Source organism: Alexandromys fortis, unplaced genomic scaffold, assembly GCF_014885135.2.
Source record: "Alexandromys fortis isolate MF-2015 unplaced genomic scaffold, M_Fortis_MF-2015_v1.1 scaffold_36, whole genome shotgun sequence".
NCBI classification, from domain to species: Eukaryota; Metazoa; Chordata; class Mammalia; order Rodentia; family Cricetidae; genus Alexandromys; species Alexandromys fortis.
Window position 1 is genome coordinate 8,570,747 of NW_026067915.1, and position 59,353 is coordinate 8,630,099.

General features: G+C 43.4%; 2 protein-coding genes across 4 annotated transcripts in view; both read right to left on the minus strand.

The window, feature by feature from the left end:
- Positions 1-15,211: 15,211 nt before the first annotated feature.
- Rbm5 (RNA binding motif protein 5) lies at positions 15,212-47,267 on the minus strand. Of its 3 annotated transcripts, none has more exons than XM_050139240.1 (25): positions 47,162-47,267; positions 45,909-45,975; positions 44,081-44,246; positions 42,465-42,620; positions 38,556-38,625; positions 38,001-38,074; positions 34,815-34,898; positions 33,984-34,044; positions 32,462-32,527; positions 31,897-32,057; positions 29,991-30,088; positions 28,487-28,574; positions 28,250-28,327; positions 28,101-28,173; positions 26,411-26,496; positions 25,961-26,045; positions 25,665-25,756; positions 20,988-21,149; positions 19,696-19,845; positions 19,543-19,614; positions 18,791-18,970; positions 18,440-18,514; positions 17,516-17,613; positions 17,307-17,436; positions 15,212-15,802 (listed from the first exon to the last, which is right to left on the minus strand). In XM_050139240.1, exons 2-25 carry the CDS (start codon positions 45,923-45,925, stop codon positions 15,677-15,679), a joined length of 2,448 nt encoding a protein of 815 aa, XP_049995197.1. In that variant the 5' UTR covers positions 45,926-45,975; positions 47,162-47,267; the 3' UTR covers positions 15,212-15,676. The 3 variants fall into 3 exon arrangements, with proteins under 3 accessions (XP_049995197.1, XP_049995198.1, XP_049995196.1); XM_050139241.1 differs by having other exon boundaries at positions 47,082-47,263; XM_050139239.1 differs by having other exon boundaries at positions 46,836-47,263.
- Positions 47,268-51,339: 4,072 nt separating this feature from the next.
- Rbm6 (RNA binding motif protein 6) overlaps positions 51,340-59,353 on the minus strand; it is a 94,000-nt gene continuing 85,986 nt past the window's right edge. Inside the window, exons 18-21 of the mRNA XM_050139543.1 lie at positions 58,255-58,329; positions 57,180-57,277; positions 52,640-52,769; positions 51,340-51,585 (exon numbers count right to left, since the gene is read on the minus strand). Coding sequence (XP_049995500.1) covers positions 51,460-51,585; positions 52,640-52,769; positions 57,180-57,277; positions 58,255-58,329 — 429 coding nt within the window. The 3' untranslated portion in view covers positions 51,340-51,459. The remainder of the gene's footprint in view (positions 51,586-52,639; positions 52,770-57,179; positions 57,278-58,254; positions 58,330-59,353) is intronic.

The following is a 59,353-nucleotide window of genomic DNA, read 5'->3' on the forward strand; positions in this document are numbered from 1 at the left end:
GGGAAACAAGGGCAGGAGGAGGGGAACAGGGGCAGGTGGTGGGGAATGGAGCAGGTGGTGGGGAACAAGGGCAGGTGGTGGGGAACAGGGCAGGTGGTGGGGAATGGAGCAGGTGGTGGGGAACAGGACAGGTGGTAGGGAACAGGACAGGTGGTAGGGAACAGGACAGGTGGTGAGGAGGGCACATGGTGGGGAAGGCTGTAGACATGTGGTTTCTACCTTCAGGAAGCTCAGAATCTTCCCTGAAGACAAAACTGGAATTGAGGAAAGAGGTGCTTCCCTGGAGAAGGCCAGAGAGAGGTGGGCCGGGCAGAAGATCAGGAGATGAGGGTGGGCCATTGAGGACAGTCGTACATGGTGCTGTGGGATGAGGCTAAGGCACCGGCTCACTGCTACTGAATCTTGGTTGTCTCACAGATTAGAGTGAGGTGGCTGCCCAGAGAACGTGACACGTGTTCTTGGCTTGAGCTGGTTCATCCATTAGGCCATAACTGCTTGTTGGCATCGTCTCAACCCTTCTCTTAAATGCCCACACACACACACACACAGAGAGAGAGAGAGAGAGAGAGAGAGAGAGAGAGAGAGAGAGAGAGAGAGAGAGAGAGAGAGCGAGCTTTTTGGGCCCTGATACATAATCCTAGAGCCCCAGGGACCTCTCAGAATCTCTAGCTCCCTGAATATGCATAGGCGGGGGAGGGGCGAGGTGTTGGCTCTGACGTTAGAGGAGCCAAGGTGCCAGGAGTCTAGGCCGTGCCCAGTGCTGAATGAGCTCCTTACACTGGCACCCAGCTGAGCCTTGTCCTGCCCCAGCAGAGGACCTCAGAGCCGTCCTGATGGTCTCTCAAGTGCGGCCTTCATTAATTTGGAATTGGGCTGCTGCATTAACTGTCCAAGACCAGAGGTCTTTTTTGGACCTGGTGGCAAGCTTGAGCAAGTCACACTGCCTCTGTGTGCATCCGCAGGACTTTAGCTATGGAGTCTGAAGTGTGGAGACCTCAACAGAACTGCAGTGTGGCTCAGAGGGAGCTCTTTGTTAATTTAGGAGCCCCGAGTTGAGAGAGCGCCCAGCAGCTCCTGGCCTGTATAACTCTGGGAGACTACACTGATTAGAGAAAGGTGAGTGCCTGGGAGGAGGGTTTCTGGACATCCCCAGGAGTCTACTTAAGGGACAGGCTTAGGGACATCCTTCTTACCTGGGCTCCTCCTCCCCAACCTAGCCTGGGGTTTCTCTAGACTAGGAGTCTGGGAAAGGCAGGTAGCACTCCTCCATTCAAGCTCATCCTCCCCATCTTCTTTGTCTGAGGTCCTGGTCCAACCCCTCCTCCACCCATCACACCAGCTGGCAGGAGGATAGAAGAATTAATGATGCCTGCCCTTGAAAACTGTGTGGCTTTGTCTGAGCCAGTGGGGCCTACAAGGCTGGTGGGGATAATAACTCACAAGAAGTGTCAAACAGACTTTATCTCCCTGCAGGCGAGGACAACAGACCCAGGTGTTCCGGCTCCTGTGGGTTTAGTGGAAAGCACAGGAGGGACTCCCTACCCCAGGTGGAATAGAATCTGTGACCGGGCTACTACTTACTGGAGCCTCACCCCTAAACACTAGCCTCTAGAGCAGGGCGTCTCTGCTAGGGAAAGAGGGGCCTTCAATTTACCTGTAGCACCCCGAAGTTGATTCACCCATCTGGACTTTCAGAAGGACAGGGGAGCTAGAAGTGGCTTCCGTTCGTGTCTGACACCCAGCCCAAGTGATGGAGGGATGCGGGGGGACAGGCACAGAGCAGAGCTGGGGGCATGGGCGACTCGAGCCTGCTGCAAAACCTCCAGGAACTTCCCCCTTTGGAAACCTCTTCTGTCTGCCTGCTCCGGAGACAGGCCAAGGTGTGAAAGTGACATGCAGATGAGGTAGTCTCAGCGAGCAGGTGCTGCTTGTGACCCTATTGTCTCCCAGACCCAGCCATGAAGTCGACGATATCTGTCTGTCTGTCTTGGTCTATCAGAGTCTCTTCGTTAGCTGAGAAAGAGGGACGGTATATGGACCCTTATGAATTTGCAATGAGTACACTTAATGAATCAGGTGTCTAGGGACAGAGGGGAGACAGGAAGTTGCTGGACTGTATCTTTGGCCCCTCCCTTTGCTCCTCCTCCTTAGATGCCCTTTGCTCAAATCCAGTCCTCCTCGGGTTCTGCTATGCTAAGCTACTTAGCACCAGGACACAGCGTAAACAACATCTGTCCCCTGGCTCAGGGTCTGAGCGCCGGTATCTTGAGATCCTAGGATGAGCCCTGGGGACATAGAAGGCCTGTCATGGGTCGGGTCACTGTGGACTTTGCATGCTCCTGTGTTCTTCTATAGCCATATATCCAGATGGTTTGCATCCTTACCCAGGCTCCAGGTAGACTGGTCTCTGCCTGTCAAACCATGTAAAACTCATCTTCCCTTGACCTGGGCCTGGGGAGGCGTGGGGAAAGGCTCATCCTTTCTCCAGGATCCCCTCAGGGAAGGACTGGACCAGTCTGGCTGTCAGTCCTTCACCCCTCCATCCCTAGCTGGTGGTTATGGGCACCCCCACCCCCCTCCACATTCTAACAGTCAGAGAAGAAAAGAGAAGAAACAAGGTGTCTGAGGATGAGGATTGAGGGGTGGAAATTACCTCAACTGAATTTTAAAAACCCCTGGCTGGTTGCCATAGTAACAGAAAGGTGCATCCCATCACCATGGCAACAGGCAAACACCGAGGTCTGCTGCTGGTATTGGGGATTTGGGATATGGCCGGAGGGGGTGGGCAGAGGAGGCGGGCTATAGCAGTTGGGGGTGGGGGACTGGGAGCCCAGAATTATTTGCCCGTTTTTTCGGGGGACCAGAAGACCAGGCTGGATATTTTCTTCCTGGCAGCGGGGTCACAAGAGAAAGAATGTTGAGGAGTGATCCCCTGGCTCCCACCACCAGCCCTCAGCTCATATCATCCCCATCCTGGGAAACTGAAGTGGGATGCTGGCTTCTAAACTAGGCAGAACCCAGAACTTATAAACTCTTTAGCTGGGCTCCTTGACTTCAGAAAGGACAACCTAGGGATTCATCAGCTCCGCTCGCAGGTCTTGAGAAAGTAGGACATGGCAGGGACCAGGCCCAGGATGCCTAGAAGACAGCTTTGCCGTATGCTGGGGTGCCGCTGACACACGTACCTGGATGATGACGGTGACAGCCACTCACCCGGAGGATGATCTACAGGAAGCAGTCCTCTTACCCACAAACCTGGTCCTCAGAGCCATTTGGTGATGGTCCAGAGAGAGAGGCAGAAAGGGTCCTCTTTTGATATCCCTGAAGATTTCAGGACAAACCCGGCAGCGAGAGACACATGACTTGAGGTGGCCCTGGGGCAGGCAGCGTCAGTCCTGACTATGCGTCATCCAGCATAGGCCCTGTGCTAAGGACTGGACGTTTAGGCCCACTGTTCCCCATGGCCTGACTGTCTACCAACAGAATGAGTCTCTTGGGTTACCCAGTGACACCGTAAGATGCTTGTTAGACACACCTGGGAGCATCCTGGCTCCTGGAGTGGCCGACTTTTCCATTAATGGCTCAGTGACGCTGGGCTTCAGAGCTGATACAGGCTGTCGGTGGCCTTGGAGACCTGGCTCTGGGGATGGGGGGAGTGGAGTGGGAGACCTTCCCAGACTGCTCACCAGGCCAGTTTTTAGTGGGCTTGCTCCAATCCAGATGAGTTCCCTCAAATTGAGGGCATGGCGTGGTCACCAGGATTCTGAGATTCTGAGGAGACACAGGAGCACCTGGCAGGCTGCTGAGCCTGGGCTGCCCAGGTAGTAGGCTGGGTAAACCTGCGTCAGTGAGAGGAGTAAGTCATAAAGGTTTGGGGAAGAAGGCAGAAGCAGCCCCTGGCAGCTGATGCTGCCTGCTGCGTACTGATGAACAAGACGGGGGCAAAGACTTTCCTTTCGTTCCCCAAGTCCAAGGACTAGTCAGTGTCTCAGCTCCTAGCCCCAGTGCCTTGGTCATGGGTAGGGAGACTGGGATGGGGGGCTCAGGGGACCTACTGACTTGACCAACTACTGAGAACAACTGTTCTCTGTTGGTGTTTTTGTAACATTTTTATTACATGTGTGTATCTCTGTGTGCATGTGGGCATGGGAATGAGAGATCAACCTGCTGGAGTTGGTTCTTCCCTATCATGTGGGCCTTGGGGGCTGAACTTATCACCAGGCTTGGCAGCGAGATTCTCTTTATCCACTGAGCCATCTCAACAGCCTCCAGGAGCTCTTCTGTTACTACAGAGACCACCCTGCCTGGCTGTGTACGTACCCTGGCTCCACCAGCCCAAGGGGGCAGGACCAATAAGGGTAAGATGGAGTCTTCATCGTTCAGGGTTTTGTACTCGAAAACACTGAGGCAGGGAGGAGTCACTGACCCTGACCCCTGATAGGACTGAGTGTGATGGAACCCAAACCTTGTACCAGGCTTTGAGGCTTTGTCCTGGGCCACCAACCAGCTCCCAAATCATGATATGGAGATACCCCTCCCCCCTTTTTTGTTGTTGTTTTTCAAGACAGGGTTTCCCTATTGCTTTGAAGCCTGTCCTGGAACTAGCTCTGTAGACCAGGCTGACCTCAAACTCACAGAGATCTGCCTGCCTCTGCCTCCCGAGTGCTAGAATTGAAGGTGTGTATTACCACCGCCCAGCTCTTGCTAACATTTTTTTTTTAAAGATTTATTTATTATGTATACAACATTCCTTCCATGTATGCTTGCATGCCAGAAGAGGGCACCAGATCTCATTACAGATGGCTGTGGTTGCTGGGAATTGAACTCAGGACCTCTGGAAGTGCTCTTAACCTCTGAGCCATCTCTCCAGCCCCGCTAACTCTTATAACTTAACCTGTTTCTCTTCATCTACATTTTGTTTCAGGGCTTTTACCTTTCTTTCCTTCTGTATATCTGACTTTCACTGCTTCTCGTGTCTAACTGGCTGGTGGCTGCTTGCTTGACTTCCTGCCCTTGGCAGTCCCTGTCTTGCTCCCTTGTTCACTCCTTTGTCTAGATTTCTCCTCCTACTAATTCTCTCTGCCCACCAGCTCCGCCTAGCCTTTCTCCTACCTGGCTATTGGCTGTTCTGCTCTTTCTTAGACCACTCAGGTGCCTTAGGCAGGCAAGGTGAAACAAATGCAACTCATCTTTACATAACTAAACAAATGCAGCATAAACAAATGTAACACATCTTCATATACGCAAAATAATATTCCACAACACTACCTCTCACATGTGGGCACACACGGGGACTGCATGCACATCCTTGTCCTGAGATGGCTGAGACCCTTCTCCAGATAGACGCTTTCGAACTGTCCTTGGCTGACAAGTGCCATCTCCATCCCCACTCAACCTGGCCTGGGTTGGGCCTCGTGGGACACAGCACTGTGTAGTTTAAGTGAGCAACTGGTATTCCTTTCTGCTGTGGTCTGGGGCCCACAGATATGAGCATCTGGGATATTAGGCACCAGGCTGGCCCCAAAGGAGGAAGACTCTAGCCCCAGGCTGGGTCCATCTCTGCACCAGTCTGCACAGGTGTGCCTGGTTCTTCTGCTGGGTGGCTCCCAAGCTTCCATGAGAAAAAGGAAACAGTGGGCAGGAGCCAGAGCATAGAAGGGTCTTGGTGGTGATGGTCTTCTCTGTAGGTTTACTTGACTGCCTCCTCCCTTAATCCAGGAACCTAACTAGCTAGGGCAGGGCTGGCCTTACCTGGAGTGTACCTTGAGTGCAGGTAGGGAAAACATGGATAGCCAGGTCACTTGGGCCAAAGGCCGTGGGACAGAAATGCCTGCTTTCCACATGGTGTGACATTTCTACTGCTAATGACTCAAGTTCAGGGCTGCTTTGCTGTTACTATTTTGGTTTTGAGACTTAATTTATGATGTTGCCCAGGCTAGCCTCAAACTCCTGCCTCGGCCTCAGGGTGCAAGGATTACAGGCATGAGCTACCAGGTCCAGCTAAGTAAGGGCTGCATTGAATTCCTTAGCTAAGGCAGTCAGTCACCATGCTGCCAACACAGGAGATAAGCACATTGCCCCGCCCCCAGCCCTAACTCTACATGAGATCTGACTTACCACATCCGATACACTTCCATCCTGTGCATGCAACATTCTGTTCCAGGTACCGCATGCACGCCCACAAACGAAAGACGGTATTTATGTCTGGAAATCACCAATATTTACTCACATTTTACGACCCCCCCGCCCCCACCCCTGCCTGGAGAAGTGTGCGTCTCTTCTCCAGAGCAGCATTTGCTCAGGAGCTCAGAACAGTGTTTACCCCAACGCCGGTTGTTTTGTTTCCTAGCAGCCTAAATATGACAGTCCCTGAGCACAGAGTTTCGCTGCATAGCTTAGCATAGAGAAGATCTGCTCCTGAAGCAGAGACAGTATTCATCAGTACTCAGCATGTAGAGTGAGGCTTATTTATGAGTGAGGGTCTCCTATGTAGCCCTAGCTGACCTGGAACTAGATATGTAGACCAGGCTGGCCTCAAACTCACAGAGCTCCGCCTGCCTCTGCCTCCCTAGTGCTGGGATGAAAGGCGTGTGAAACCGTTACTCCTGGCCTCTGCCTTCCTTCTTGACCTTTAGCCTTTTCCGCTGTTGGTCGCGGCATTCCCATGGGGAGGCGAATGGAGAGGTCGGAAAGAGAGGACCAGCCTGGAAGAGCATTCTATAACCTGTGATAGGTTGCTGGGCTGCTTCCCCTAGATTTGTTTCTCAGAAGTGTACTGAGTAGTTCTCATTCCTTCCAGCCCACACTGGGTGACTTGGTTGAGGGTCACTTCAGTCATTAGCCGGGGTGGCGGGTAGCGTCCTGGCAGATGGTTGGTGAAGAGCTGTCTTCCTCCTCCACAGACTCAGCCTGGCAGTGGGGACAAACTGTGTAGCAGAGAGGTGCAGGGGTGATGGGCCCTGGCTAGTGTGGCATCTTAGAAGAGGTTCCCTCACCACTTGCTCCTGAGCCTTGTCCTATGCCAGTAGGTTTTCCTGGAGTCCCACCCACCCCTGTCCAGTAAGAAGCCCCTAAGCCTGCTCTGAGACCAGGCTGCCCCCAGAAACTAAAGACTGTGGTTTTGAGGCCGCCTCTCTTTCCTGCTTTCAGGACAAAGGTTTGGGCCAGGACCTGGCAGATTCTGCTTATTTCTGCATAAATATTTATCAGGCTCCAGGGGCTAGAGCCTGCAGCTGGCTAGGAGAAGGGTAGGAAGCAGGGGTGGGGGCAGATGCTGTAGAGGATCTCAAAGCCCTTTCCTAATGAGGGTACTGGGAGGGGAGAGTGCCGCCCTGGATCCTCTGGAGGGAGAAGACAGATGGACAGCGGGACAGTCAGGGAGAGTTTGGGTATAATCCAGCAACCAGACCTTGTACACCCAAGAAAAATGGGGGGGGGGGAGGGGGCAAACAGTCAAGGCTACTGGAGACATTGTAGCCTTCTTAGGCTACACCAGGAGTGTTTTGGGGGGAGGGGGCAAACAGGCAAGGCTGCTGGAGACACTTTAGCCTTCTTAGGCTACACCAGGGGTGTTTGAGAGCTGTGCTCTCCACACAGTTGGCCTAACCATCATCATCCCCCTGTTGTGACCTCATTCCCCACACAGTCCTAGAACTGCATTGCCCAAATGTCCTAAGAATGGTACCACACACTCCCAGCCATGGCGCTCCTCCACAGCAATGCTCTTTCTAGATCCATGTGTCTGCGGAAGGGCTGTGCCTGGTGCAAGTCTCTTACCTTGTCCCACCATCTCTCCCACCCCAAACCCTCCTTCTGGAATTCCTCCAGGTCCTTTGTCCCTCCTTGAGCACCCTGCTCCCATCTTCCAGATCTGTGCTCACCCAGGAGTCCGGGTTCCTTTCGTCCACCGTGAGCCTCTTTCCTCTCTAACCAGAGGCCCTGTGAACCTAGGTGAGTCAAGCAGGCTGGCCACCTGGGGGAGGGGGATCTTCTCAGATCCTCAGCCTAGCTCTCCTCGGTGCCACTGGCACCCTGCCGCTGCCTCTCCTCATTGGCATGCTGGTGAGACCCACAGGTGGAATCAAAGCTCTCTGCAGCACAGAGCTGAGCGGCACAGCGGGGACCGGGGAGACAAAGGCTCCCCAGTCCGGGGAAGAACGGGAGTTGGGGCAGAGAGGGTATATTTTGGGGCCCAGTGTTTCCTTCTCAAACACTGCTAAAGATAAGGAGGACAGCCAGAGCCAATGAACACCCCAGTAGATAATGAGGGACACGGGGGAAGGGACAGCCTCAGGCACAGCCTGGGGGGGAAGGCTCCCTCCCAAAGCCCAGAGCGCTCATTAGTAGAAGCCCACGGGGAGAGGCAGCTAAGTGGGTCAGTCTCCTCCCCCAGCTGCCTGACAGGTGTGGGTTGGGGAGGAGGCTTCTCAGCCTATTGTCCCTCTAGGAAGTCAGGTCTGTTCTTAGCCCCTGTCCCTTGACCCCCCCTTCCTTAGCCCCTGCCTACCCCCCAATCCCGCCCTGTCTTTATATCCTTATCTTGTAGCTCCTGTCTCCCAACTCCCTTTAAGCCTCCAGCCCCTCTACCCCCACCCCCAGACTCTGTCCTTCAAAGGGCCACTACCTCCTCCCAAGGAGTCCCCCTGAGCTCCCTCCCCCCTCCCCCCTTCCTGCCTCCTTTCTCGTGGGCTTCTCCCGTACTCTACACACCAACCCCCGTAGGTGTGGGGGGTGGGGGTGGGGCGGCTCAGCCAGCCTCCCTAAGGCATCCTCCAGACTGAGCCACACCTGGGAGAAATTGAAATCTTAGACTCTTCCCCTACCCCCGCCAATGGAGCAGACATCCCTGTCCCGGCCACGAAAAGCAGTAAAACACAGCTCCACTGGGGCCAGGCTGTGGGCCGTGCCAGAACAAGCATTCAGATTTGGGGAAGGAAGCCAAACAGGGCATGCTGCAGGCTCCAAGCCAAAGATTTTCTGACCTGATCCCCTCATGCCAACTGGCCTTGGGCATCCAATCTGGGGTCACAAACTCCCTCTCTTCACTGCCCCGCCCCAGTTACACTGATAGTCCCCGAAGATGTATGGAGTGGAGGAGAGGAGGGAATTTCAAAGGTGGGTCTTCTTTGTGCAGAATGTCTGGGTCCCATCTCCCAAATGTGGGTGTATAGTTGAGAGAGGACAAGACAGCAGCCTGTTAGGTCGTAGCCCCTTCTTCTAGGTCCCAGCCAGGTTTTTGGCTGTCTCTTGATCAAGGACTCCCCTTTTCTGTTCAGGTCACCTTCTTTGAGTAAGAAGCATCCGACTGGTCCCAGGACAAGGGATAGGATGTAGATGAAGCTCGGCCACTTGCCTTCAAGGTCACAATTCTGGGAAAGGCTGAATAACTTTTCCAGTCTTCACCAGGGTCGCTGTAACCTGATTAGACTGAGTCTGGCTGCACAAGAGTTAATCTCAGTCCCCACCCCCGCCCCCTGCCCCATGTGTGCACAAATTCCAGAAACGCTTTCCATTAAGGACGCTAGCTCCGAGCAGATTTCATTTACATTAATAAGAACCAGAAAAATCCGTGTGTAGGGAGAGGTGGGGTGTGTGTGACAGGCAGGGTGTGTGGTTACCACTCACAGTTTGTATTGAAGGCTGGTAGAGGGCAGCAGGGAGAGGCTCAGAAGGGGCCTCTGGGCCAGTGTTTAGTGTTTAGTTCAACTTGAGAGACTCCTATAGGGGAGAAGAGCCCATCCAACTGTGGGGACTCTTTCCTGAGATGGGGAGAAGGGAGAGATGGCTGGTCTGAAGGTTCAGCATGAAGGGATGGCAGAACCCAGCCTTAGGAAAAGTCAGACAGCAATCTCTGGAGATGAGAGCCAGAGGACCCCTCATTTGCATGAGCTGTGGAAGACCTGGTACTGAGCTCTGTTTTTACCAGTCTGTTCTCTCTCCCTCTTTTCCTGGGGTGGTATGGCTACTGTATTATGAGACCTAAGGACATTAACTCATCCCTCAATCTTCTTGCAGCTTTGACTCAGTCCTGATGCTAAGCGGTGGCTGGCCCTTTTTTTTTTTTTTTTTTTTTTTTTTTTTTTTTTTTTTTTTTTTTTTTGTNTTTTTTTTTTTTTTTTTTTTTTATCCATTTGGGAGCTCAGGAAATGCCTAAGATTCGCTGCTGCTCTTGCAAAGGACCCAGGTTCAATTCCCAGTACCCACATGGCAGCTAACAACCATCTGTAACTCCAGTCCTAGGGGGATCTGCTGCCCTCTTTTGGCCTCTAAGGGCACTAGGCATGCACTTGGTGCACAGACATATATGCATATGCATGCAAAATCGCCATACACATTAAAAAAATTAATCTTGCCTTTAATCCCAGCTCTTGAGAAGCAAGAGGCAGATGCATCTATGAGTTTGAAGGTAGCCTGGTCTCTGGTCTACAGGGCAAGTTCCAGGACAACCAGGATTAGATTAGACAAACCCTCTCTAAATCCCGCTACACACACACACACACACACACACACACAAACCAATAAAATGAAACAAAACAACCCCCATCAAACAAGGAGGACCTGTAGAATGAATATGTGCACAGGAGTATGTCCTGGGTGGTGATTCGCATTGATGTCAAGAATGCTATAGCCCTGAGGATTCCCATCTTCATCTCAGTTCACAGCCAGCTGCCAGCATAGGTCTCCGTCCTTCAGGAGTGAGTATATCTGATTCCCTCCAGGCTGTTCTTGGCACACAGGGCTGAACTTTGATGACTTTATCTACCCTGCCCTTTGTACAGAAGGCTGTCGTGGAGGTACACATGACATATGTGCTCTACACATTAGACTGAAGGCATTTGATGCAGTGGCCCTGTACACTTCCAGGCTTCTGAGAAAATATGCATATTTTCTGGATGACATCCGGATGCAGGGTGACTATCTCGGTCTGTGTCCACACCACCTGAGTGTAGAGGGTGACCCCTCAGCCAGGCCAAGGGCTGAGAATGGGAGGGAAAGAAGCCCCAGTTGTGGCTATGAACTCAACTTTGCCACGTTTCAGGCCTGAGAGATAGGCATCACCTGCAGGGCAGGCTCTGATGGGTTTCCACACACTGCCTCCGGGCTCAAGTCGTCAAGAACAGAGGCTTAATTGCTCCCAGGAGTCATTGCAAATAGCCTCTGTCCAGCCTGACCCTGAGAGGTGATGTCTAGGACTGTCAAGTTCACCTGGGCTCAGGGAAGATTCCTGGCCTCTAAAGAGAGAATAAGAGTCCTGGATCTTTTTTCTCCCACTCGCTGTGGCCTCATCAGTATGCGGAACCCACCCATTGCACAGTTGTCTTATCTCAGCAGCCTCATGGGCAGAGCAGAATGGAAGACTCCCCCAGACCCTCTGGCTGGCTGCTCCTCCCCTTCTTATCTTGCCCCCTCAGCCTCCCGCCCCCTCGCAGCAGCTGCAGATCTCTCCGGCTTCTCTTCCCAGCATCCTCTAGGTCTTGCTCTTTGTCTCTTGTCTGTCTTTTTCTCCCTGGGGCACTGGGGGTACATCCGAAGGGCCGGATCACTCCAGAGCTGGAGTGATGGGTGCTGGACCCCGCCCTTGTTTCGGCAGGCTGGAGGGTCTGAGTCAGCTCCTCAGAGGGTCTGGAGATGCCAGCTTTTAGTTTGTTCTTCAGCCAAGCCTGTCATCATCCTACCTAGCCAGTAACTACAGTACTCACCCTGAATTGATGGCCCCAGATCTTGAGGTTTGACAAGGTACCTGAGTTGCATCAGTTTTCTCTCTAAACTGGATGAAAATGGAGCTTGGACTGAGACAGAAGAGAACCCTGTACTTCTTGCTGTAGACTGCTTTCTGTCTAGGTGTGGGTCCTCACTGTAGTTTGTTCTGACCTTAGCAGATGCTTATACATCTTCCCCTCCTGCCACTTTTTGGAAGACTAGGGCATCCCAGCTTCTGAGAGCTCTGGACAAGAATGTGTGCAACTCCCGACGGACTGTGGAGATACAAGCTTCAGGTCTGATGGGAACTATGCCAAGATTATTCTGAGTCAATAATTATGTAGATGGATGAAGGGAGCCCGAGAGACAGAAGTGCATTTTATCGACCGAAGGAATTATTTACCTGGGTAGGAAGGGATTGCTAGGAGACTGAAGCACTCACTGTGCACAGGGCCAGCCTGGTCCTTGCTCCACTGCCCCACAGCTAGGGGCTGTGGAAATTTCTTTTTCTTCCATTTTAGAGAGACAGGGTCTCATTATGTAACCTTGGCTGACCCAGAGCTCACTGTCTAGATCAGGCTGGTCTGGAATGTATAGGAATTTGCCTACCTCTACCTTCAAAATGCTAGGATTAAAGGTGTATACTGCCACCTCACCAGGTGGTTCTAAAAGCTAGGATTATATACCATAAGAAAACTTTTTAGCTAGTGGAGCTTTTAGAGGAGAGAAGGACCTTTGAGGACTTACAGCCTTGGCAACATAGTACTTTATGGTATGAGTTTAGCTGTATTTCCTACATTTGGTTTAAGAAAAGTTGTGAACTTCCAGTGCCTCAGGTCCTGGGACAGGACAGTCTCCTGCTTACTACAGCCCAAATGGCTTGGCCAGATAGATGACCGAGTGCTGCCACCTCCTGGCTATATGAAGCACTGTGTTCTCAGGCACTGGGTCTCCTGATCACTCCACCTGTCCCTGAGGGCATTCACCCTCTGGAATAGGGGTAGCTGGGCTCCAGGCACCCTTGAGACCCCCCCAGCCAGACTGTGCATGCCTGGAGAGCTTAGCTCAGGCCTGGCTACTCATCTGGGCTTTGAAACTTGTTTGATGCATGGCCATGACAGCTGCTCCTGGATGGTCCTCAAAGCCCTGCACATTGTATCAGCTGTCCCAGCCAAGGACAGTCTGGACTCAGGACCCTGGAGGCTTCCTCCAGGTCAGTCTGAGCTGATGGGGAAGTTTACACTGCCTTGGCAGCATCCACCTAAACCCAAACCTAGCTAGGAGAAATGCACGCTGTAGGCAGGGTAGAGCAGTTTCATCCCTGGTACTGGTGTTGAATCCAACCCGGATGATCAGTCACAGGGGTGAGAGCTCTACAGTACCAGGATCCTCCAAACGTGGTCTTGCATGAGACCAAGCCCCAAGCCTGTAAAACTTCAAACACCTGGGCTCAGATGCATGCTAACAGGTGAAGCTGAGGAGCAACATCAAAGCCGGAGTTTCTTTCCCTCCAACAAGCCGTGTAGAAAGGATTCATATGCTTCTGTTGGTATGGGCCATCAACTTAAGGCTTGAGATGGTTGAGGGGGGATTGGCTTCTGCAGGGAAGAAACTACTACCCAGGCTTTGGTGACTTGGGTGCAGCTAACTAGGAGCTTCCCAGAGCCCACCCCACCTGTGCTCACATGAAGAGCCATCCACAGTGCCTGACAGAGTTAACGAGGCTGCTTATGACTGTTGCTCAGGTGGTGAAAGCACTAGCCTCTCCCTAGAGACTTCCTGAGGTAGGGCTGATGCATCCCTTAGGGAGACATTTGTCCAGGTGATACATTCAGTGCCCAAGTGTTGGGAATGTGTGGCCTCCTCTGAGAGGTTGCCATGTATGACCACACTTGGGAGTTTTGCATTTGATTTCACTTTTGCCTAGGAAAGCTGCAACACAGCTCCCTAGAGCACTACTAGGCTGGCTGAGACTGGCCTATTCAGTCCTTTCTATGGTCCATCCCAACTGTGGAAGGCCCATGCCCACCTGAACACAGTGGAGTTAAAGAAGTTTCACATTGCTGTGCCAGCACTAATCCCAGCTGCGGTGGCACACCCAAAGTTCCTGCACTTGAAAGGCAGAAGCAGGATCTCTGTTCAAGTCCAGCCTTGTTTACATAGGGATTTCCAAGACAGCCAGGGATACATAGAGAGACCATCTCAAAAACTAAATAAAAAAAAAAAAAATCAAGTAATGGGGGCTGGGAGACAGTTCAGCAATTGAACGCTGGCTGCCCTTGCATTAGACTTGGATTTGAACCCTAATAATCACATTGAAGATTCCAAGGAATCTGACATAACTTCTGGTCTCTACAGGCTCCAGGCATACTGTGGTGCATACAGGCAGAACACCTATTCATGTAGAATTAAAAAAAAAAAAATCAAAGAATGGTGGGCGATGGTGGTGCATGCCTTCAATCTCAGCATTTGGGAGGCAGAAGGAGGATCTCTGAGTTTGAGGCCAGCCTGATCTACAGAGCTAGTTCCAGGGCAGACAGGACTACAGAAAAACCATGTTTTGAAAAACAAACAAAAAGCCACAAAAGTCTTTCTGGCTAAAATGTTTCTTGTCCTAGTAATAAGGATGAAATTTTATCTGCCAAAATAGAAAGCCCCATAATGAGGCCCAGCACTTTTCCTTAGCACCTGGGAAAACAGGAAGTGAGGAGAGCTATGGGATTGGCATTGGTATCTTCATGCCAGCAGAGGAGGAGGAAGTTTTATCTGAATTACTGCCAAAACAGTGAGGGTCAGGCCCATAATCCCAGCACTCTGAAGGCTGAGACAGAAGGATCTCAAGTTCAAGGCTAGCCTGGTTACATTGTAAGACGGAAAATAACGGAGCAGGAGATGGTTCAGGAGTAATCAAAGCACTCTTCTCCCCAGGACCAAGGCTTGACTGCCAGTGCCCACAAGGCAGCTCATAAGCACAGACATATACATGAATACACATAAATCTAAAATTGCTTTTAAAAATTAAAAAATAAAAATGGAGATTCTACTTGACAGAGCAGTTATGTAGTCATAACTGTCCTGGCAGGTCTAGAACCTGAAAACTGAGAACAGAAGCACCCACACCCATGTTTAGGAACTGGAGAGGCCGACAAAAGACTACCGCCAAGTGTCACATCAGCCTGGGCTATTATATATTGAGTCTTTTTTTTTTTTTGGTTTTTCGAGACAGGGTTTCTCTGTGGCTTTGGAGCCTGTCCTGGAACTAGCTCTGTAGACCAGGCTGGTCTCGAACTCACAGAGATCCGCCTGCCTCTGCCTCCCGAGTGCTGGGATTAAAGGCGTGCGCCACCATTGCCCGGCTTATATATTGAGTCTTTAAGCCTAGCCTAGGTTATATAACCCATCTTAAAAAAAAAAAAAACAACAAAAACAAAACACAAAGAAAACCACCAGGTGTGACTGGCTCAGACAGCCTTTACCACCCATTCTCTTAAGAATAAAGACACAGGAAACCCATTTTTGAAGATATTTCTTTTGTAAAGGAGCCAGCTAGACTGAAAATCTTCCAAAATTCTGTACAAATGTATAATATACAAATATACACAAGGCTATTGCCAAGACATAACAATAACAAATGACAGTGGTGGCTTTGGTGTTGATAACCACTCAGAGCTTCTCAAGCCCCCAGGAAGGAGGGACACAACACAGGCTACAACATGTAAAACACATTACATTTACACTATGTACACTGAAGTATAAAAAGCCCATTGTCCCCTCTGTTCACAAAGCCTCAGGTGGGAAGGAAGGCTGTTTACCAGATAACACACGTAAGGGAGCTTCTTCAAGGTGGGAGAACCCTGCAGAATGAAGTGGTTCTCCCTAAAACTATTAATAGCACAAGGCATGCTCTTAGAGACGGAAAATAAGAGCAAATTGAGAAGATGGCTTGCTCCCTGTGCTCATCATTGCTTCCCCCGTCTCACTCCATCTCAGTGAACCGGGCAAACATGGCTTTCCGAACAGCATCTTTGTAGGAATCGGCACCTGACAACCCATATGCACTGCCTTTGGCTCCTAAGCCAGCTCCTTTTAGCCGGACTTGAGCCTGGGGAAAACAAAAAGATTGTTAGTAGCTGGTAAGGTAGAGTATACACCCATCTCTTACCCTGCCCACACTACTGAGCAGAACCACCCACTAAGAGAAGACAAGGTTGCTGACACTGGACCTGGATAGTTTTAAGGACTGGGGCAATAAAAGTGGCCAAGGAAGATGAACCTACCCATATCCTTCAACGCCCACTTAGTGAATATTCATGCCTGGTAAGGCCCCTAAAGCATTTTACTGAGGCCTGGGAAAGGTACTTACAGACACAAATTGCAAGAGGATAGACAAAGCTAATATGCAAATTATGCTTGCATAAATTAAAAAAAGGGAAAAAGGTGACAATAGCTGTGCTACCAGGGCACTGTAGGGGCAGTTGCTGGTCAAATTCCTATCATAGTCAATGGGTCTGAGTCTCTGATCGCAGAACTGTCTCACCCTGGGCTCTGACAAATTAGTGATTTCTTCTATATTTAAAATGGGCATGTGCCGGTGGTGGATGGGTAGAGATAAGCCTTGGGATTCTCCTGTCTCAGCCTGACAAATGTCTGTATCACTGTATTCAGCTTAAATTTTCTTTAAATATTAAAAAAAAAATATTGGGTTTGTTTGTGTATGGGGGCATGTGGCATGGTACACATATCAGAAAACTTTGTAAAGATGGCTATCTCCTTCCAGTTTTTTTTTTAAATGATTTATTTATTATGTATACAGTATTCTTAGTATTCTGCATGTATGCCTGCAGGCCAGAAGAAGGCACCAGATCTCATTACAGATGGTTGTGAGCCACCATGTGGTTGCTGGGAATTGAACTCAGGACCTTTGGAAGAGCAAGCAGTGTTCTTAACCACTGAGCCATCTCTCCAGCCCCCCAGTTTTATGTAAGTCCTGGGGACTTAACTCAAGTTGCTAGGCTTCCATGTTAAGTTACCTACTGACCATTCTATTGGTCCTAACATATATTTTAAACACTCATTTTTATTTTATGTGTATGAATACTATGACTGCATGTATGTCTGTGCACTATGTATGTGCAGTGCCTGTGAAGGCCAGAAGAGGGAATCAAAAATCCAGAACTGGGATTGTAGACGCCCAAGTGAGTTGCTGGGCACTGAACCTGGGTCCTCTCTGCAAGAGTAGTCAATACTCTCAACTGCTATTAACTATCTCTCCAATTTTTCTTTTTCAAATTTTAATTTTTTTAAACAAGGGCACCAGGCCTTATGGTGCACGCCTTTAGTTTCAGCACTTTCCAGGCAGATGCAGGTAAAGCTCTGTGAGTCTGATCCTAGCCTGGTCTACATAGTGAACTTCAGAAAAAAAATGGCTATAGGGGGCCCCTATCTTCAAAACCAAAAACAAAGCAACAATGACTTCCTCTCAAAAACACAACAATGAGGAGGAAGGAAGGGCTTTCGGGGAAGGTGTGTCTTCAATGTTAAATGTCTATTTAACATTGAGCAGGCATGCAAACCCAGCACCCAGAAATGTCAGAGTCTATACGTACCTCAATGGGAGCTGTGATGCCTTGACACTTTCTTCCTAAGCCTGAGCCTTCCCGCCAGCCCATGGCCTGCAGCATCTTGTTGCCAATGTTACTGTGGTCAATGCCATCTTTGGTGGGCTGCTCGTAATTCCTGCCAGTGGCAAACACACAGTTATTTAAAACAGCCAGAGCCCCAGCTAATGAACTGGAAAATGGTGCTCATCACATACACAGTGCCAGCATCAAACTGCTTCTTGCGTTTGGGCTCTGGAGGTTCTGGAATTCCATACTTCTCACGTCTTTCTGCAGCTCGATCTCGGTATTTCATCTATATAGAAAACAAGAAAAAGCAAGGGAGGAGTATTCTTACTTCAGCCTTTTTTTTCTTCAACAGTCTTATACATGTAGATGTTAACCTAAAGCATCCTTTAATTTGGAGCGTATGTAGTCTTAAAGACCAAATACCTTTATTTTCTTTACTACTCTTGGTCACATTGCTTGTGACCTAAAGTGAAGACAGAATTGCCTATCTTCAGTTAACATTTGGACAGGTCTACTTCCAGAAACAGATAAGTATTATAGAGGTTCCCTGAGATCCATCCAGTAGATCCTGGACAACTGGCACTATAATCAGTGGGAAAAGGAAAAGCCTTAAGCGCAGACACCTCAGAATTATCCAGAGTAAGATTCTTCGAAACCATTTTTTTGAGGAGGTGGGGTGGGTTGGGTTGGGTTGGGTTTTGAGACAGGGTTTCTCTGTGTAGTCATGGCTGTCCTGAAATTCACTCTGTAGACCAGGCTGGCCTCAAACTCAGAGATCTACCTGCCTCTACCTCCTGAGTGCTGGTATTAAAGGCGTGTGCCATCACTGCCTCACGTGGCAATGGCAAAGTGTTTTTGCCATTTTCCACTATGTCTTAGGAACCTGGAACTAACTGCTACAAATAAAAGCAAAATACTCTTGTGGTGCTGTATGCCTATAGTTCAGCTATTTGGAAGACTGAGGCAAGAGGACTGACTGCTTGAGCCCAAGAGGTCAGGGCCAGCCTGTCAACATAACAAGATGCTATCTAAACAAACAACAAACCAGAAAGTACTACAGACAAAAATATGTCAGGATTTTCATCCTAGTGGTGCACTATCCATTCATTTACCTCCCTCTCCCTCAGCTCCAAGGCTTCCAATTCCTGTTCGCTCAGCCTGGATCTTCGGTAGATGTCCATATTTTGCTATTACAAAAGAGTTAACAGACATACTTAGAATTCAGACATTTTAATATGAAATTATTAGTACTTGGTTTTGTATTCTAGCCAAATATCAATACACCATAGCACCCAAACCAAAGCTAGGGCATGTGAAGACACAGTGCTTCTCTATGCTCTACAACTCCAGATATCCACGCAGCAGAAGGTACTGCCCCTTCACCAGGGTCATACTCCCACCATTCCCTCCTTCCCCGCTCCCGCTGCCCCCTCCCCTGTGTAAGCTTTGAGAAGCAAGGCCACCTTGTGTAGGTCAGAGAGCTGCTGGTGCCTGACTAAGGCATCTTTGTTTGGGAACTGACGCCGGCAGAGCAGGCAGGCCATCTTCTTCCAGTCGGCTAGTTTCTCTTCCTCACTCTCAAGTCTCTCTACCAGCTCTTCCTCATTGTCACTATCACCACTGTAAGCAGCAACCAGACCTCTCTGGGGACAAAATGATAATGGGTCACTGGAAATTACATAGATAAAACAGTGCCAAAATTTGAGAGAATCTCCATTACTCTGTGTTGTCCTTTAGCAGTGAACCACATCTTATCAACTGTATGGAATAGCCTTCTAGTACCAACCCTTTTGGAGCCTAAGAAATGGGTTCTTGGATGACTGTTTTTAAACCACTGACCATGGATAAAAAATCTAAATACAACAAGAAAGCAGAGTAATGGACCAGCTAAACCAGTATCTATCAAGGAAAGTACGTTTCCGCTTTGTCCTAATTTTCTTTCCAGACCATTAACAATTCTATTTACAAATGCTACAAAAGCCAATTTACTTAGCTTAGGGATTCAGGCTTCATTCATCGGTCCATCTCACCTGATCTCAGGCACAGAATACAAAGCCCTCAATATGGATTCTATAAGCCAAAGCTGCTCCAGATACCCACTGACAGGGAAAAGCATCCCATTTTAAGAAGGAATTGAATTAGGCAAGATGTAGGAGAGACTGAAACTGAGACATAAACCACACACTTAGTTAAAACACAGGTGGTACTTTCTTACTTTAAGGGGATTTTCTTCATCTCCATTTCGTACCATTTCGGGGATGAGTTGCTGTCTTTCAGCTAAGGCACCCTGGAAAGCAGAACAAGTCATAAGCTACAAATGTTACAAAGGTGCCCATTATGAAGTATTTCATTCCTCTGTTACCATTACCTTCTTCTCAAAGAGAGCAAAGCCAGCGTCTGCTGCTGCAGATTCTCTCCGTTCTTCTTCTCTCAATGAATTAACAGGTTGAAAACTGTTTTTAAAATTTTCTTTCTGCTTATTTAGACTCTTAGCCCAGCGTTCCATGTCTTTGGCAATCTAGCATTAAACAACAGACACCATCAAAAAAGGCACTTACTTCTCTGTAACTTCATAAACAAGCCAACAATAATATGTTATTGGGCTCACAGGTTGACTCAGTGGTAACCTGAGTTTGGCGCACAGACCCTTTGGAGCAGGAGGAGAGAATTGATCCCTTCACATTGTCTCTGACCTCCACATACAAGCAAGCACACAAACACAAATAAATGTGATTTGGGGTGGTGGAGGCTAAAAATGTGCATCGTGTCAGGTGATGGTGGCACACACCTTTAATCACTTGGGAGGCAGAGGCCAGTGGATCTCTAGGAGTTTGAGACCAGCCTGGTCTACAGAGTGAGTTCCAGGACAGCCAAAGCTATACAGAGAAACCCTGTCTCGGAAAATCAAAAGAAAAAAAAAAGTAAAATAAAAAAGTACTGCTTTTAAAAATTTATTTCATATGTGTGGGTCTGTGCATATGACTGCAGTGCCCGCAGACCAGGAGAGGGTGTCAGCCTTCCTGGAGACAGAGTTAGAGACAGCAGTAAAATGCCCAACATGACTGCTGGGAATCAAAGTCTACAAGAGTAGTATGCTCAGATGAACCATCTCTTTGTGGCTGGCTTTTTATATATACGTTGTGAGGATTGTATTCAGGTCCTCATGCTTATGCACAAAGCACTTTATGGACAGAGCTATCTCCTTGGTTCCTGTTTTTATTATTATCAAGACAGGATCATGTATCCTTAACTAATTATGACCTTGCAAATTTTTCTTGTTCTTCTTCAGGATATCAAGCCCAGTACTTGAAATGCTAGCTAGACAAGCATTCTACCTTGGGCTACATCTCCTGCCCAACCAATTTTTGATTTTTGTGGACTGAATGCCACAAAAATACATGCTAGAAAAGTACTGTACCACTGAGTTGTATTACCAACTACTTTTACTTTAACTTTGAAACAGGGTTTTACTAAGGTACCCCATACTGGGGGTTGCAGGGAGAAGAGATGGTGCCCAACTGGCCCTAAACTTGTGAGCCTTCTGCGTTAGCTTCTCAGATTGCTGGGATTCCAGGCTTGAACCATCAGGACAAAAAATGAAGAATTAAGTCAATGCAACCCTCTAAGGAAAGAATCATGGTTTCCTTGTATAGGTCATACCTGTTGAGCTGTTTTGCTTTTGGGTTTTTCTTTCTTCTCCTTTCCCTCTTTTGTAGAAGGCAGGCCCGTCTGCTGGTTAGTGCTAGACTCTGCGGCTGGCACATAGGTCTCCTTCTCTCCATCCCAGTACAAGTATTGTTGTGTTAAAGAATTATAGTAGTACTACAAGAGAAAAGAAAGTAAATGAATATAGATAGATTTGCTAACTAAATTTTTGTGATGCTAGGGATTAAACCTAAGGCCTTAAATATGTTAGATAACTGTTCTACCACTGGCTATACCTCAGATTTTGCTATGATAAAAATTAATATTATTAGCTGGGCGGTGGTGGCACACGCCTTTAATCCCAGCACTTGGGAGGCAGAGGCAGGCAGATCTCTGTGAGTTCGAGACTAGCCTGGTCTACAAGAGCTAGTTCCAGGACAGGCTCCAAAACCACAGAGAAACCCTGTCTCGAAAAACCAAAAAAAAAAAAAAAATTATTGTCAGTAGTAATGTATTAATGTATGTCTGTAATCCTAGCACACAGGAGGGTTAGGCAGGAGGACTGCAAATGCAAGGTCAGTTCAGGCTACATAGCTGAGAACCTATCTAAAAAAAACCCCCCAAAATACAAAACCCCAAATAAATCTGGTCCAGGAACCTGTTTGTAATCCCAGTATTTGGGAGGTGGGCGGGCAGGAGGATCAGAATTTTATTCTTGACTACAAAGGTAACCCCTAGGGCAGACTCTCATTTCAAACATATAAGCAAACAAAACAAACAAAAAAAAAAAAAACCCAATAAACAAACAAAAACAAAATAAAATATAACAAGGACCAATGACATGTAATTCCTGTTCAGAAAGGACTGATAGTATACCTTGGAATGCTTGAGAATAATGATAAAGTATGAAACTTCTAGGAAAAGCAGAATATGATTTCTTCACAAGAATTTAAGAGGGTTTTACTTTTAAAATACAGGATCTTGGAGGTAGAGAAATGGCTTAGTGGTTAGGAATAGGTTAGGCTGTTATTCTAGAGGATCTGGGTTTGATTCCCTGCACTCCAGTTCCAGGGAATCCAACCCCCTCATCTAGCCTCTTCCAGCATGACTACTAGTCACACAAGTGACATACATGAAAGCAAACAATCCATGATAAAACAAAACTCTAAAATTTAAAATAAAATAGGACCTCATGTAGACGGGCTCATACTTGATGTGTAGAAGAGGATACCTTGACCTCCTCATCTTCTTGCTTAGAAATTTGGGGTAACAGGCATGTGACACACCTAGTTTATTTGTTTTTGTCTGGTTTTGAGACAGGGTCACCCTATGTAGTCCTGGCTGTCTTGGAACTCACTATGTAGATCAGGCTACTCTTTTGAAATCACAGAGATCTGCCAGCCTCTGCTGAACATGTGTGTGCTACCATACCTGGCCTTCTTTTTCTTTCTTAAAATTATATATTTAGTGTGCATGTGTGTCTGGGTGCTCACATCAAGTGTAGAGGTCAGAGACAATTTGCAGGAGTCAGTTTTCTTCTTCTACCATGTGGGTCCTAGGTCTTCAGGTCTGGCAGCAAGGGTCTTTCCCTACTCTACTTGCTGGCTCCTCTGTGAGGTCTCTTGTAGGGAAAGGTACTGTTAGACTGTCACATCTATGGCTGAACTAGGGAGAACTGCCATAAAATGATCAGACTGAACAAATGAGGGAAGTCAAAGAGCTATGAAGAAGCTAGGTACATAGACAGGTAGCACAACACTCTTCACACTTGGCTCTCAGAAACCACAGGCACTCAAAGTCAACTTCCTGCTAACTGTACTTGTTTTGCTATGCTATATATATACAGTTCCCAGTAATAAATATTTATGGCGTCAAAGTTGCTTCCCCACCTTAAAAGTTATACATACTAGCAAAAATAAAACAGTCCTGGGACGTTCTGCATCCTAAGGATGCACAGGCATGCTAGTGAAGAAACTAAACAAAAAAGACCACATAGTATCTGTGTCCATCTTTAAGAAACATCTATAACAGGTAAACCCAGAGACAAAAATATCTATTCATGGTTTGGTTGGGGCCTGAGCCACAGGGGCGCAGGTGTGCAGAGGAGCGGAGTGATTTAAGATGGTAAAATATTCTGTACATTAGTTATAAGTGACAATTGCATGATGAAAATGTAACATTAAAATCCACCAAATTATATATTCTGATTAAAATGGTGAACTTTATTTCATTTGAGAGGGAAAAACTCCCTCAGAAAACAAGACTTTAAAACTTTAGCTAGGTTTTTAAAAAAAAAGATTTCCTTTTTAAAAATGAGCATTAGTATTTTGCCTGCATGTGTGTGTGTGAGGGTATCAGGTTCCCTAGAACTGGAGTTACAGACAGTTGTGAGCTGCCGTGTGGAGGTGTATGTGTCTGTATATGTATAAGTGTGAGTGAATTCAAGTGTCCCTAGAGTCTGACAAAGGCTCCAGATCCCCTGGATGGACCTGAAGTTGCAGGTATGTGCTGGGTGGGAATCAAACCAGTGTCTCTGGAAGATTACCAAGTACCGAGCTCTAGCTTTCCAATTCTTTTTTCTTACTTTGTAGCCCCTGGCTGACCTGAAACTTACTATGTAGATCAGAATCAGGGTCAAACTCAGAGACCCACTCTGTGTCTCCAACTGTTGGGATTAAAGGCATGCACCAACATGTTGTGCCCTGAGCACAAAATTGTTTTATTTTTTTTGAGACAGGGCAGCCCTGGCTGTCCTGGAATTCAGTCTGTCCTTAAACTCAGAGATTTACCTGCCTCAGCCTCTCAAGAGCTGGGATTCAAGCAGTGCTCCACCACTACTTGGCTTTTTTTTTTTTGGTGGCTCAAATTTTTTTTTAATTTTTTATTATTACTTGGCTTTTAAAATCTTATTTTGACAAAATTATCTCTAAAAATAGAATCATAATAGTGGATGCTGATGGGGAATGTCCTTAGTGGCATATATACAGATACATATCCATTTAACATTAAAGAGTTGCATACTGGCGGCTGGGGAAATAAATGGCTCAAAGAGCAATGACCACTCATTGAGGGGTCCCAGGTTCAATTCTTAGCATCTATAACTACAGTTCTAGGGGATCCAATGCCCTACTGTAGCCTCCATGAACACTGCACACATGCGGGGAACAGATATAAAAGTAGACACAACACACATAAAGCTCAAAAATTAAAAGAGCTGCTCATTCCCAACTTAGATACATACATACATATATATATATTGTATCTCAAAACTTTTGAAAATATATTTTATAGCCAGGTAGTGGTGGCGCACGCCTTTAATCCCAGCACTTGGAAGGCAGAGGCAGGCAGACCTCTGTAAGTTTGAGGCCAGCCTGGTCTATAAGAGCTAGTTCCAGGATAGGCTCTAAAGCTACAAAGAAACAACAACAACAAACAAACAAACAAAAATATATATGAGTGTTTTGCCTGAATGCATGTATATATGTGCTCCATGTTTGTGCCTGTTACCAATAGAGGCCACAAGAGGGCATCACATCTCCTGGATCTAGAATGATCAGTAGTTGTGAGCTGACATGTTGATTCTGTAGTTTGTTTTTGAGACAGGGTTTCACTGTGTAGCCCTGGCTGGCCTTAAACTAACAGAGATTCAGCTGCCTCTGGCCTCCTGAGTGCTGGAACTTGAATCCAGGTCTTGTGCAAGAGTAACAAGTCATGTTTCCTACTGAGCCCATTCTCTAGCCCATCTCAAACATTTTTATTAGGACTGTCAACAATATGTACGTATGTAACATATGAATGGAGGAGGCACGTGTGTGCCAGTCAGGGGACGCTAACTCAGGTTGTCAGGCTTGCATAGCAGCACTTTTATCCTATGAGGCAGCTCACTTGGTCTCTCAACATTTTTTAATCTTAAATCCCGAAATCCTGAAATTAAAAGTATGCACTGGTGGTCATAAAGAAATTAATGAGGGGCTGGAGAGATGGCTCATCGGTTACGAGCACTGACTACTCTTCCAGAGGACCTGGGTTCAATTCCTAGCACCTACATGGCATCTCACAACTGCCTATAATTCCATTTCCAGAGGATCCAACACCCTTACACAGACATACATGAAGGCAAAACACCAATGATATAAAATAAAAATAATTAAAAAAAGGAAAGAAATTAGTGATTATCCAGGCTGTAGTGATGCATGCCTTTAATCTCAGCACTCGGGAAGAAAAGGCAGGTGATGTCTGGGCTACAAAGTGAGTTCCAGGACAGCTGTTAAACAGAGAAACTCTGTCTCAAAAAAACCAAAAACTAAAAAGAACAAAAAGAAACTGATTTATATTTAAAGTCCTGATAGCTCATAATTTTGAAAGAAACAAAACCCTATAACTATCTGGGTCATATACTCTCCTGTAGAAAATGTTTCTTTTCAGGCTGGAGAGATGGCTCAGAGGTTAAGAGCACTGGCTTCTGGCTGTTCTTCCAGGTCCTGAGTTCAATTCCAAGCAACCACATGGTGGCTCACAACCACCTGTAGTGAGGTCTAGTGCCCTCTTCTGGTGAGTAGGCATATATGCAGACATAACAATATATATAATAAATAAATCTTTGAAAAAAAAAATGTTTCTTCTCAGTCCCATAAAGGTATTAAGTGAGACCAAGTTTTTTCTAGTGATAGTAAAGTGGGAAATAATACTTACTTGTGAGTTAGGGTCATAGTAGAGCCCTGTTGTAGGATCATAATAATATCCTGAAGATTCATCATATTGATAAGTAGATGTGTCAGGCACCGCTGCAAAATCAAAACACAGGTCATTCAAGGTAAGAAACTGTATGTCAATCTCTAAGCCAGTGAGCTACAGCAGGCCTCAACATTCTTTCTTCACATTCCCAATGTCCCTCTGATACCCATTTCAAAGGGAGAGGAACTTTATTAACAACAAAGGCAACAATTAGGACCTTCCAACTGTTAATAGTCCCATGAGGTTTGGCTTACCATATTTGGTACCAGGAACTACACCAGTAGGGGAAGCAGCTGGGGCCTGTGTACTTGTGCTAGTGCTAGGCTGTGCTTCCTCAGTCTGGAAAGAACATCAGCTTCAATATAATTTCAACTGTAAAGCCTTTTAAGAGAACTAAGTCACTGCAATCATCCAGGAGGAAGGACTCCCCTGACAGACAGACTGCAGCAAGGAACTAGGGCAGTTCTATAGCAAGAGACATGCTGACAACTTTCTAAAGGTCAAGCTGAAGAATTTACAAAGTATAAATATGCCTTGCTAGGGTCTTTATATTTAAAATACATGCATATAAATATAATAACTTTAAAAAACCTAATAATTAGGTGAAATGTATGTAATTAGTCAATCCTGGTTCACATACCAGGAAAGGGTAATGTTTACATAGCAACAAAACCAGCAATTCTGTATTTAAGAGCAAAGATTACCGGAGAGCCAGGTGGATTGGAGGTCTGATTATATAGTTGGGGACTCTGGGACACTACAGCCGATGAGGTGGTAGTCACTGCTGTGCCTGATGACAAACAAAAGGGTTAGGGAGAGCTAAAGAACAGTTTAACTCCAGGGCAACATTCATTTCAGCCCTCACTTTGTAAGCTGCTCCTTTTTTTTGGAGGCAGGATTTTGCTATGTAGTTGAATGGTGAATTAAACTCAAGAACCCTCTGCCTGGAATTACAAATGTCACACCGGTCTGTGTCAATTTGGTGTGTGTTTTGTTTGTTTTCTGAGGTCGTGTTATGTAGAGCAGGATGCCTTCAACCTTGTAGTGATCCTCCTGCCTCTGCCTCTCTAGTGCTGGTGCTACAGGCATATAACCCCATGTCTGGCTCTGTATGTCAGAGTTCTTAACCTAATCCCCACAAAGGACCCTTTTTGGGCAGCTGCTTAAAATTCTACTAGAGTAAGATATACAACGTTTTACATTCTATATTATGGCTAAGAGAGGAAAAGAAGCAAAGATATGTATCTGCTCTGTGCTAAGGAAAGATCTGACTCTTAGACTTTTATAGTCAGGGGCTGGAGAGATGGCTCAGTGGTTAAGAGCACTGACTGCTCTTCCAGAGGACCCGGGTTCAATTCCCAGTACCCACATGGCAACTCACGACTGTCTAAAGATCCAGTTGCAGGGGATCTGACACCTTCACACTAATGCACATAAAATAAAGTTAAACAAACCCTAAAAGTATTTTTAAAAAATGTCTTCCTTGATTAAAAAAGACTTTTACAGTCCTGGAAGAAAAGCTAAATCAAGTAATTTTTTTTTCCTTTCCTTTTCTTCTTCTTCTTCTTCTTCTTTTTTTTTTTTTTTTTCTGGTTTTAAGACAAGGTTTCTTTCTGTGTAGCTTTGGAGCCTGTCCTGGCCTTAAACTCAGCGATCTATCTGCCTGCATCTGCCTCCCGAGTAAGCCACCACTGCCTGGCCTCAAGAACTTTTTTCTAAGACAGAGTATCATGGAGCTCAGGCTAACTTGGAACTTGCTAAGCAGCTAAGGATAACCTTAACCTTCTGATCTTCCCATCTCCACCTTCTACTCACTAAGACTGAAGGAATGTGCAACTACTCCTGGTTTTATGCACTGCTGGGGATTTAATCCAGGCTTCATGTATACCACACAAGCACTTTACAAACTAAACCAGCCCCAAAGCCCTGGTTCCCACCCTTAGAGTTTCACTATGTAGGCTCTGCACTTGCTATACAGACAAGGCTGGCCTCGAACTCAAGAGAACTGCCTGCCTCTGTTTCCAGAGTGCTAAGCCTATAGATATGCCATCAGCACCCAGCCCAAAGTCATCTTATTATGGCTCTTCTGGTGGGTGTCTGAGTGCTGCTATAGGGTCATATACCTGAACTTCTGTGGTCACTCAAAATTCAACATGGAGTTTTGAACACTCAGTTAAATTCCAAGAATAAAGCTAACCATAGCATGGTCTCTAGGAACTTATATTGAGTCTCAGTATTCACAATAACTTTTACCAGCCCTTCTGGCAAATGAGGACAGTCCTCAATGTGCTGTCTCAAGTCTTGCAAGGAACTGACTTGTAGCTTCGGGTATAGTTAATATTTCCTCAACCATAGTTACTTCAACAGAAGCAAAACAGCGATGAAGCTTATTACCTGATGTAGATGATGCCTCAGATTCCAGTCCTCCAGCTTGTTGCTGATAAAACTGTTGGTAATCCTGTGAGTACTGAGGGAAATCCACCAATTAGACCTGCTGTTTTAGTCTGTAGAAAAGGAGTTGAATGCTAGCCAAGTTCACCTACCTGAGTGTACTGTGCATAGCCATCCTGGCCTGGCTGCATATAACTGTAGTCAACACTGCCTCCTTCACCACTTTGAGACTATAAAATACCAAAAGAAAAAAAAATCAAAGATAAATTCAGTAGAACAACAAATAAATATCAGAACGTAATCCCTAAAAACATTCCTGCAACCATCTATTCTGAGCACCCCAAGAAAAGTCATCTTAAGTAAAAAGACCCTTCATATCTCACTCTTACCTGAGTGGATGACCACTGAGCAGCAGCAATGGCTGTACTAGCTACAGAGAAAGCGCTGACACGGTTACCATCTGGAAGGACCAAATCTCTGAAATTACAAAGATGTAATCATGTGATTCTCTCTGTATGTTCAGTTTATGCTTCCAACAGTTCCAAGGGAGCACCAGCTAATTCTGCCTGTGGGGTTGGGGGAGGGGATATGTGTCTTAAATACTAGCAAGGTACAATTTCTGAAGGAGAGGAGTCATTGTCTTCTCTATAACTGATCCAATTATTGCCTGGATGACTCATGATACTAGAAATGAAAATTTGTCTTTCTGGTGTCTTGTATGTACTGTACATGTTAACATGTGTGTGAAGGGTGTGCTCATTGCATATGGAGATCAGAGGCTGACATCTAGTGTTATCTTCTCATTTCCTCCTTCCTTCCTTTCGTCCTTCTTTCCTTAGATAGATCGATCGATCGATCCATCCATCCATCCACCCACCCAGATAGCTAGCTACCTACCTATCTCTATTATTTTTTTTAAAGATTCATTTATTTATTATGTATACAGTATTATAACTACATATATCTCTACAGGTCAGAAGAGGGCACCATATCTCATTATAGATGGTTGTGAGCCACCATGTGGTTGCTGGGAATTAAACTCAGGACCCCTGGAAGAGCAGCCAGTGAGTGCTCTTAACCTCTGAGCCATCTCTCCAGCCCTCTATTATTTTTTTTGAGACAAGGTTTCTCTGTAGCTTTGGAAAAATCTCTGTAGCCCAGGCTGGCCTCAAAGTCAGAGATCTGCCTGCCTCTGCCTCCCAAGCACTGGGATAAAGGCATGGACCACCACTGCCTGGCTCTCTACCTTAATTTTGAGACAGAATTTCTCAAAAAAAAAAAAAAAAAAAAAAAAAAAAAAATCCTAGCTGTTTTGGCTACCAGGATCTCCTTGTCACAGCATTGGGATCAGAGAAATGACAACTACTTTACCTCCTAAGGCATCTCCTGGCTCAAAAAAGGATACTTGGGCTGGAATGATGACTCAGTAGTTAAGAGCACCGACTGCTCTTCCAAAGGATCCGTGTTGAATTCCTAGCTTCCATGTGGCAATTAACAAGTGTCTGTAACTTTAAGACCTGACACTCTCACACGGACATACATGTAGGCAAACCATCAATGCACATAAAGTAAAAATAAATAATTTTTTTTGTAAGAAGGATACTTAGTGCATTAGACAGTAATGTAACATATTAGCATGCTAATATCCTGCAAGCTAAGGATTATTTCTGGACAGATTTGCATTACACTGCTGCAGTTTGCACAGAATGTGTTCTCAATGTATCTGCTGAAACCATTTCTGGCAACTGTTATTATCTGGTTATAGAGGGCTGCAGGGATAGACTCTAAGAGAAGACAGTCTTCTCCCTCTTGATCTACAATCAGGGAAATCAGTGTTGACAGTACAAATATACAAATGCTAATATTTGAAATAAGGACAATAATACCACTCACTTTCTGGCACTTTTTGCAAAGTCAACCCCAATAGTTTTCCCATCAATTTTCAATGGAGGATGGAGACTCTGTAATATCTGAAGCAGCTGAGAAGCATCCTGAAGGAGAAAGTGAAGAAAAACAATTTTGTTATATAATTTAGAAAATCTTCCTACCACCTACTCCATCTAAGAAACAAAGCTTTGTTTCCATTAAAGAGAGAGAGAAAAAGGCAGTAATTTCTTACTATACTTGTGGACATAAAAACTTTAGAAAAGAAATACCTCTAAGACAGAATTATTAAAGGAACACACACAGTCTAAAGGTACAAAAGACTGAAATGACACTCCAATTTCAGTGGTCCAAAACCTCAGTCCTCAATTTAGTGTAGCACAACTGTAACTATACAGCTTTGAACATTGTGTTCTGGAAGCCTCACATACACTATCATAATTAGCTGAGCCACAATTGCCTCTTAAAGCTGTTTTCTCTTTGAGACAGGGTTTCACGATACAGGTCTGGCTATTAATTATGGCCTAGAACTCAAACTACAGATCAGGCTGACCAGGAACACAGAGATCACCTGCCTCTGTCTCTAGAGTGTGGGGAATAAAAGCATGTGCTACCATACCAGGCTGTTACTTGATTTTTGGGGTTGAAGAGATGTCTCAGCAGCTAAAAGAACTGGCTCCTCTTCCAAAGGATTTAGGTTCCATTCCCAGCACCTACATGGCAGCTCACAGCCATTTATAACTTGATTTCCAGGGGACCCAAACATGCATGTGGTACACTAGCTGATAAATGATTGAAATTATCCCCCTCCCCCCCATCATCTAGTGAAAGTTGCTTACTTTGCTCAAGTTCTTTGTCACTGCCTACCTCCCTACTACCAAGGAAATCAGTATGGCTAAAGAACTATCAAAGGTACAAAGAGACAGTGTCTATATAGGGATTTTTCATTTGGGAAACTAAAGCAAATGGAAAGAGTAACATCTTATTTGGATGTACACAAAACTTGTTTATACTGATGGGCTTCACAGATGATTCTAGAAGTAAACTTTCCAAGTTCTGCTATTTCTTGCTAACTATCTTTTTATACTTTGATAGGAAACTCGGAACTGGTTGTGTTAGTCATCGGAGATTTCTAGCTCCATAACACCATAAATTTCTAAGTGTGATGTTTTTCTTGAAGACATCTGCTACTTTACAGTTCTAACCACAAAATGCTGTTCAAATTTGTGGAACAAATTCATTTCATTTCTTGAGCATACAACAGATGCTTTTCTTTGTTACTTTAGGAACAAGAGAATGCATTTTATTGGCTGCAATGGTTTATTATGGCCACTATATTGCTATTTACAACCCACTTCTGTATGCAATGAGCATGTCACCTAGAGCCAACATTATCACTTCCCATGTTGACGGAGTTCTACATGGCACTACACAAATAGTGGGCACATTCAGAAAAGCTATCTTTGGGGTGTGTTTTGCTCTTTTTGTTTTGTGGGATTTTGTCTTGAGACAAAATCTCGCTATATAGCACTGGAAGGCCTCAAACTCAGAGTATCGCTGCCTCCTGAGTGCTGATATTCAAGGCGTGTATCACCACTTCTGGCACTTTTTCTATTTTGATGCTAGAGCTTAAACCAGGACTCTGCACACACTTTGTCACTAAACAACTTAGTTTAGGCTACACTTATTGCCTAGACCTCTGTCCTTTTTTGTTGCTTTTTTCAGGACAGGGTTTTTGTGTAGCCCTGGCTGTCCTGGAACTTGCTCTTGTAGAGCAGGCTAGCCTCGAACTCAGTGATCTGCTTGCCTGTCTTCTGAGTACTGTGCTACCATCACCCAGTCTACCTGTACCCTCTTACCAGTCAGTAAGATATTTTTAAAAAAGACAAAACCAAAGGTGATTGGAGAAGCTCACCATTGCAGAAGACAGCTGCACAAATGCAAAGCCTCTGTTCTGTTGTGTCTGTTTATCTTTTATGAGGCGAATGTTATTGACAGCTAAGGACGCATAGGGAGACAGTGCTGTCATAATGGAATCCACCACAGTGTGCGGAGCTATGTTCCGGAGAATAATTGCTGTTGGTATACAAGAAAAATAGCAATCAAGCATTCCCACCATCAGTGCTTTCTTTTTCTTTCTTTTTTCAAGACAAGGTTTCTCTGTAGTTTTGGTGCTTGTCCTGGAACTCACTCTGTAGACCAGGCTAGCCTTGAACTCACAGAGATCCACCTACCTCTGCCTCCCAAGTGCTGGGATTAAAGATGTGTGCCACCACCGCCTGGCCCATCAGTGCTTTCTAAATGCAGGTTTACAGACTAAACTATTTATTTTTACAGGATTTTGGCTTATTTTTTAACTTGGGCAAATTTCTATAGGGCAAACTATAGCTGTGGGCACTCCCTTAAAACATATAAGGGAACTGAAACTGCTAAGAGAGGTCAGTGTTAGCATGAAAACCAAAGGATTATGTTGAACTTACTATCGCAGTAGTAATCCACTGACTGAACAGACTCTGTAGTTCCAGGGGGCACTTCCTGTTCAGAGTCTAGGAGCAAAGGAGACCCAAATGAAAATGGACAAATGGACAAACAAATAAACAAACAAGCAAGCATCATTTTCTTTCTTTTATTAGTTTTTGGGAGGATCAAACCAAGGTCCTGTGTGCATGCTTGGTAAGAGTCCTACCACTGAGATAACTGAGATATTTATACCTTCAGTTCCCCAAGTAGTTTTGTTTCCAATATATTTAGATTAAAAAAAAAAAAAGGACATGGTTTTACTATATATAGTCCAGACATGTTTTAAACTCTTGGCAATCCTATCTCAGCTTCCTAAGTGTGACTATTCAATTATAGGCATGAGAAAGTTCCCAGCTACAAAGTATTTTTTAACAAAGAAATACATTGTACCTTCTAGAGCACTTTTGTATGAGACAGTTTCATATAGTCAAAGCTGGAAACAAACTTGTTATATAGTTGAGGATGACCTGGAACTCCAGATCATCCTGCAATCAACTCCTGAGGGCCAACTGTTTTTATTTTAAGCATCTGGCAGCCTTTGGTTTTGTTTCTAATTTGGGAAGGTGATCTTTTCTTTGTGTGGTGTATCTTATTCACAGGCCAGCAAGTGCATGTAGAGGGAGAAGTCCATGGCTGGTGTCTCTATTACTTCTTGTCTTTTGACAGTTTTTCACTCACTTTGAGCTAACCCATTTGCAAGCTGGCCAGAGCACCAGGGATAGCCCTGTAATTATAAGCACACCACCATGCCCCGCCTTTTTTTTTTTTTTTTTGGTTGTGTGAATGTTAAGGATTTGAACTCTGGTCCTAATGCTTGCACAGAAAATACCTTACCTACTGAGCCATCTCCCCAGTCTCTGCCTGCCACAATTTTTGATTGTCTTACTATGTAATTTTGGTCAGCTTAAAACCTAAGATAACCTTTCTGGCCTTGAATTTTTTATCCTCTTGACTCAGCACAGGTGTGAATCACCATGCCATTTTTTTCTTTCAAAAAAAAATCTTAGCTGGCCAGTGGTAGTGCACACCTTTAATCCCAGCACTTGGGAGGCAGAGGCAGGCAGAACTCTTTGAGTTAAAGGCCAGCCTGGACTATAGAGCAAATTCCAGGACAGCTAGAGCCACACAGAGAAACCCTGTCTCAACAAACAAATGTGTGGCTACACTTGAACCTCATAATTTTGACAGAGGTAATACAGAATGCAAACCCTGAACCAGTGCAGGACAGCACCACTACAGACTAAACAAAAGTAGATGTAGCATGCAAACCAGGTAAACATCCTTAATTTTGGAGAATTTTCTCTTCTCTTACAACCATGCAGCATCTACTTAGCCCAAGGTAAAAAAAAAAATTTATGCTATATGTAAGTTCCTAGTTGAGACATTCTAAAAAACAAAAACAAAAAACTATGCCTTTCCTTGGGTACATAGGCAGTAATTCAGGTTTAATTGCATTTTCCAAACAGCTGAATCCACGCTTACCAAACTTGTCTGCTCCACATCGGAAGCATTTTAGTCTTTTCCTGAAATTGTTAAGGCAGCACTGGAAAAAAAAAAAAAAGTTTTATCTGTAATTATTTCTTACATTAGGCTAGGCTTTCTAGTCATCATGTGGGTTAGAACAGTGAGGCCACAGGTAACTCAAGTAACTAAATATAAAGCAAAAATTGCTATTATGTATAGACAAAAGGGCATAACTTAAAATTTTATGTTTTACCCTCAGAATTCTTAAAAAAAAAAAAAAAACCCACAATATATTTTAAGGTAGGATTTCGCTGTCACCAAGATGAAAAGTTTCTTGCAGCAGCCACCAACAAAAGTTCTTCTTTATGTGAAAAGAGCATTACATGAACTGCATGAACTGTCATATATGTAAACATAAATATAACCTGGACATGACCTTTCCCCTTTCTAGCCTCATACACAATGAATTATCTTAGTACTATCAAAATTCAGCATTGGTGACAGGACCAATATTATTATACACCAAGGCTCTCAAGGAACTTTGTTAACATAATTAACAGCATGTAAAAAAACTTGAGATTCAGAATTTCATAAGCAACAAAGTGAAACACATCTAAAAAAATAAAATCTTAAATGAAACTCTGAGTTAGAATCCCATATCTTCATAGAATTCCAGGATTGCTGTCCTTTAATGCCAGCACAGGAAGACGAAAGAAAAGTCAGAAAGCACAAAAAATGGACTTCTGATACACGCTGGTGATTGTGCTAATTTTCTTGTTAGGAAATCAAACAAACAAATGAACAAAGAGACAAACTTAGTCTATTTATTTGGGAAGAACAGATGCTTACCTTGTTACACAGCCAATCTTCAAACTTAGGTCTGGGATTGCTATAATGCATTGCAATGTGCTTTCCTTGAATCACCAATTTTTTCTGTAAAAAAAAAGAAGTAATTAGTTATTCCCATTGTGAAGAATGTGTGTCCATTTTCCCAGGTCAGAGCACACTTCGGAAAAATCAATGCTCTGGAATTAAATGGACAACATACGGGGAAGACCAACCACCGCCACCTATACTCTGCCCATCCAATCCTTCAGATAGGCAGTAAGAGAATGGGATGCGGAGTAAAGGTAAACGGAGTCAGGGAATGCTGAGAAAGCTGCCAAACACTAAACGCTGACATGCACCAGGCTGTGTCTCCAGCAGAGACAGAAGTCCTAACATTTAGCATTGACAGGCTGCCTGAGAGTGAGTCTATTTCAAAAGCAGAAGACAGACCTCTTCCAGTTCTGAGACTGTCTCCTTTATTAGCCCTTAGCATGGTTTCCTTGGGCTTGGCTGTCACTTTTCCCCAGTCCCCATCCTTATGTAATGTAAATGCCTTTGTATTTTCCCTTCCCCAAAATTCTTGCTTCAGGATGAATTTTTTGGAGGGACAAAAGGAGGGGCGGTGTCTCATTTTAAAAGGGAACTTGATCATAACTTTTTAGTAAGGACTATTCTGAATGCTACCAACTCTGAAACAGCTTAAATGAGGTTTTCTTGCCAAATGTGATCATGTCATGTCCTAGGTGACAGGTGTGTTTTTCTCTAAAATGGATTGTACTCTTTTCAGGATGAGTAACCAGGAGGCCAATGAAGTTTCTTTGGGGGGGGGAGTGTAGGAAAGTTCATAATATGTATATATCACCTTTAAGTCAATCAAGTGAGTAAAAGGGACTTTACTTTGAACAGTCAAAACTCTGAGCCAATCTAGCCAAGAGCATCCCTAGCACCTGCCCCCAAAGAGCCTTCACTTATAACAGAAGCATCTCTGTTCTTCCCTCAGGGTGGAGGATGGTGGTTGTAGTAGTTGTCTAACACTATCAGAACAGACTTAAGTAGGACATTCAGATTTTATTTATTTTTTTTTGAGGCTGGGTCTCAATATGTTGCTCTGGCTGGCCTGGAACTTACAGAGATCTGCCTGTCTCTGCCTCTGGAGTTCTGGGATTAAAGGCGTGTGCCAACATACCCAGCTCAGATTTTTAAAAGGAGTCTAACCCCTTTATAAATTAATACTGTTGGGCAATTTGGTTCTCACAAATCATAATATGAATTTTGTCTCTGTAGCATCTAAAGGCAAAATCGCATGTCTGGCCAAGATGGAAAGAGTTGAAAGGCCATCTATGCACTATGATGTACAGAAGCAAATATAAGATATAAACATATCCCACTAGAAGGGATGCGTGTTGGGAGACTTCAATCTACCACTGGGTTCCTAATCCTACTGGCCTTTTATTTCTGGAGTGAATTTGAATGATAAGAAAATATTACATATTAACAAAGCTTTGTATACATTAAAATTGCAAAGACATTAAAATGTCTTACAGGTTTTAACTTCTTTGGTTATTCATTCTGACACACCTACTATATCAAAAGAGGCTGTCAAGAAAGCTGTCATAGTAAGTCTTATTGTGCACATTCCAGATTTACTAGGACGGTATCCATGCTAAGAAATGCATGAAATTTTCTACAAGACAGGACTTTGATGTGAATTTTATTAATTAATTAATTAATTTGTTTTGTTTTCCAGACAGAGCACTCGGTGTCCTGGAACTCACGGTGTCCTGGAACTCACTCTGTAGCCCAGGCTGGTCTGACACTTAATTGAGATCTACCTGCCTCACTTTCCCGAGTGCTGGAATTAAAGGCATGTGCCATCACTGCATGGCTTGATTTTTTTTTTTTAATTTTTAAAGAGTCTCACACTATAGCCCAGGCTGGCCTTGAACTCAGGGCTATCTCTTGAATCTGAGATTACAAGAGTGAGTCAGCATACTTTACAGGTTGTAATTTCTGGTTAGTCAAACTAGGAGTCTATTTTATTTTTTTGAGATAGTGCATTAAGATTATAGTCATATGCTACCAGACCTGACAAGAGACTTTGAGTATCTTCATAACAAATTAAGTCAAAGCCAACACCCTTATCTTTTTTTTTTTCTTCACCCTTATCTTAAAGTAAGTCTTGCTAGTTATATATTAGCCAATCATATAACATTAACTCTTATTCTTGGGTGACTCAAATCATAAAATGCTGTAGAAAAGTAATAGTCAAGTAACTACCTAGTATGCACTTGCTTAAAGATATTGTGCTTTGGGGATCTTGCAATAAAGTTTTTTTTTTTAAAGATTTATTTATTTATTATGTATACAGTATTGTCAGTATTCTGTTTGCATGTGTGCCTGCAGGCCAGAAGAGGGCACCAGATCTCCATATGGATGGTTGTGAGCCACCATGTGGTTGCTGGGAATTGAACTCAGGACCTTTGGAAGAACAGGCAGTGCTCTTAACCACTGAGTCATTTCTCCAGCTCCAATAAAGTATTTTTTTAATGACAAACATTAAGCACTATCTTGACACATTATAAAATACTTCAGTTAAGGCTACAATAAATGGTTTTGAACAGATTATAAGAGGCATTCTCAGGGAGATTAGAATCTTAGTGCCACTATGCCTAGATGAGACAGCAACAGGACAATGATTCCATGGACCTTACTGTTCAAAAATTACTTTGTCCTTAACAGTCTCAGAAGATCCAGTTGAGAAGTGACGCCTCTAATTGGCATATGGTCTCCAGACAAAACAAGGAATTACTTGTTAAACTGCCTGCTACAGACTTCTATTACATTCTGTTCACTGTCAACTGGAGAGCTCAATAGTTTAAATTCTCAATGGATACAATGAACAGGAATATAATCAGGCAGGAAAGGGGAGCATTGGGTTATCCTGTTGACTACCACACAGATTTTCAGAAGGTAAAGTTCTTTTAGGTAGTCACATTTAAAAGCAGAACAAATTCTGCAACAGTTCTCGGTACTGTATTTACTCTAGTAATGTCAATTTTAATATACACAAAGCTTTTTGTTGTTGTTGTTAAAAAATATTAAAGTCACTCCTTTGGAACAAACCACTCCTTCAACCTTTTTTTTTTTTTTAAATTGTACAGACTTGTTCCATTTTCATGAATATCTAGACTTGGTGAGTGAAGCAACCTGATTGGCTTCCATCCAGCTGGTAGCATCTTGCAAGTGATAAAACTCCACGAAGGCGAAACCACGGCTTACACCTAGAGACAGCATTCAGATATAGACGGGATACTCGTGTTAGTCAGTTCCTTTATAACAGGTGAATCTCTCTCCCACTGCTTCAACACTGCGTGACAAAGCCAATTGGGAAGCAGCTTTACAAATGTGACTTGACTTGGGGATCTTCTTGATACTTTGCCATGGCAAGGAACAGCCGCCTGAATTAAATGCCACTTGATTTGATTCCACACTTAAAGTAACCATGCAACCGACTAAGAACAGTCAAACAAGGAGTTTATAAATCACTACTTACCGAAGAAAAAGAAAACCCCTAAAAGCAAAGTTTTTAAAAAAGTTCCTCAGATGCTAGCATCATTTTCAAAGTCACATTCCTTAGCCATGGCAAACCTTTCATTCTGAATTCATGTGTTTGAAGACTGGGGTTTATCAGGATGTTCTTTAGGGACTGAGGTGGGGATGGGGAAAAGAACTAGAACAGGCAGGAACTAAGCAAGCTCTCACCTGTTTTCCTCTTCATCAGCCTCACATCTGCAGGCTGAGGGCCTTCAAAGGACTCCATCATTTCTCGAATCTGCACAGGGTTTTACAGTTAGTTTGAGCTACAGTCATAAAGAAAGTTTAAGGACTGGGATTATATCAACTGTAGTCAAGTTTTTCACTTACACCAACAAAACACATTTATTTTAAAAGTCAGGGACTATTTTTCATGAAAATAAATATAACCTTGTTAAATACTGCCTAGACACTTCCCTCCAGTACAATTATTTGTTATTCTAAGTCCTGATCATGAGACGATATCCTTCAAGCCTCAGTCCTTTAATCTCATGGTCTTGTTTTCTGAAGAACACAGAAAATATGATTTCAAGGAGACATAGGATATGTCTGCCAAGTTCATGCCTGAAATCCCAATAAGGAGACTGAAACAGAGGCACAATGGGAGGCAGAGATAGCTCCACAATAGAAACCTGGCTCAACAAAAAAAGTGAGCAAAGCCAGACTACATATAGACCTTGAAACAAAAAATAGGAAGGGAAAAAGATGGACACATTGAACAGAATGTTTTATTTCATTTAGTAGATTGAATCCTACTTAAAGTATACAAAAAAGGAGAGGGACTGGGGTGGGGGTAGACAAGACAGACACAGAAACACTGTAAACTAAAATTGCTGTGTTCCAAGCCTACTCTCACAACCCTAATGCTTCCATTTCAATCCTTTTCTGGTCTCGGATTGGCCAATAAAGGAACATAAGATTCACCTTTTAACCCAGACTTGGTTATAAGTTTGGCATAGCTGATATTAGCTTGTTAATAAACAAAAGCAACTGAGGTTTTCTCTATCATTTATTGGGGGAAAAAAGAAAAAAAAAAGGGGGGGGGGAATCAAGATGGTTCAGTGGGCAAAGGTTGATCTAAGACTCACATAGAGAATCGATCCCTGCAAGTTGTCTTCTGCACTCCAGAATGTATGCTCCCTCAAATAAACTACTTTCATTTGAGAAAGCAGCTTATACAGTCTGTACTGACCTTTAACTTGATTCTTCTGCCCCTACTTTCCAAATGCTGAGACAGAACTCAGATCTTCATGTATTCTAGGAAAGCACTCTCCAAACTAAGCTAGATTTCTAGCCCCTGAAATCCTACATTGAAAATCAAACTTATGGATTTTTTTTCTTTAAAGATTAAAACATAGAGCATCTTTAATCCCAGCACTCGGGAGGCAGAGGCAGGCGGATCTCTGTGAGTTCGAGACCAGCCTGGTCTACAAGAGCTAGTGCCAGGACAGGCTCCAAAACCACAGAGAAACCCTGCCTCGAAAAAACAAAAACAACAAAAAAAAAAAAAAAAAAAAAAAAAAAAAAAACCATAGAGCATCATAATCTTATCTCCTTACTTATATGACAGCCTCCAAAACTGAGCTACAGTACTGTTTCTTTTATGCTACTAATCTGTGGATTTCCAAGGCCATACAACCCATTTAATCAATAAGCTTTCCTGTATCAGTCTATAGGATTTCTTACACTCCTGACTTAGAGCTACAACTACGAAAGCACAATTTACTTCAGTTCCCTCATCATCCTAACTCATGTGCATTATGAGTTTCCATGAAAACTTTGTGGAGGGTTGTATATTTACAGTGTCTACACGAGTATAAGTGTGTGCACGTGGAGGTCAAACCAGGACATCACATGTCTTCTATCACTTTTCACTTTACTGTCTTGAGACAGGGTCTGTCACTAAACCAGAAGCTTGCTCTTTTAGCAAGACTAGCTGGCAAACTGGCTAATGAACTGTTGGGATCCACTTGTCTCTACACCTCAATGTTGGGGATGACCTAACACGCAGTCAGTCTGTTTATTATGCAGGTGCTGGGGATTTGAACTTAGGGCCTCATGCTTGCAGACCAAGCACTCATACCACAGAGCTATCTCCCCAGCCTCTGTAACTTTCTTGTATAGTTGGCTGGGTTTTCTTTCTTTCTTTAATTAATTAATTACTTTTAAATGATTTATTTTTATTTGCATTGGTGTTTTGTCTGCATATATGTCTGTGTGAGGGTCAAATCTGCTGGAGTTATCGGCAGTTGTGAGCTGTCATGTAGGTTTTGGCAACTGAACCTGGGTTCTTTGGAAGAGCAGCCAATGATCTTACCTCTGAGCTATCTCTCCAGGCCCTTGGCTGAGTTTTCAAAGCTAATGGCACCTTCCTACCTCTTTTCTGCCAACAGCATTTGACTACCATGAAATCAAGCTGTTTGTGTAAAGCCTTATCAATTCAATATGTTTCTGTATTTTAGATCAGCTCACAATTTCATTCACTATACCCTTTCCCCAGTCCTTTACCCAACCAAAGTGTTTCAGTCAAAAATCAGGCCAACTAATATCTCCCGCAAAGGAGTCCTTTCCATATTTTTCACTCCAAGACCTTTCCCAATGTCCCATTATGGAGATTAAAAAAGAATAAAGTCCAGGCATGAGGATGCACACCTTTAACTCCAGCATTGAGAGTTCGAGTTCGGCATGGCCTACATAGTGAGCTCTAGGACAGCCAAGACTACATAGAGAACAGCCATCCCCCCCCCCTTTTTTTTTTGGTTTTTCGAGACAGGGTTCTCTGTGGCTTTGGAGCCTGTCCTGGAACTAGCTCTGTAGACCAGGCTGGCCTTGAACACAGAGATCTGCCTGCCTCTGTCTCCTTAGAGTGCTGGGATTAAAGGCGTGCGCCACCACTGCCCGGCTTAGCCATCCTCTTTCAAACAAAAAAGTTCCACATAAAACCATATACAAACAAAAGAATAAAGGTCTTACTATATTGCCTAGATTGACTTTGATCTCAGTTCAAGAAACCCTCCTGCCTCAGCCTCCTTAGCAGCCTGGATTATAGGCACATGCTATTGTATCTAACAATACCTAGCCAATTACAGCTATCATATGCTGTCTTGGCTATTCATCCATGTTAGTGGGTAACTTTTGTACCATGGTGACACCTAACATAGTATATACAGTATAACATATGTGCGGGGGTGGATCACAAATAATGAAATAACAACTCACTATTAATTTCAACAATCTATCTTACATTAACTACAATAGTTACTTCCAGTTTAAAAATATTGGGCAGGGTGGTGGTGGTGCACACTTTTAATCGCAGCATTCGGGGAAGCAGAGGCCTGTGATCTTAGTGAGTTCAAGGCCAGTCTAGTCTACAGCGAGTTCCCAGACAGTCAGACTACACAGAGAAACCATTTCAAAAAAAAACAAAACAAAACAAAACAAACAAACAAAAAAACCCAAATAAGCCAAGGACCACAATATCCTTTTCAACAGTTTTCTCAGAGATTTCAAAAGGAAAAATGTAATTTTGTTCAAAATAAAAGTCAGATTATTGATGATGTTAATTTTTTTGTTTTCTTTTTTGGCAGTACTAGAACCCAGTCCTTAGATTCTTTAAGGATCTTATTATTTATCTCAGGCTGGCCTGAATTACCGATCTAAGCCTCCTGAGTGCTTAGATTACTGGTACACAGCATTAGGCTAGGCATTAAAAATTAACTTTTTCTTAAAAAAAAAATTTACTGTTCTGGAACTCTCTCTGTAGATCAGGCTCACCTCAAATTTAGAGACACACCTGTTTCTGCATCCTGAATGCTGGGGTTTAAAGGAGTGTACCATCACCACCCAAATAAGCTTTGAAACTTTTGAAAGCATGAATTAGTTGTACAAATAAGACTTATACTTATTTGGAAACTTTAAAAAATTCTACATTGAGCTTCAAAGGTTAGATATGAATGATACTTTACTTTGGTCTATCGCAAAAGAAAGAAATCTATTTGACTAAGTGACATAATAGCCTAATACTGCACCATGAGACAATGATGCCTACTAGAATGTTAGAACTACTGTTTCTCTTACATCGCTCTCTGTGATAGTGATAGGAAGGCCACGCAGCATGATGGTCTTGCTCTCTCTCTCATCACTGATGTCATGTCTATAATCATGCTCCCCATAGTCACCATCTGAATGGTAGCCATCTTCAGACCGGTCACTGTTCCTTCTTTCACGCTCTCTCTGGCCCAAAGCAAACAAAATAATAATTAAACTCACCTGTACTCTTTGATCTAGACCATATGATATGCATACCATGTGCACACCTGTTACCCACAAGAGTCCAGAAGATGGTGCCAGATAGCTGGGAAATGGAGCTAAAGATAGTAGTAAGCCACCATATAGGTGCTAGAAACCAAACCTAGATCCTCTGGAAGAACAGCAAATGTTCTTCACTGCTGAGCCATTTTTCTAGCTCCCAATGCAATATTGCTTAAAATGACATCCACTTAGTTGAGAACAATGACTTAATAATTTACTATAAAATACACTAACATTTTAATACAATGTCTTGTTAAGAGTATAAAATTATGTAGAGCAAGTGGGAAAGGCTTATAAGTTATATAAGCAATATAATTATTTCCAAACAGGTATGAACAAATATGTAATATAAAAACAAAAGCAGTTAAGGTAACAAATTACAACATAAACATTCTGAGGCATAAGGATAGTGTATTGTTAGAATTTGTATCTTAAAAAGAAAACAAAACACAAAACCAATACCAGAAACCAAATCCATGGCTTTGTACATGCTAAGCAAGTTTCTATCATACCTTCTACTGTCTGTCTGTCTGTCTCTCTTTGGTTTTCAAGATAGGGTTTTTCTTTATAATAGCACTAGGAGCCTTGGAACTAGCTCTGTAGACCAGGCTGGCCTCTAACCCACAGAGCCTCTGCCTCTCAAGTGCTGGGATAAAAGGTGTGAGCTACCATTGCCTGGCCACAGTCTTTAAAATGTGAACAATATGCAGGGCGGTGGTGACGCACGACTTTAATACCAGCCCTTGTGAGGCAGAGGTAGGTAGATTTCTGTGAGTTTGAGGCCAGCTTAGTATACAAAGCAGATGCCAAAACAGCTAGGACAATTACACAAAGAAACCCTGTCTCAAAAAAAACAAAAAACAAAAACAGGGTCACATCACAGGGCAGAATGGCCCATGCCTTTAATCCCAGCACTTGGAAGGCAGAGACAGGAAGATCTCTTGAGTTTCAGAGTAGCAGGGCCTACAAAGTTACATAGTAAGACCATGTCTGGGGGAATAAGGGTGACAATGACACCTAACATTTTTTTTTAACTTTTTCATTTTTATAACATCCCGACCAGTTTCCCCTACCTCCTTTCCTCCCATTCTGCCACCCCAACCTCTTCTCTGCTCCCCTCAACAACACCTAGCTTGCTTGTAATGTTGTACTATGATGCAAAGAAGTTCATAAAGTTCAGATACTCAAAGGAGTCCATGGCGAATCTAACACAAACTTTGGCTATTAATATTAATACTATTAAAGTCCACTATGTCTTTGGAAGTTACAGTCAACCTGAATATGCTTCAGAGTAATAGGTACAATATTCAAGTTGCCACACTTCCTATACAAGAAGATTGGCTATATAATTTTAATTTTAATTAACAATTGCTATTACTCACCTCTGGACTATCATAGTCTCGATAGTCATCATATCTATCACCTCTCCGATCATCACTTGATCTCTTATAATCGGAGTCCCTTCGCCGGCTTCTAGATTCACGCTCATCACGGTCATCCCTGTCTATGATGGAACCATATCTTCCACTACGTTCTGTTCTACTCACTCTACAAAGAAAAACAATGTTTATTTAATCTTAAGTATATCATTTTGTACATTCAGAAAAAAGAATTGTCCCATGTATCAGTTTATAAGCTACATCCAAATAGCTTAATGAATCCCAAAATGTACCTGGAGAACCACTGGCCTCTGCCAGGATTAAAGGTGAACTTTGCTCAACATCAAAGAACACATCTTAACTCATGTACTCTCAAAGGTACCATACATACCAGAAACAACCAATGCCCTAGATGACCTAAGTCTTCCCTTCAACCCCCTACCAATCAGGCCTATAACCAAGTACTTCATTTGTACACGTAAGTGAATAAATAGAACAAACCAATAGCCACAGAAGACATTTATTTCCTATAACCTTTTTTACTACTGGCAACAAAAGGGTAAGCTCTCCCCTCCCCCCACCACACACAGGGTTTCTTTGTGAAGCTTTGGTTGTTCTGGAATTATTTCTATAGACTATTCTGGCCTTAAACTCTGAGATCCACCTGCCTCTGCTGGGATTAAAGGCGTGTGCCAGGGCCGGGCAGTGGTGGTACAAGCCTTTAATTCCAGCACTGGGAAGGCAGAGGCAAGTGGGTCTCTGTGAGTTTGAGGCCAGCCTGATCTATAGAGTGAGTTCCAGGACAGGCTCCAAAGCTACAGAGAAACCCTGTCTTGGAGAGAGAGAGAAAAACAAACAAAATAAAACAAAAAACAAACCATGTGCCACTACTGCCCAGTAAAAGGGAGATTTTTAATTACACGTTATTACAATAAAGACTGCTGTCACAGGATTAGAATGATATATCCAAAACAAGTCTCTCTAGATTTTCAATTTCATCTATCTCAGGAACTGGCCTTAATACCACATAAAGGCTTTGTTAAGTCAAATGATTTGAGATGAAATATCCATAGTTGTTGAAACAGCCAAAAGTTTTCATCTTTGTTTGTTTAATTTATTTGGTCTTACTGGAGATTGACCCTAGTGCTTCGTACGCTACTGAGCTATATCCCCCGTCCTAAAATGTTCTCATCTTAATACTGCAGTTTTTTCCTTTCCCTCTTGATGTAACTAACACGTATACCAGGCCTCTCAGAGCTAAGTCTTGCACTGTATCAACAGGGAATACAATTCACTCACTGCTTGTCAGGCAGGCTTTGAATAGCCTGTCCTGTTCACAACTGGAACTTCCCAGAGCCTACTCCATACTGCTCTCCTTAACCTCATTCTTATTTAGCCTTCAGATTTCACCTCAGAGAATACTTTCTCCAAGAAGCTCTCCTGGCTGTGTACCAGAAAAAAAAAAAAAAAAGAGGCTTCTTTTGTGTCCAGACTGCACTTTAAATATCTCTTATCATAACACTGAACTCTCTCACTAGAGTGAAGTTTGTGAGAACAGAACCATGAAAGTGGCCATGAACACTGGAAACAAATATATACTTAAATATTCGTTAGGTAAATAAACAACTTATTACTGTTTTTTTTCTTTGCAGGCACCGTTATTATATTAGGGTTTCTGTTTTTTGAGGCAGGCTTTCTTTATGTAGTCCTTGCTGGTCTTAAACTCAGAGATTCGAACCGCCATCACACAAAGATACCTAAACAATTTTAAACAACTAGTTCAGTCTGCACTAAAATGCTGATCAAGGGCAGGGGATGTACTGAAACTCACCTTTTGTCTGAACCCATTGTCTCACTGAAGATCTAGCACTCGGCTCCAAAAGGTGAAATTTTTTTCTCTAGGAGAAAAAAAAGATTGTTGCAAATTAATTCAAGTGCCCTACAAACTGTAGCTAGGATTCGGATCAAGCCTTAACTTGGCTAAGGTGGGGGAAGAGGAGGAGGGCTAACTGTCAACATTAAATCATGCTTTGTTAAGAAACAGGAAGATGAAGGATACTTTAACATAGTAAGACTAACATCGTCAGAAGAAGGGTGAAGGCAGAAGACACCTTGGATACTCCTACTACTATTACAAAGCAAAAGGCTCCTTCTTTTCATTATGGTCGATGGTTAAAAATTCATCCAAATGTCTTCATGAACACAAAATTCAACACTAAAATCGAGAAACACTAGCTTCAAAAATTTTCTGACAAGAACTTTAAAGCCTTAGGTGAAAGCTGATCTGACTAAAATGTACATGTATATTGTAACGCGTGATCTATTTCAGTAAGACAAGACCTTGACTTGGCTTAATATCTGATCGACACAGGCCGCCGAGTGACCAACAGCCTGCCCCCTGCCCATAGGCCGGAATAAAACATCACACAGGTGTATTCTTCGATACCTGTGATGTCCCACGAACTAGTAAGTTACAGCTGTTTCTAGCATCTGGTCTAAAGCAGGCGTTCAACGAATATTCGTTGACATAATAAACGAAAGAGACATCCAGAGATTCAAGTTCCGGGGTCGAACGGCTACGGCTGTCCCTTGTTTCCCGGGAGGTGCCCGTACCCACCTCCGTGGGGTGTCGTAGCCGAGATGGCGGCGCTAAGGCCTATGCTACTGAATCCGACATTCGGTCTGTCTTTCCCACCTCACAAACGTCCCTCCCCGCCTGAGGAGGTTCCCAGTCCTCAGATCACCATCACCAAACCACCTTTCCGAGAGTGAGATTCAGTTGCAGGCGCTCTCGAGGGGTGTCCGAGGGACAGACGCTCCACCACTCCGCTGGACAGGGGATTCGGGACAACGTCCCAGCCAGAGACAAGCAACTCAAAGAGGCGGGCCGAGGTCTGAGTTAGGGGACGACCTAAGAAAGCTGGCAGAGCCAGAGGCGATGAGGGGCGCGGCCCTCGAACGCTTGCTTAGTTTAGTCCCTTCAAAGACGAGGCTGAGCGGTCACCTCTGACGGCTGACAGAGACTCAAGGCACAGCAGCAACAGCAAGAATCACTGGGACGGGATGGACGGCCGCCGCACTCACCCCCCAGGAGGGAACGAAGCAGAAGCAGTAGCGGCTCTGCGTCCCAGAACCTCCTAAAGGGTTCGGCCGCTCTACAAAATGGCGTCTCCACCGACCGTCTTCTCCTACCCACAGTACCTCGCGCCTGGACCCTCCCCACCCCCACCCCACCCGCCTCTTCAGAGGCATCCAATCAGCAAAGGCGCCTGTCTGAGCGAGGGCTGCCGGGAAGTGTAGTCTCCCAGGAGCCTGTCACTCGATCCCGTGTTAATTTTTTTTTTTTTTTTTTGCATATTTCATCTACTCCATGACAAAGCTGCCATTCAGCCCCTGAGGACCCGGATGTAAACCCTACAAGTGCCTGACACACTGTAAAACATGTAAATCCCGCTTCTACAGAAGGAACGCTAACGATTACCTTTCTGGAGGCTAGGTGGTACACGCCTGTAATTGCACTCCAGATAATGAAGCAGAACTGACAGGAGTTTAAAGCCATTTTAGACAACTTCATTCTTCTCTCTCCTCTCTCTCTCCTGTTGTCCTAGGGCAAGACATTAATTTCTGTGTTACAAACACACAGAGCTAACAATTATAAACTGGAAATTTCTACCATGAATGATGTAAGATGCTAAGAATTCAGAATTCACTGTGTTTTACTGGCCACTACCAGTGATCTTAAAGTACTTTAATATTAGGAGCTAGGGCTCCATGTGGCCCAGGCTTGAACTCACTATGAAACTAATGGTGAACTTGAGCTCTCTATCTTCTTGTCTCTACTTCCCAAGTGCTGGGGCTATATGCTTGCACCACCATGTCTGGTCTAATCAACAAGTTTTTCTTTTAGACGATTTTATTTTTGACGTGTGGAGTCTGGAAAGATGGCACACTGGTTGAGAGACTGGGATGCTCTTCTAGAGCTGGGTTTGGTTCTAGTCTTCAAGGGCACCTACAAGGTGCACATTTTCACACATAGATACACATAACTCACTATCTTTTTAAAAAAAGATTTAATTTTTTTGGTGTGATTTATATGGGTTTTTTTCTTTGCTTGCACATATTTTTATGCACTTAAAAAATTTATTGTGTATAGTGTTCTGCCCAGAAAAAGGCACCAGATCTCATTATAGATGACTATGAGCTACCATGTGTTACTGGGAATTGAAGAGAAGCCATTGTTCTTAGCCTCTGAGACATCTCTCCAGCACCCTCTATGTACCACTTTTGTGCCAGGTACTTAAAGAGGCCAGAAAACTGCATGAGATCCATTGGATCTGGAGTTATAGGTAGTTATGAGCTGCCTGATGTGGATGCTGGAAACCTGTCCCGGGTCCTCTGGAAGAGCAGCAAGTGCATGTGCTTTTAACCATGGGAGGAGGAAGGAGATCTCCCTCAGTAAATTCTTTTTTTATTTTTTATTTTTATTTTTATTTTTTGGTTTTTCGAGACAGGGTTTCTCTGTGGCTTTGGAGCCTGTCCTGGAACTAGCTCTTGTAGACCAGGCTGGTCTCGAACTCACAGAGATCCGCCTGCCTCTGCCTCCCAAGTGCTGGGATTAAAGGCGTGCACCACCACAGCCCGGCCTCAGTAAATTCTTTAAAGTATCTCCCAAATGTTTACTGGACCCATAAAAGTTAATTTTTTTTTTTTTTTTGAGACAGTGTCTCACTATGTACATAGCTCTGGAACTCCTAGGATCCACTGGCCTCAGCTTCCTGAGTACTTGCTGGGATTAAAGGTGTAAACCACCACTCCTGACTGCCAATTCACTTTAAAAACTAAAAGCTCTCCTACCCCCAGATGAAGTCCATCCAGAGATAAATGCCATCAGTTATGTTCTGTCAGGTTTCATGTCCTGTGGAGTTGAAGAACGAATTATATCCCCCAAGCTATCTGGTAGCGTACCAATGACAATGGAGGTTGCTTTTTTTTTTTTTTTTCATGGCCATTGGTTTTGCCTGTATGAGGGTGTTGGATCCTTTGGAACTGGAGTTACAGTTGTGAGCTGCCATGTGGATGCTGGGAAATGAACTCGGGGTTCTCCAAGAGCAGTCAATGTTCCTAACCACTGAGCCATCTCTCTAGTCCGACGATGCTGTTTTAAATTAAGCAACACAAATAAAATGTTTTATTGGACAGTTTTTAAATTTATTTTCTGTGCATTAGTGTTTCACTTGCATGTCTGTCTGTGCAAGGGTGTCAGATCCCCTGGAAATGGAGTTACACAGAGTTGTGAGCTGCCACGTGGAGGAGCATTTTCTAGAGCATTAGTTCCAAAACTGGGACAAAAGTCTTGTTTTCATTTTTTGCCAGATAATGGAAGAGTTGTTTTATTTTTTAATTTTTTATAATGGACTCATGAAAATCATTTCACTGGGGTGGAAGGATCTTTTATTTTTATTTTTTATTTTATTTTATTTTTTTTTTTGGTTTTTCGAGACAGGGTTTCTCTGTGGCTTTGGAGCCTGTCCTGGAACTAGCTCTTGTAGACCAGGCTGGTCTCGAACTCACAGAGATCCGCCTGCCTCTGCCTCCCAAGTGCTGGGATTAAAGGCGTGCGCCACCACCGCCCGACTGGAAGGATCTTTTAAAACAGGGTTTTTCTTTGTAATTCAGGCTGGCCTCAAATTCTTCATAATCCTTCTATCTCTGCCTCCCTGCTAGAGGGTTGGGATTTATTCTGGTGTAACCAGGATTCTGGAGATAGTTCAGTTGTGAAGAGCATTTACTTTTTAGTTCCTACACCCACATTGTGACTCACAACCACCGGTAGCACTTTCTTCGGGCGTCCTTGGACACCAACATGATAAACATACACCCGTGTAGGCACTTTCATATAAACATAAATATAACTCTTTAGGAATGGGTATGATGATGGCACATGGTTTCAATCCTAGCACTTAGGAGGTAAAGACTCTATGAATTTGAGGCCAGCTTCAAAGTCTACAAAGCAAGTTCTCAGTCAGAGCTACCTAGTTTAAAAACAACAACAAACAATATAAAAAAAAATACAGATTTCTGTAAAAACTCTTGTATATACCCCAAACAAAAAAATTAAAAAATAAACCTCAAAAATTAAATAATCAGAGGTGGGTTTTGATTAGCTAGAGTGTGAAAATGACAGAATAACCCAACAAGTATTTTCTGTGGTTATAACAATTATTCTAAGTCCTGTTTTGACATTGATAAAAGGCCTCAGAAGTTTCCTATAAGACATCACTTTTTACATCCATTCAATACTTTCATCAGTATTCAAGGTGGTTTTTCCTTTTTGTGGGAAGACTGTTTCAATTCAACTACATTATAAAATATAATTAAAGAAATATAATAACAAAAAAATTAAATTGGGCCAGGTGATATTGCATATTTTTAAATTTAGCATTTGGGATACTAGAAGAGCTTGAATGTTCAGCATTTAAACACATTCTAGCACTGTGCTTTAAAAACATTAAAGGTAGGTTATAAAAACAAACAAGCAGGGCGGTGGTGGTGCATGCTTTTAATCCCAGCACTCAGGAGACAGAGGCAAGTCGATCTCTGTTACTTCCTGCCTTATATTCTTCTCTGTTTAGTCATATCCCTTCCTGTCTCCACCTCCCTAGTGCTGGAATTAAAGGTGAGCCACCATTGCTTGGCTCTGTTCCTCTTTTAGAATGATTCAATCTCGAGTAGCCCAGAGTGGTCTTGAACTCACAGAGATTCTTCTGCCTCTGCTTTCTGAGTGCTGGGATTAGAGGTGTGTGCTACCATTGCCAGGCCGCTATGGCTAACTAGGGGCTTAGCTCTGCAGTCTCATCTTCAAGCAAGCTTTATTTGTTAGAGCACTAACAAAATATGACCACATTATATAGATATGCTAGGTCATTATTGAATCTACTCTGAAAAGAAAAAGGGGGATATATAAGTAAGATAAATTGTCTTAGCTCTGCATCCTATCTTTAAGCAAGTTTTTTGTTAGATCACAAACAAAATATCACGAGAGAGAAAAAAAAAAGCTCTTCTCACTGATTAGATAAGGCACATTCACATTAGCTATGTTCATTCTCTTACTCAGAAAGCAGGCAGTGTTCCCCAGCTCACCACAGCATTAGCCGACCATTTCATCAACTCAGATGTGCCCACATGGAGTCCTTTTCTACTTCTTACCATTAGCTCTACTCTTTATCCATTGTGGAAAGAAAAAAAAAAATGAACAGAGATCATTCACATTGAAAAAAAGTTTATTTAAAAAAGTTCTAGCAGCAAGAACAGTAACAAAACAAAAGGAGAGATGGACAAACAAAACAAGAAAGAGGTTGTGTCCTTGTGGGGTGTCTCCACTCTTAATCGAGTTCTTTATATCGAGCAAACATAACTCTTCGAACAGCATCTCGGTAAGTTTCATTGGACTGTCTCTTGCTGGTTCTTCCTGGGGTGCCACCACCAGATCCCCTCATCCTTCCTTCAGTCTGAAGAACAAAGAATGAAGTGAGATCTTTGGATAAGGGGGAACACAGTGCCATGACATCAAATAAAGGCTTCAATATCAGACAAGTTTTAAGAGGAATAAAATGAGTCAGTTTTTAAAGGTTGCAATCTCAGAGACCCAAACCTACCCAAATGGGCAATATTTTCAGATTACTTTTTCAGGGACTCTTCCTGAAAAATAAGGAGCTATGTCCTTCCAGGGAACTAAGACTAAGTTCTAACTTCCTGATCCCCCTATCTTAGCTATCAAAGACCTCTGCTGACAATCCCTCTCATAGACAGGGGTCTCTAATTTTTGATTACTGGCTTCCTGGCTCTTTTAGTTCCTGTGTGCTCCTAAGGCCCCAAGCCTTTTTTTTTTTTAAAGTGTCCATACTGAGGATTGAACCTAGAGCCTCAGGCTTTAGAAATGAGTGCTCTACTCCTAAGCCACAGCCACAGCCCTCCTTGTTCTTTAATCAAATGATACTTTAGTTTCAAGATGCCTGGCTCCCATACTGTCCTCATTGCATATTCTTTAAAAAAAAAAAAAAACTTATGTTTGTTTATTTATTTATTTATTATGTAAACAATATTCTGTCTGTGTGTATGCCTGCAGGCCAGAAGAGGGCACCAGACCCCATTATAGATGGTTGTGAGCCACCATGTGGTTGCTGGGAATTGAACTCAGGACCTTTGGAAGAGTAGGCAGTGCTCTGAGCCATCTCTCCAGCCCTCTCATTGCATATTCTTTATATAAAAGTATGATAAACTTTATTCTAACTTCTCTGCCACCTTTTCACTGTCAGGGAAATCACCAAACACTCAACACAACAAATTGTAACACAGGATCGAGGGGAAGGGATGGTGAATTGGAAGGGTACATGCCACTAAACTTGACAACCTGTATTTGATCGTTTGATCCCTACATGGTAGAAGGAGGACGATTTCTAGAAATTTTGACCTTTATTTTGTGCATGTGTTTTATGGCCAGATAGTAAAAGTTAAGTATATTCTATGTTCATATAACTCCCAGGAATAAAGAATTCATCTCACCTCCTCTGATGAACCCAATCCAGGATGGCTATATCCCAGGCCTGCCCCTTTCCTCCAGCTAGTGGCCTGCTGGTTACAGCCTCCTTTGTTATTAGTGTCAGTATCTTCTTTATCAACAGGGTTACGATCACTATAAGAGAAACAGATAGGTTATGATCAGTATAAGAGAAACAGACTTCTATTACCATTTTCAAGGTGACCTGCTGACCTCTTGGTTGAGATCTGTTTCCTTAAGCAAAACTTGATACCCATGTAACTAGACTTGTCTTAAGGGTGCAGAGGTGGCCTTGATCATGGGAAAGAACATAGAAACTTTAGAGGACTGAGGAGAACAGTCATGTATGTGGCAACAGTGGATATGTACTCCAGAAATACAACGGATAGAACACAAACAGGAACAGATTACCTCCAAAACTGAAAGGCACTTAAGGAAGATGACACATGCCAACTGGATCTGGACAAATGAGGGGCTTATGAACTAGACAATGTGCAGCAGACAAACAAGATGATTTGTTTAGTAGAGAAGTGGTAGGAACTATTAAAGGTAAGGTTTGAGGCTTGATTATAAGAAACAAAAACATGCCTTAAACATTATATCACATTGATACTTTAGGCAAAGAAACCTTGTAGATCAAGTCTCTCAGTAGGTAACATACGTATTCAGAAATAGGTGGTGCTGTTTTGCTGTTTTGTTTATTTGCTATCCTGGGAATCAAACCAAGAGTCTCAGATACATTAGGCAAGCCCTCTATATTCTCACCTCACAAAAAGGACAGATCTCTCTTCTATTTTTTAAATTATTTATTAGGAGTAGGAGGGTTGTCTCAGTGGTTAAGAACACTGGTTACTATTTCATAGGACCTGGATTCGATTTTCAGTACCCACACAGTAGCTCCACATGCATATAATAGCTTTAAAAAGGTTGTATGATTGCTATTTATGGTGCAATAGATTGAATCTAGGACTCAGGTATGTTAAGCAAGTACCCTGTTGCTGCTCTATCTGACACAAAAAAGATCAAGTTTCTGTACATAAATAAAACACTTTTGGTAACAAAAAATGGACTGAAAAATAGGAGAAAGAGTGACACCCTTTTAGAGATGCCTACAACTGATAAGGTACCTCTTCTCTGGACATCTCTCTCTTAACACTTGTGCTTAAAAAGAAAATCTATTTTATCTGGGTGTGGTAGTGCATGCCTTTAATCCCAGCACTTGGGAGTCAGAAGCAGTGGGATCTCTCTGAGTTTGAGGCTAGCCCGGTCCTCAGAGCAAGCACCAGAACAGCCATGGCAACAAAGAGAAACCCTGTCTTGAAAAATGAAAATCAAAACAAAACAAAAATCATTTTAAAATATCTTTAATAAGCACAGAAGATACTCAGCACTTAAAAAAGCACTTGCTGCTCTTGTAGAAGACCCAGGTTCAGTTCCTAGCACCCACAAGTGGTTCACAGATGCTTTAACTCTAGTTTCAGGTAATTCAACACCCTCTTCGGGCTTCCATGGACACCTGCATGCATGTGGTACACATACATACAACTTACATATATACACACACAAGCACATAAAACAAACATAATCTTAATTTTTTTTAAAGATTTATTTATTTATTATGTATATATACAACATTCCTTCCATGTATGCTTGTATGCCAGAAGAGGGCACCAGAACTCATTTATAGATGGTTGTGAGCTACCATGTAGTTGAGGGGAACTGAACTCAGGACCTCTGGAAGAGCAGTCAGTGCTTTTAACTGCTGAGTCATCACTTTAGCTCCTGAATAAGTACTTCTTATTAATGACAACAAAACAAAATAAATATTTCTGGAACAGGAAACAGGACTAAAAAACAAACTGAGGAGAAGGTAGTGTGGAAAGTGCTGCAGATGGAGAATAATCTTCGGCACTCAGAATTATCTCATCATAGCTGGATTAAGATAGGGTGTCCTTCCTTCTTTATTGTTAACGTCTTAGACACAGACCATTTTATAAATAGCCCATTATATTTTAAATAGCAGAAAATAATACAATGAGATATGACATTGAATAAGTTCTTAAAAATTATTAATTCATTAACTTATTTATTATGTATACAGTCCTCTGCATGTATGCCTGCAGGGCAGAAGAGGGCACCAGATCTCATTGCAGATGGTTGTGAGCCACCATGTGGTTGGTGGGAACTGAACTCAGGACATATGGAAGAGGAGCCAGAGCTCTTAAACACTGAGCCATCTCTCCAGCCTCTGAATAAATACTTATCAATGATAACAAAACAAAACAAAATGGAAAATCAGGAGTTCCCTATGAAGATACTATATATACAATTATTGAGCTATGACTACAAAATAAGATGAAACACCATTCTTAGACCATGGCGGGTCTCTTCTGAGACTCACTCTATCAATAATCTCCCTTTCTTTATAAGCCCAATGCTCCCTGCCCCACCCACCCTGCTCTTTTAAGGCTTAACAACAACAAACCTGTTCAAAGCTCTATAAATAAAAATGACTACTTTTGGGGGTTGGAGAGATGGCTCAGCAGTTAAGAGCACTTGCTGTTCTTACAGAGGACTGGGGTTCAATTCCCAGCATCCAGATGGCAGCTCAGAACTGTCTGTAGCTCCAGATCCAGGAGATTTGACACCTTCATACCAATGCACATAAAATAAATTTAAAAAATAATCAAAACGATGACTTTTAGCTAGGCACAGTGGTGTACAACTTTAATCCCAGCAGTTGGCACGCAGAAAGAAGCAGGAGGATTTCTGAGTTTGAGGCCAGTCTGGTCTGCAGAATAAGTTCCAGGACAGCCATGCTACAATGAAACCCTGCCTTGAAAAATAAAAAACAAACAAACAAAGTTCCTTAACTTCTGCTCATGAACCTCCCTTTTCTCCTTTCCGTTCAAGGCCTCAGATCTCTCTTGTATAAACACCCAACAGAAACCCAAGAATCTTCAAAGTCACTAATCACAAAGCCTGGTAGATTTAATATTTTTCTCTGATCTAGTCACAGTCTGTGTATGGCAATATTCTCACATAAAAAACACAAAATAAGGATCATCATATGCCAGGCGGTGGTGGTGCACGCCTTTAATCCCAGCACTCAGGAGGCAGAGGCAGGCGGATCTCTGTGAGTTCGAGACCAGCCTGGTCTACAAGAGCTAGTTCTAGGATAGGCTCCAAAACCACAGAGAAACCCTGTCTCGAAAAAAACAAAAACAAAAATAAATAAATAAATAAGGATCATCATACTCTTTCTTCAAGTTTATCTTCTATGTGTTTAATAATTCCTAAAATAGAAATTTAAATGATTTCTTGCTATGCTGTAAGTGAGCTGACTTCTAATCTGTTGAGCAGCCCCTATTTCCTGTCACTCAACAACTAACGCCATCTGTTTAGCTCTGTCAAGTCACGTTAAATGCATCATGAGCTCCTAAAAAACAAAATCCTGGCTAGGTGGTGGCGGCACACGCCTTTAATACCAGCACTTGGGAGGCAGAGACAGGTGGATCCCTGTGAGTTTGAGGCCAGCCTGGTCTATCAAGTGAGTTCCACGACAGGCTCCAAAGCTACATGTAGAGAAACCCTGTCTCAAAAAAAAAAAAAAAAAACCCCAGAGGTTTCACCAATTGAAACATTCCTCTGCTCCCCTTCTTACTGGCTTTCCTATGAGACACATCATGACTTAAGTCTTGCATACTCTGTGTACAAAGGACCAGTGATAATACATGGTTTGTCCATTGAATATTTCTTGCACTTAGTACAGTGGCAACACATCAAGGATTATCAGCGGACTTGATGTAATTATGGGATTTATAACTTGTTTGTCTGGAAACAAGCAGAGGAAGTTAAGAGGTCATATATCTCTAGCAGCAGCCAACCAATTACTTTAGTATACAATTGTGGGAATGGAGATCCCAGAGAAATAGTCTAAGAATGGAACATTATCAGGTTTATAATACATTATTACTGATGAGGACAGTCACTTCAGCCTTGGTTTCTATTATTCTTTTAAAGCAGGTGTGTGTGTGGAGACAAACACAGGACAGACAAAACACGCACGAAAGGAGGAGACACAGACACGCGGCTCCCACGTGGGTGCGCTTTAATGGGGGGGGGGGACACACGGTAAGGGACAGGTGTGCAAGACACACAAGGGTAAAGGGCAAGAGAGAGTGAGACCTCGTGGAAGATCGCTTTTTAGAGAAGCGCAAGGGTATCTGGGAGAAATGTCCTGCACCTGTACGCGCCTGTAACGTGTCCGTAATCCAGGAGGAATCTGGGAGCTGTAGTTTCCAAAAGGAACAACAGTTTCAGTAGCAAAAGTACTTTAGTCAGCCAACCTTCCATTAGGAACACACATATTTTCAGTGTAAAGAAAAGAGGGTCAAACAGCCATGGTGGATCTTATGGTCATGGAGTGCAGACAAAACTGGCTTCTAATAACATCACATTTCTCTAAGAGAGAAAGTAGTAAAGCATTTGCAGAAGACAATTCTATCAATACACTTCAAGGCTATAGCTGAGTATCTGACGTACCTGTCAGTTTCCCTGGAGTATTTAATCCGTTTCCTTTCTGGAGAATCAAAAGATTGGAGCTTTTCCCTTCGATCATTTCCTCTTTCTTTAAACCTTCCCTGTAGCAAACAGAAGAGCACATCTGAGGGTTCCACCTAAGAGAATGATTGGGAGGGGAACGGTCTACCTATTCCTGCCACTAGTAGAGGGGTGGGTTTTAAGCTTAGGATATAGGATCTTGCTGTGCTTACAGGCTGAGATCATACCATCTTCTCATTTCAGCCTCCCAAGTGCTACATGTGCATGGGATTTATTATTATTTTGCTTTTTTTTTTCTTCCTCAGACAGGATCTCACCTTGCAACTTTCTTTACTCTTGATCTCACTGAATTTCTCCTGCCTCAATCCCAAAGCAGTGGAACTACAGGGGAGAGCCAGTATATCAGGCTTTCTTTTTTTTACAAGTAATTTTTAAAAATAAATTTAAAAAAAATTTAAAGCTGGCAGAATGCCTTTAATCCCAGCACTCAGAAGGCAGAGACAGCCAGATCTCTGTGAGTTTGAGGTCAGCCTGGACTACAAGGAGAGTTCCAGTACTGCCAGAGTTGTTACACAGAGAAACCCTTTCTTTACAATCAAACAAACAACAACAAAATGGGGAATGAGAGTGCTATTTATCTGACATAACTGGAGAACCTAACATAACCTTAAAAAAACCCCCCCCCCCCCCCAAAACTTTACTAGTTATAATTTATAAGCAATGAAACTCTTTTTTTTGTTTTGTTTTGAGACAGGGTTTCTCTGTGGCTTTGAAGCCTGTCCTGGAACTAGCTCTTATAGACCTGGCTGGCCTCAAACTCACAGAGATCCATCTGCCTCTGCCCCCCGAGTGCTGGGATTAAAGGCATGCGCCACCACTGCTCGGCAAAACTCATTCTTAATAAAGAATGAAAGTTTTGACAAATGTATATATCATATTTTGGGACCTCTTTTTTTTCCCAGTCTTTTTGTAAGAAAGGATTAGTATAATAAACAAAGTATATACCATGGGGCAAAGAGATTTTGAGCACAGTGAATAACTGTTCATCAAAGTTTACCTCCCGTTCTCTCCTCTCCAGATAGGCTAGCTCTTGCTCAGACTGTTTAATCTTCCGGTGGATTTCCAGGTTTTGCTGAGAAAAGAAGAAATTTTAGGAGTATATGTCTAGGAAAAACAACAGAACAGTTCTAGAAATGCTTCTAGGCCTTTCCCAAAAGGTGCTTAGAACTGTAGCTATTTTGTTTTGACACTTAAATGACTAAGACACCCTCCAACAATCCCTAACTAGTTCTACCTTGTTACATCAATAAGAAAACTATATTCTAACTGACACACAGATTATAGGTAAAGCACATAAGAGAATTTCTATTTTTCTCCAAAATGAAGATAAAAATCTGGTCTATCTTTATTTACTTAATGTATGTCTATGAGTTCTCTGGGATGGGAGTTACAGTTGTTTGTGATCTTCCACACTGGTGGTCTGAATAGGAATGGTTTCATGGGCTCATATATTTAAACATGTGGTCATTAGGGTAAAGTGCTACTCGATAGGGAATAGGAGGTGTGGCCTTGGAGTAGGTGCAGCCTCGTTGGAGGAAGTGTGTCACTGGGGGTGGGCTTTGAGGTTTCAAATGCTCAAGTCAGGCCCAACATCTTGCTCTCTTCCTGCTGTCTACTGATTTGGATATAGAATTCTTATCTACCTCACTTGTACCATGTCTGCCTGTGTGCTGCCATGCTTCTCACCAGGCTGATAATGGAGTAATGCCCTGAAACTGTAAGGCAGCGCCAATGAAATGTTTTCCTTTATAAGAGTTGCCATAATCATGGTGTCTCTTCACAAGCAATAGAACACTGACTAAGACAATCATTAAAGCATCTCTACAGCCATGGCTTATCGTTTAAGATAAAAATAATGGGAGAGAGGGTCTGAACAAACAAGAACCACATGTCCCACGCTCTGCCTACTACTTTCCCATCCATCATTCCCAATCACTAGATACTTTTCCATAGATCCAGAGAAATATAAAAAGAGCACCAAGCTCTGAAAGAACAAAAGCTCTTCTGAGAGTACCACATTCTTCGAGCATGGCTTTCTACACAAGTCCTCAGGCATGTATATGAAACATTGTGAGTTCAAAATAGTTCTTTTTTAA

Coding starts and splice junctions, on each gene's coding strand:
- Rbm5 (XM_050139240.1), bottom strand. Junction 30,089..31,896: donor TGCAGCTGTCTTCTGCAATG/GTGAGCTTCTCC, acceptor TTTCTCCTTCAG/GATGCTTCTCAGCTGCTTCA. Junction 25,757..25,960: donor AGTTCCTGGTACCAAATATG/GTAAGCCAAACC, acceptor TTGATTTTGCAG/CGGTGCCTGACACATCTACT.